This window comes from Phyllostomus discolor, chromosome 9 (genome assembly GCF_004126475.2).
Source record: "Phyllostomus discolor isolate MPI-MPIP mPhyDis1 chromosome 9, mPhyDis1.pri.v3, whole genome shotgun sequence".
Taxonomy (NCBI): Eukaryota; Metazoa; Chordata; class Mammalia; order Chiroptera; family Phyllostomidae; genus Phyllostomus; species Phyllostomus discolor.
In genome coordinates this window covers 68,596,871-68,668,959 of record NC_040911.2, presented here as the reverse complement: position 1 = coordinate 68,668,959, position 72,089 = coordinate 68,596,871, and the positions used below count along the sequence as shown (strand labels likewise).

The window sequence follows — 72,089 nt, the reverse complement described above, 5'->3', positions numbered from 1 at the left end:
ACAACTTTCCTACCCACCCATAAGTATAGTATTTATTGGAGGCTGTATGCTGCCCTTAGCATTTATATGAACTGTTTATTCCTCAGAGCAACCTTAAGATTTAGGTTCTATTATCCCATTTTTACAGAGGGGAAAACTGAGGTTTAGAAAATTGCTTTGATTTGTCCAAGAGCTTCTTGATAGGTATACCTGTTCTGTCAAAGCTTGTGCTCTTAACTAATACTGTCTCTTAAATAACCACACAATTTTCTTATGTCCACATGAGAGGAAGCATTCAGATAGGACATTTTTAATAGGTTTCGCTTGAAATAAGTTTGGGAAATGCCAGGTGAAATAAAGTAAACAAATTTTGTTTATGGGACTTCTTAAGGCCTATTTATTATGCTAACATGCACTGATAGAACATTTATTCATTTCCAACATTTATTTGACCTTGGAGCACAAGTTCCTCTCCTCTTGCAAGACTATTGTTAAATAAAGCCTACTTTAGGAAACACAGCATTGGATGATTTTTAACAGCCCTACTAGGAATAAAGCCAAGATTCTTTCCTTTTCTGGTCCTCAGCTGCTAATTCTTGCTGTATTAATTTGCCCTGCCCTCTCACTTTTGTTGACAACTCTATTCTTGTACAATTTATCTATAATCAATTGCATATACCTCATGGTTATAATGGATGAGTCTTGACAGAAATATATGAGGGGCAACCCCCAAAACTGGAACTTATTTATAAAATATTGTGCATTTATTCCCACATGTTTAAACCAGTCTCCTTCAAAATACTCTCCCTTTAATGCAATTCACCTATTGAGACATTTTTCCATTGCTCAAAACAGTTTTGGGTTTTTTTGTTGCTTTGTTTTTATATATTTTTTAAATTTATTTTTAGACAGAGGGAAAAAGAGGTAGAAAGAGAGAGAAGCATCAATGTGAGGTTGCCTCTCACATGTCCCCTACTGGGGACCTGGCCCACAGCCCAGGTATGTGCCCTGACTGGGAATCGAACTGGCAACCCTTCGGTTCACAGGCTGGCACTCAACCACTGAGCCATACCAGCCAGGGCTCAAAACAGTTTTTGAACTCGTCAATTTTGATGCCTTTTAGTGCTTTTGGTATTTTTTGTTTCACCTCTTCCATATCAGCAAAATATTTCTCTTTGAGGACTTTTTTCATTTGGGGAAACAGAACAAAGTTGCCCAGGGCAAGATAAGGAGGGTGGAGCCTGAGGTCATGCCATTTTTTGGCCCAAAACTGCCGAAAACTCAGGTTGGTATGGGCAGGTGCACTCCTAAATCACCCAGCATGAAAGGGAGAAACACATTGAAAGAGCCTTAAAAAAAATTCACTTGATCTGAACACAGTGTCTCACAACACTGCCAGCTGGTACACTAATACAGATGGGTTCCTAGAACGCTCACCTAGCAGGGGAAGACCATCCTCCAGAAGATACTTCCTGATGTGGGAGGTTCCCTTCACATATTCATAAAACTACCAATACAATTAAGATATCAAACATTGCAATTGTTTCCTCGAGTCCCTTTGTAATCATCTCTCCCAATGTCCCATATACAGGCAACCACTTATCCTACTAATTTTAAAGTATTTTGACTTCTTACCAAGTTGAAGATTATTCCTGAGGATGGTAAAATGTCACACAGTTTCTCAGTCATTTCGTCAGCCACATAAGAAGCTTTTTCTATCAAATTAGTTTCCAAATTGTATTTTTCTTCTTCCTTTCATTTTTACTAGCACAAAATTGTATGCAACCCAGATATTCAATGCAGCAGTTGTGCACATAAAGTTGGCACTAGAGCCTTCATTATTTCCATCATTATGATAGGAAATCCACCAACGCTCTGACCATCAGAAGAGAAATCAAAGGTTTTCATGTGTATTTGAGGGAATTGGGGAATGCTCACTATTAGAAATAGGAAGGCAACAGGAGATAATTCACTGGGTTCTGTAAAATAATGCTTGGCATTTCACAAACATTTATGTGAAAAAAAATTGATCGTGCATTCTCATTCTTCACAGAGAAACAAAAGGTAGAGGATCTGTACTATTTCGATGAGCTGTGTGGCCTCCAGAATGTTTCTTAATTCAAGATTATCAATAAATTTTCTATTATGGGATTAACATTTTGCTAGATCTTACAAAGACAGAGATGAATAAAACATAGTACTAGTTATCAAGGAGTTAAATATCAAATGTCTTCATGTCATTAATTTTCATCTCAGCATTTAGTTTTTAACTTTGTAGTTAAACATGAACAAATAGGAGGTTTGATTTATTAAGTTCTCATTTGCAACAGAATTAAATTTTTAGAGATTATGCACAACACTATCACCTCCAGGAAGCTTGAAAAAATTGATTTCATAGAAAGTGGTAGTATTTAAAAAAGTCTTATTTTTTAATGTCTTATTTTGATATTGTAATTTCGACTTTTTCAACAACTTTTGATATGAATTAGCTTATTTCAACACACATATAACCTGGTGAAATAGATGATGTGGACATTACAATTTTAATTCAGTAGACATTTTAGGGAGATCTTTGAATTTAGAGTTTGAAGGATGGCACTTTATAGTTCTATAGTACTTTCAGATGGCTGTGATTGTCTCCACAAGATAAATATAAATGATATGATCTGACTACAATCGCACAGCAGGTTATTGCTAGAGTAAGGTAAAGAATCACCATTGAAAATGAAGCTAAATATTCACCTGAATTTGCTGCTCTGGGTTGGGCTGGAATCAGACATCCAAATGACACTGTGTAAGGCTTCAAGGTCCTGATCCATTGTGAGAGGACAGTTCCACACCTGCAGTGGAATGAATTTGACATGAGGCTGACCTAGATGGTTGGCTATGCTCCCACCACATTCTACTTGAAACCTTTAGAGAGTACTTGGAGAGAGAATTGAACATCCTTCCTGCCCCATCTGACTCTCAGGCTGAATAGAAGTCATGATCAGCCACCACTTACCATTTGACTTATAAACAGAATGTTGTCAACCAGAGCTCTTGATGAGGACCAAAAGAAATTCAAAGGGGGTGATTGTGCCATGAATTATCTAAGGTGTGGGGAAAAGTTCATCACTAAAGTTCTATCTAGTCCTAGATATCTCATTTTAGCCATCTTCACTAAATGATGCTTTAATTTATAGATGCACTTATTGTTTTACACTTTTGTTCAGTCTTTTTTGAGCATTGTCATTTCTTAATTCCCAGATAGACATCACAAGAATGACTGCAGTCCTTCTACAGTGTATCAAGTTGCCTAATATTACTTCATATTGTCAACCAACTAAAATTTTTTTGCAATAAATATTTTGGTTTCCATACAGTATACTTGAAAAGATGAAATACATATTCCACATGCAAACTGTAGAAATTTAACAGTATACATTTTATCTGGGATTTTCTCAGGTTTGAACTATATATTTTTCCATACTGTCTTTTTACATCAACATTTAGATATCTTGAAATTGGATTCCATCCTCTTTATTCTTTGTTCTATTTCTACATTTAAAAAAACTTAAGATATTAGCTATCATATGGTTAGTGTTCCAAATCCAATATAGTTATTAGGAACAATGTTGGTCTAAAATCAGATACCATGGCAGCAAATGACTTCAAAGGAAGCCAACCCATTCATGTTCCTAATCAAATTACATTATGCTTGTCAAGTTGTTTCTTTCACAAACTGTTCCTTGTATTTTTCCACAAATGCTACTTAGCTGACTAGCACGTAATTTGTTATTTTAGTTTATATTCTAGCTTTAAATGTTTTTTTAAATTTTCCAAACCTTTGGTATTTAACCTACCATAAAATACTTTTGGTTATTTGAGATTAAGGCCTCAAAGACCATACCTTATTTACCATCCTTGGCTCCCTAAAGTCCATCAGAGTGCTTGAGACATAGTAGATGTGCAATTAGTCTTTATTTTTCCTTGTCATTTCCTTGTTTTCATTGTTACAGAGATCTATTTTATGTATGTTAGGTTGGCCCTTGGATTTGAAAATATCTCTTATATTTTCTCAGTGAACTCATGTGGGGGGGCTCTGCCCCCAGGGACCCTCCTGCTGCCAGGGATGAGAATAAGTCTCCCAAGACATGATCTGCTTGGGGAGGAAAAGGGGCCAATCTCTCAAAGGAGAAGGGCCAAGAGCCTTTTCCTCAATGGGCTTTTATTGGGTTCATTTGCACAGGAATACAGGTAAAACTCATTAATCATTGCCAGGCAGTAAGGATCAAACAATAGATAACATACAAAGAACTCTGAGGGCCTATTTTGAGTCAGGATCAGATAGCTAAAGAGCCATAAAACTTTGAGAAACAAACTCACTTCTTGCTTGGACCCTCATCATTTAATTGAGAGCATTCTAAACAAAGCAGATTTCACAGGATTTTACATATTCTTTCTTAGGCCTGATTACCCAGGGAACCCGCCCTTTCCAGCACAGGGCTGCATCACCCTCTGTCATTGTTTCAGGCTTAAGTCAGGCAGGGGAAGTAAAGCAGCCAAGAGATTAGGAAACTTCTTGCAGACAGAATGAGGACTCTGGTTTTTTCAAAGCCAAGGGGTGAGGGTCCATCACCCACTTTTGCTATAGCCCCCCAAGTCCTTCCCTGGAGTCTCCATGTGATTGTACCTGTCTTAGGTTGTTCCCCACTTGGGTAATCTTGCCCATCAGTAGCTAACCAATCAAGCATTGGGGACCAGGCAGGGTGAAGAAAAAGGAGCAGAAGCGGCACACCTGCCAGGGAGATAAGTTTTGTCTCCTTAGTGGCTTCTGGTCTGAAGGTCCCTCACTCAGCTTTAGCCATGGGGGTGGGGGTGGGTACAGCTTCTGAAACCAGGCAGGGTGGTTCCCAACAAACTCACTTTCAATCCTGTAATTCCAATATTCACTTCACAGTTCCCCTAGAAAAAAGGAATATGTACTAACAGCTGCAGGGTGTTAGACATCTTGATGGGCATTTTATGTACATTACCTCATTTTATCCTTCCAGCGGTGCTTTCAGGTAAGGCCTCTTATGTCTTCTACAAAGGAAAATACCTCAGTGAGCTGGGAACTGGATTCATCTGACTCAAATAGGAAGTGGTGAAAACAGAGTCCTAGTGTAGCATCAGACTCCTAAGCCTATTCTTTCTTTTACTTCATTCTGCCTCATTTTCCAAGTTCATCTTTATCTTCTTCAGCTTTGAGTCAATAGCTACTTTTTATCTGTAACTTTGCTTCCAAACTTCTAGTACTATTATCTATCCCCAAACCTTTTTTCTTTTTCTTATACATTTTGCCAATTTCTTTATGTAGATCTGCCAGACTTCTCCCATGAGATCTACACCTTGTAAGTTGTTGATAGTGCTTCCCATCCACCCCAGCATCTTCAGTCTATCTCCCCTTCCCCCTACCTTCCACTGCTGTCCAATAGTGCCCTTGCCTTTTCTCCCAGACTTAACAGCTCTACTCTCCACCTAATCACACTGAACACAAAACTTGCCTTCAGGACTTGGATACAGACAAGACTGCTATACAATAAAAGTTAAAATATGATTCAAGATTTAAATTGTCATTAAAAACAATTATTTGAGCATGACCACAAGACTCTGTTCAATAACTGTCTGTTAAATGGACCATTCATGACATGTGGGGTGGTCAGGGAAGGAGACCTGGGGAAGCAAAACTGAGCTGGACATGGAGAATGGCTGGACCTAGAAAGGCAAAGAACAGTGTCCAAAGCATGCTGGTCATAGGAAATTACAGGAGGAAACACATGGACCCATGTGGATATGGCAGGTTCAAAGAACAAAAGTGGAACTTGTTTCCAAACAGCTTCTGTGTCTTACAGCGAGAAATGATGAAGTCTTTTGAAGAATAACCTTAAAGGGCCATCCAGGTTGCAAAGACACTGTTTTGTTTCATTATTTTCATTATTCAGTTCCATCATTCCTCTGCAGGTTGTTTAGAACATTGCTTTAGCTTTGCAGAGAACAGATAAATTTAGAAACTATTATTTAAGCTCTGATTTAGGTATTTATCTGGTTTTGTGGTAATGTACCTCACATCTCCATAATAATAATTATTGTTCCTCCAATTATTTATATTTTCAGCTTTGCCTCTGCCAATTCTCTTTTAGCAATTACTGAGTTGTATTTACCCAAAATCAAATTCTTTTCTGCCCTTTTGTAATAAATTCAGCTGCAGCCTGAATATTTTGACTGAATATTCTGATTATAACTTTGACCTGCCTTTATTTTTGAGATTGTTAAAAGTAACTAGGGACAGAAAGATTTTCCCACTCCACATATGTAAATGCAAAGATACTAGGAGGAGTCTCAAGTATCATTAATATCATCTTTCCGCCTGCTTTTTATATCACCCTGTAAAATGGTCTACTTTATAGCCAGCAAGGTCTATTATGGAAGCTGTCCTTTTCCTGCTAGTGTGTCAGGTTTTCACTTCTACTAAGAAGCAAGAATATATTCCCATTTTTAGAAGACAGTATGAGTTTTGTGATCCCATTGGGCTGTCATTGGTGACTGTGTGACATTGAGCAATTTATTTAATCCTTCCTGCCTACATTTCTTCATTGGAGATTACCTCTGAAGATTTTGCAAGAATTCTATGGAATAACATGTGTATAGGATCTTGTAAAGTAATCATCATATTATAGTACTCAATGCTATTAACTGTTAGGATTTGTAGGTATAGCAGTGGAGAACTTTGAATTCATTATGTCTTATACATTTGTCTTCTAATGAAATAAACAGAAATTACATACCAGAAAGGCTTTGTTTTTTCTTTCCCTGAAACATGACCAAGAATAGCAATAGTTTTGGAGGAACAGAGGTGAGATGAAGAAAGTTTAAAAAGTAAAGAGAGGTCTGTGTTACAGTCAGGACCTATCTTCCATCTAATAATAACCTAAGCCATAGTACACTTAACTTTTTTACTTTCTAATGATTTAAATCTTAGAGAAAAGTTGCAAGCACACACCCATATACCCAATTACATAAGGGTAAAAGATGAAGGAGGAGGCCAGGAATAAAGACAATTATTCATGAATTCACAGCTTCATTAAGGGCTTCCTTTCTTACCATCCTCTCCTTCAATTAGTGGACAGATAGCCATACACTTACAGGACAATTTTGGCTGGTAGAATCCAGCAATGCATGCTCAGTAAAGCATTGCCTCTAGGCTACAAGATAATCCAATTTCTTATGATTTAAGGTGAGATTTGTTTGAGCTTTATTTTTTGTTGTTGATGTTACGAAGCCCTTAATAACAAAGTTCTTCATTGTAAAACCTAACTAGCTGGTAAATCTCAGGCTGACTCAATAACTGCTATATTTGTGTCATTCAATTTTTAGACAAAAGAACCAACTGGCAAGAAAAAAAGCTTAAATTATTTTTAAAGGTATTGGGTTACAGGGAATCTTCATCTGAGAGACATGCTGTCTGGTGGACCTGTATAATTAAACACAAAATATTCGTAACCCTATATCAAATAATCAGTTACAATGGAGCCATACTGTATATAAAAGGGGTTTTTGGTTTTAGGAGAAAGCAGCACTAAGATGAGACACAGAGCAGCCAGTGGGAAAAATGGTTGTTTTTGAGAGATTGGCCAAGACTAGCAAATACCAGTCCTCAGGGTGAGTTGATGGTCACCAAGGTTATAAAGAGAACTCAAGATGAGGAATTACCAGGATCTTAGAAGGACTTTGGGAGAACAGTTGTCCTTATGAAGGTAGATATACACAGAAACTGATTTGTAGGCCCTTGTATTCTCCGTGTCCCATAAATTTACTTTATTCCTACACCAATGAATACTTGAAGGTTAAAGATACAGTACCAGCTTGGTGACCTAACCATCATAGGTCTGGGGTGGTTTTTTTTCTTTTGCCTAGAAAGCTTTGAAAACATTATTCAACATAGGAATCTTGTCTTCTGGGATGATCTAAAGCCAGTTAGGTAGGGGTTCTATGTTTCTGGATTGGATTAAATGCTAGCCTTCAGATAAGGGGGTGGGAGTAATCTGGTGTACTATCATCTTCCGTGATCTCCAGTTCTTCCCAATCTGCCAAGAGACCTGGAAACAGCCTCAGCCATGATGAGAAAACTGAAAAAGAAGTCCACATATATAGGAGATATGTAGGGGTACTGTGTGTGGGGCACACATGCAGTAGCTCAACACACACAGTTCAATCTTTTAATTTTAAATTCTCTATATTTGCATTTAGAAACTAAAATTCTCACCACAGACTATTAAATCAGAAGCTCCAGAGTGGGGCCCAGCAATCTATGTTTTATTTTATTTATTTTTTCTCTTTTTTTATCGTTGTTCAAGTACAGTTGTTTCCATTTTCCCCCTACCCTATCCATCCCCACCTCACACCCTTGACCCTACCTACTTTGGCTTTGTCCATGTGTCCTTTATATATGTTCCTTGATGACCCTTCCCTCTTTACCTCTCATTAACCCCTCCCACCTCCCCTCTGGTTACTGTCAGATTGTTCTTTATTTCAGTGTCCCTGGTTATATTTTGCTTCCTTGTTTGTTTTGTTGATTAGGTTCCACATATAGGTGAGATCATATGGTATTTGTCTTTCACCATTTGGCTTATTTCACTTAGCATAATGCTGTCCAGATCCATCCTCCTTCCTTCTTTCTTTCTGCTGCATAGTATTCCATTGTGTAAATGTACCATAGTTGTGCTTTAATGAGGACTCTAGAGCATTCTTCTGTAAACTAATGTTGGATAAGCATTATGTTAAAGAAAGTTTGAATGATAGGACCAGGACCAAGTCCCCAAAATGGTTCTCTGCCTTTGTTTTAGTTATCCAGGAAACTAATGTTAGCATAATAGGGAAAGGTTGTACCTTAAAGAATAAAGGCTCAGATGCTTATGATATTAAATTGTAAACTTCTGTGTTACTGCATTGGAAATGCTTCTTCTCTTCCCTTATCCTACTTGTAATATTTTCTGTGGACATGATATTTTGTGTGTGGAGAACAGTCAAGGGGCTGGCTGAGTAGCTAGGTCAGTTGATATGATAAGGAAGCAGGAGTCAGGAGACAAAGCTCTCCATGAGAACTAAGGTGCCATGAATATGTCCAGAAATCATGGGCAAGACTTAAAACTTTCATGAAGTGTCTTTTTCTCACCACTTAAAGGGCCTTTCCTGATTAACCTCCTGAAGTTTGTTCAACTCTGTCTCTGTAACAGCCTCTTTTTGTTCTCTCCTTACTACTTATTATATCTCATGTATTTTTAACTTTTCTCTTATTTTCTTCCCCACTTTCCTCTAGGGTATATACTTCACAAGGGCAGGGGCTTTGTACTTCTTGTTTACCCTTTATTCCCAGCACCGACACAGTACATGGTTGCTATGGACTGAACTGTATGCCTCCAAAATCTATATTTTGAAACTCGAATCCACAATGTGATTGCATTTGGAAATGGGGCTTTTGGGGGTCATTAGGTTTTGATGAAGTCATGAGGGTTGGCCCTCATAATGGGATTACTGCTCTCTTAAGAAGAGAAGACAACAGAGATCTCTCTCCATGGGGGTACAGAGAAAAGGCATGTGAGGAAGCAGTGAGAAGGTGGTCCTCTGCAACCCACTGAGAGAGCCCTCATCACACACTGACTCTGATGGCACCTTGACATTGAACTCTCAGTCTTCAGAACTATGAAAAAAAATAAATTTAGATTGTTTGTTTAAAAAAAAACTTCCATGGAATATTGAAGGAGAGTTTGAGCTGAACATTTTTAGGATTCTAAGACAAAGAGACAGAGAACTCAGTGGGCAAAAAATTTACATTTATTCGGGGTAGTGCTTGTTCATATTCATTATCTTAAGAAACAATTCCACATTGCCAAGTACAAGGACACTCTGTGGATATTGCCTTTTTCAAATGCATGGAACATGGTGCAAAAGCTGATGAAAATGATGGTCTTCTCTCTAAGCCAACAGAACTTTCTATAATGATGGAAATGCTCTTTTTTTTTAAATAACAGTTTTTTAAATCCTCACCCAAATATATGTTTATTGATGTCTTTAGAGACAGAAGAAGGGAGGCAGGGAGAGAGGGAGAAACATCAATGAGTTCATCCCATACATGCTGATTGGGCATCAAACCTCCAGGCTAAGTATGTGCCCTGACTGGGAATCAAAGTGGCAACACTTTGGTGTATGGGATGATGCTCCAGTCAACTCAGCACACTGACCAGGGAAGAAATATTCCTAAGCTTCACTGTCCAGTTCAGTAACCAGTAGCTACTTGTGGCTATTGCAAACTTGGAATGTGGTCAGTGAGACAAAAAAAACAGAACTTTTCATTTAATTTAAAATTATTTAAATTTAGCCCTGACTGATGTGACTCAGTAGATTGAGTGCTGGCCTGTGAACCAAAGGGTCACCAGTTCAATTCCCAGTCAGGGCACATGCCTGGGTTTCAGGCCATGTCCTCAGTAAAGGGTGCATGAGAAGCAATCACACATTGATATTTCTCTCCTTCTCTTTTTCCTTCCCTTCCACTCCCTCTAAAAATAAATAAAGTTTTTTAAAAAATAAACTAAAAATATTTAAATTTAAAAAGTGGTTATAATGTTGGACAGCACAGGTAAAGAAAGATTGATACTTCAGCCTCATATCTGCTCCCTCCTGGTCCTCACCCAAAAGGAGACATACTTATTGTTCCCAAATGCTTCAAACTAAAACCGTTGACTCATGAGAACAACAGTTTTCTCAGTCACCTTAGTCACCTTTTCTTCTCTGGATCAGCATTTCTGCTATCTTGTCCCTAATAACTTTGCCAAATCTACTGTGGCCCTAGTTCAATTCATGAGCAGAGAGTGCATATAAAAAAGATCTGGGGTCAATGTAATCAGAACTTGCCTTCAAAATCTATATCCTGCTACAATGACCTTGAACCTTTGACACAGTTCAAAAATCTCTCCATCCCAAGGATCCATAAAAATAAGATGGGTATCCAATGACAATAGTCTTGGACCTTGTGCAATTTATCTCCAGTGGCTGCCATTTTGTCTAGCTCTTGGACCCTGAATTCTTCTCATATTTATTTGCTCTGCTCACTTTGATTTTCTAATCCAGAAGCTCACAAACTTGCTCTCCCATTGGTGTCATATAAGTTTACAAATGAGTGAGAGGAGTTGGGTGTAAACATTAAGGTGACACATGGATGAAAGCTCATGTGTCATCTAATAGGTCGTGACTACCAATGCCAGTAATTTGTTGCTATGGAAGAATGTGGACCCAGGTTGACAGATATTTCAATTACTCAAGAGAAACTAGTATTGTGAATTTTATGTAATATTTCCCAATTTTTACATGTTGACAGCTCATTTCAAATTATTACAAATTAGTGCTCAATCCAAATAAGACACAGAAAGTGCAGCATAGAGCTTAGAATTCCAGTCTTTAAGACGCTCAGGTTTTGATTCCAGAGTCCTCCATTTCTCCACCGAGTGACCATGGCCAAGTGATTTAACCTCTGAGATTCATTCCCTCATTTGTAAAATGGGAAGAGTAATAATCTCCACCCTCAAAGTTGTGATGAATATGATATTCATTAATATGTAATAATATATAAATCACTTAGAGGCATGTTCATCACACAGTAGGTATTATACAAGTGTTGGCAACTGTTATTAAGCATGTAGGTTGGTTTTGATCCATGAGGCATTTTGTAACCTCTGATATAAGAACTTTGGATTTTTCTTTTGTAATGCTCCTAGAAATATATTCCACCTGCCTGGTGTCCTGGCTAGGGGTAAAGAGGTAGGACATCTGGTATGAATTGTTTCATGGCCAGATCTGAACCCCATTGTTTAGGCCTCCTGTATCTTGACCCTGTTGACCATTTAATGAGTGCCATAGTACAGGCTCCACCCATGACCATCCAGTCCCTCAGGACCCAAGTTTTAGCCCCCAGGTCCTTAATGAGATGTCCTCAACTCTGTGGCAGTTCTCAAGTTTCCTCTACTCATGCATGCTTCTTTCCCAGACTTGGAACTTGACTCCTGCATAGGTTTTTTCATCCTTATGTCTCTGTCCCTTCTGCCCTTAGTTTTCCACATCGACCTATCCCAGCCCACCTTTATCTAAGCTATGACTAGAGCAAGAGTTAAGTCATTAGGGGATTTGCTCACTTTCTGGGTTTCTTTAATCCCATAGTTTAGAATCTCTGATCCCAGTTAAGTAAACTTCTCCAACTTTCCATTTTCAACATAATACCCCTTTGCTAGCTACATACATACACAGTATTGTACAAACATCAAGGAAAATGGGTAGCCACAAAAATGAGTTTCATAAAGGCACGGAAACCATATATAAGAAAGACAAAAATATTAAGAAAGAAGATCAGAATAGAAAGAGCAGGGAGAGAGAGAGATGTTAGCTTTCATGTTTAAAGAATTAATAACTACATAATTACACTGATGTACAGTACCGAGGCTATGACTTCTAAGAAAGAAACTCAGCAAGTGTGTATTGCGTCAAATATTAAATGCCAAAGATTATGAACAACATTGGTGAAGATAAAAACAATAAGTATGAAATTTAGAAACTAGACATGAAACCATTCATTATAACATTTATATTTTGTTTTGTGGGCTACAAGGCAGTGCCCCCCCTCATTAAAATTATAGTCATCTATATTTACATAGATCTTCTCAATCAAACCATTTGATCTTTGGGGACAAGAACCCTGTTTGCCAGTTTTGATCCCCATGCCAAGCTCATAGTAGGACCTCTGCTTAACTGGTTCCTACAATCCTCACAATAGCCCCATGAGGTAGAAAATTTGGTGTTATAAATGGTATTGACTGTGGTAGCACTAACAAACCCTGGTGCATGGAGCTTGTGTAGAAATAAACATGGGTTTTGATCCCATAGAGTATGAGTTAGGTTTGAGCAGTGTTAAGAAATAGAAGCAAGATGTAGTCATCTGGAATGGCCCTTAAATGAACTATTTATCCATCTATTTTGGTTGGCTTAGAGGATGTTAGACAAAAGTTAAACAACGTGAAGAAAACATGGTGTTAGAACAAGGTAAGTAAAACCAGTGTTCTCTCCTGTACTTTTGTAATGCTCTGGCTGCCTTTGAAAATACATCTACCTAGTGTCATGGCCAGTGATCCCTCTTGCCACCTGCCTTGAGAAATGGAGAGACTGGACACCTTTATAAAAAATTCTGTGACCCCAAATTGTAACTCTAGGTCACCCAAAATAAACCAGCAGTAAAATCATTAGAAATGGGCAGCACAGCTATGATCACACTCAGCTTTCCCTCATCTTTTGAATTTCTTCAGGCCTTCATTGTTTTTCCATCCATGTTTCTCTTGCTGAGGTCTCCACCATGGTTGTTACGAGGCAGAGGAGCTGTTAGGAGGCAGAAGAGTGAGAAGGCATTGGGACTGAGGGCTTTCTTAAGCAGAGCTACCCAAAGTCTGGTGCAAAGGAAAGTTGAAAAACTCAAAATGAGGTTTCTGTACCATTTATTTATTCTATCATTGAATTTAAGTTAGTGCTTCTGCCACCCGACGGGTAATTTAAATTTGGCTATAGAAAGAAAAAATTATACAAGAGAGGTGATCATCTATAGTGGTAAATGAAAACAAATATTGAAAAGCAGAAAGTAGGGTTATTTTAAGAGGATAGAGGGAATCAATCTTAACCATATATATGTTGTCCAATGGTTGAATTCCTTGAGTATTATGTTTGCTTTTTATAATTTATAACTTACAGTTTTAATATCTAAGCATGAAATTTAAATGCTCCAAAAATAAAGTAGCAGATTTTCAAGCCAAATAAATCCACTTCCATTAGCACACAGCAGGTTGTATGCTGTGAATTGCTAATTATTCATGTGCCTAACATAACCCAAGCAGAAAGAAGGAGGGGCTAAAAGAGCTAGAGAGGGCTGGATAAGTAAGCCTTGAGTGAGGTATAGCTACTTTACACAATGGAATACTACGCAGCAAAAAGAAAGGAGCCCCTACCCTTCCTGACAGCATGGCTAGAACTGGAGAGCATTATGCTAAGTGAAATAAGCCATTGCCATGAAAGACAAATACCATATGATCTCACCTATAAATGGAACATAATCAATAAAACAAACCAGCAAGCAAAATATAACCAGAGACACTGAAATAAAGAACAAACTGACACTGACCAGAGGGGTGTGGGGGAGGAGATAACGGGGGAAAGAATGGGAAGCATCATCAAGGAACATGTACAAAGGACCCAGATCCAAGCCAAAGGGGAGTAGGATTGAGGGTGGGAGATGGGAGTGGTGAGGGAAAGTGGTGGAGGGAAAATGAAGACAACCGTCCTTGAACAGCAAAAATAAATAAATAAATAAATAAATAAATATCACAAAACTTTTTAAAAACCTGGAAATAAATGAGAAGATCTGCCTTGTACATTCCAAATTTCTCTTGAGGTGCTAAACTTGTTCCACAACCTGAAGACAAGTAACAGATTGGAGAGAAGTGGCAGAAACTCCCTTTTGCCTTTCTAGGCTTAGTTACAAAAGCATGCTAATTTCTGCACCCCCTGTGAACACTGGGATGGAATCTTATCCAGGTTGGCATTAGGAAGTATTTTTTTCTCCTCTTGGTGTTTTGATGCCCATCTTTGGTAAATGAAACAACTCCACATATTTCACTGATTGTTTTTAGAAAAAATTTCTATTCAAGGAAGAGTCCAGCCCAAATTGTTAGGCTGGTGTCACTTCTACCACTCTTCTCAGATGCCCTTGAACATTGGCCCTCAGAGAGTGTCCCTGTTTTCCCATTGAACAGGATAGACTTTTAGAGCTGCACAGCACCTGAGAGAGCATTTGCTTCAACTTTCACAAGTAAACTGTGGACCAGAGAAGGGTAATAGTTAATCTTGGGCCACACAGCTAGTAGTGAGCAGAACAGAGAGTTCAAGTCAGATTTGCTGACACTTGGACCAAAGCTCCAAGAAACTCCTCTGCTTTCCCTGTTCCTCAACTGAAACATGTTTCTGCTACATGCTGTGAGGTTTTAGACAGGTTTTCAGTGTTCTAATGGGTAATAATAAGTTTATAAGAAAAATAATCTATGCCAGTATGTGAATAAGGATGCATGCATTTTTCTCTTTTGAATAATATGTATTATTTGTTTGTGTAAATACTGAAAAGTGTAAATATTATGGTCTCAGAGCTCTGTACCTAGATAACCCCTGTGGATTTAAAAATACATGTATATTTAAAATACTAATAAACATAATACTTATGCCCTGGCCAGGTGGTTTGGTTGGGGCATCATTCTGAGCACCAAAAGGTTGTAGGTTTGATCCTCAGTCAGGGCACATACCTAGGTTTTGGGTTTGATTCCCAGTCAGGGTGGGTACAGGAGGCAACTGATTGATGTTTCTCTCACACATCAATGTTTTTCTCTCTATCCACTTCCTCTCTCTCTAAAATCAATAAACATAACCTCAGTGAGGATTAAAAAATAATAAGGAAGAAAGGAAGGAAGGAAAGAAGAGAGGGAGGAAGGATGGGAGGGAGGAAGGAAGAAAACAATAAATTCTTATTATGTGTCAGGCACTATTCTGGGCACTTTACATATATTAACTCATTTCATTTTCAAAACAATGTTATGAAATATAAATTACTCTTGTTTTATGGATAAGAAATCTGAGACCCATGAACTTTACTGGCTTTAAGGCTTGTGCTATGATCTACTGACTGATTGGATATAAAGAAATTATTAAAATGAAGAGCGAAGGCTTCTACCATGCCCTGCTGCCATCTCCCCAAAGGTTAGCATTATTTTGAGTCTCTTACCAGAAAAAATAATACACCTATACTAACATACTATGAAACTTGTATATAGTACACACACACACACACACACACACACACACACACTCTGCAGCACTGGAAGACCCACCCTCACTTAGCAGTTGCTAGGCCTTTGCCTCCCCCTGACTCAAATGCCTGGAGCTGGAGACAGGAGCTTCTCCAGCCCTGGGTCCTTTTGTAGGAGTGGGTATTAAGTAGGTGCATAGGGTTAGGATTTCACATCACCATGCAAATTTATACAACCTAAGATAGGAAAATGGTGAGTCATTAAACTTAAAACTAGTCAATATAGTGTCTGTGAATTGCCTATAAATTACCCTTTCAGTTATCCCTTGACCTTTTCTAACAGGCAAGAAAAAGTCTTCAGCTACACCATGTAGGTGAAGAAATGGAACAATTAATACTTTGAAATACCCTACCCTTCAAAGTAATAGGCTAAATACACTCTCCACCATTTTTAGGTTTTTATTACTCCTAATCAACATCTCCCAGACTTGTGTTAGGGTTAGACTGTATTGTGTCAGAGTTGTGGATGCTACAGATTCAGCACAGAGATTGGGATCAAGTTCAAGAGGGATTAGAATTAGCCACTAGAAAGCATATGATATAGAGTCATGTGTTTGCCACATTTGCCAGTCTCAGGAATGGCCTTCAAGTGACATGTCTGTCATTCCTTAAGTATTCACTAGAATCTTAAATGGTCTACATCTTTTCTAAAATTACAACAGGCATCTTCCTTTCATTTCAGCTAATAAATTCAGCTGCTAATTATTTTTCCAGCTTTATTAAGATATGTCATTGACATATGGCACTGTGTAAGTTTAAGCTGTATAACATGATGATCTGATATACATATATATTGCAAAATGACCACCACAGTAAGATTCATTAGCATGCTCGTTATCTCACAATTAGCATAGTGTGTAGTTATAATTTTTAATAACTATTCTTTAGCAACTTTCAAATATATAACATAGTTTTGTTAACTATAACATTAGATTCCCAGGCTTTACTCATCATAGAGCTGGAAAGTTGTACCTCTTGACCACCTTCATCCATTTCCCCATCCCTGAACCCCTGGCAACCACCATTCTACTCTCTATATCTGAGTTTAGTTTTTTTTTAATCCCATGTAAAGGTAAAATCAGGGAGTATTTGTCTTTCTCCAGCTTATTTCACTTAATATAATGCCCTCAAGGATCGTTCATGTTGTTGGAAATGGCAAGATTTCCTTTTCTATGGCTGAATAATATTCCATTATACAAGGTCTATCCAGAGAAAGTTCAGCCATTGTTAATATGACCAGATCAATTTGTGTGGCATCAGTGTAACCTGGCAATCAAGGAGAGTGGACTGGAATGTGCATGCATGAACAATGATGACTTCACTAGTCAGTGGGGGCAGTAGATGCTGTTGACTGAGCATGTGTACTGTGTGACTGTCACATTCAAAATGACTGAGTGAGCAGAGCCACAAATCTGCACCAAATTTTGTTTTAACCTAGAACATTCCTCTGCAGAAACTATTTGGATGATTCCTAAGGCTGCAGCTATGGGCAACTGGTGATTTTCAGCTTCATCACGATAACACCCTGACTCAGGTACTGACGTCTTGTGCAGAGTGTTTTGGCAAAACATCTATTTATGAAACTGGGGAAGGTGGTGCTGATCCTGGCTGGATGCTACTCCAGACGCAAAGCAGCCATCGTGAAGAACATTGATGATGGCACTTCAGACCACTCCTACAACCATGCTCTGGGGGCTGGAATTAACCACCATCCCCACAAAGTGACAGTTGCCATAAGCAAGAAGAAAATCATCAGGAGGTCTAAGATCAAGTCTTTTGTGAAAGTTTATAGCTACAATCACCTCATGCCCACAAGATACTTTGTGGATATGCTCTTTGGACAAAAGTGTCATCAACAAGGACATCTTCAGAGACCCTGGTATGAAACGCAAGGCCTGACAGGAGGCCAAGGTCAAGTTCAAAGAGAGGTACAAGAACAGCAAGAACAAATGGTTCTTCCAGAAGCTGTGGTTTTGGTCTTTTTTGTTTCAGTTGTTAAAAAAAAATGTTCAGGTGACTCATCCCCCCAACAGCCCAGATTTGGTGCCCTGTAACTTCTGGCTTTTCCCAAAACTAAAATTACCTTTGAAAGAGAATAGATTTCAGACTGTGGATGAGATTCAGGAAAATATGACAAGGCAGCTGATGGCCATTCCAACACAGGATTTTGCAGAGTGTTTTAAACAGTGGAAGAGACATGGAAAAAACTGTGTGAGGTTCCAAGGTGACTACTTTGAAGGGGGCTGAGGCATCATTGTCCTATGTACAATTTTTCTTGTATCTTTTTCAATGAATGTTTCTACCATATTTCATGGCTGGACAATTTCTAGACATATCTCATATATGTGCGTGTATGCATTTGTATGTGTATATATGTATATTTTATATATTTTTACATTTTTTTGCTTATTCACCTAACAATGAACAGTTAGGTTTTCCACTTCTTTGCTATTCTGAATAATGCTGCAATGAATAGAGGGGTGCATATATATATATTAAAGATAGTGATTTCATTTCCTTTGGATAAATACATAGAAGTAAAATTGCTGGATCATATAGTAATTCCATTTTTAATTTCTGAGTAATCTCCATACCATTTTCTACAGTGGCTATATCAATTTACATTCCTACTAAGAGTGCACAAGCATTCTCTTTTCTCTTCATCCTCACCAGCACTTATTATTTTTGTCTTTTTGGTAGTAGCCATCCTATTGGGTATGAGGTGATATCTCATTGTGATTTTGATTTGCACTTCTCTGATGTCAAAATCCTTTGCACATACCTATTAGCCATTTGTGTATCTTTGGGGAAAAAACGTCTATTCAGATCTATTGTCCATTTTCTAATTGGATTATTTAGGGTTATTTTGCTATTGAGTTGTATATGTTTTTATATATTTTTATATTAACTCCTAATCAGATATATTATTTGTAAATAACTTCTTCCATCCCATAGATTGATATTTTCATTTTGTTGATCATTGCCTTTGCTGTGCAGAAGCTTTTAAATTTGATGTAGTTCCATTAGCTGATTTTTGTTTTTGTTGCTAGTAATTTGGTGTCATACCCCTGCCCAGGTAAGGCTGCAGGCTGTGTTTAGCAAACTGGCAGGGTTATTTGCTAGGCAACACTGCTAAGTGGGGTTGTTTAAGTTGAGCTCTGCAGCTGGGCAGTACCATAGGCTGGACTCTGAGTCTGATCAGAACCACTCTTCAGGTGCCTGGGTATGTGGGGCCAGGAGCTATATGCTCAACGGTTAGGCAGGACTGAGAATTTGCTCCCTTATCTGAGAAAACCTTAGGATGTGCTTCATAGCTGCCAGGCATCTGTGGATAGGCTTCCCAAATGGGCAGGACTGGAGGCTATGCTCAGCAGTTGGATAGAACTATAAATTTGCTCCCTTGCCCAGGCAGACATAGAATGGGCTCCATGCCATGGGGACCCAAATCAGGTACCACTACCATCCAAACACCCTGCCTGATTGAGGCCACTGGCTCATCTCTGTAGATGGGCAGATCCACTGGCTGCTTAGGTATCACTGCAAGCAGAAATGTGGTCCACCAAGGTCTGAGTCCTAGTGGCTCTAATCCCCCTCCCCCCGTTTCCATCTCTATCTGATCCTCACTGGTCTAGTCCAGTATTTCCCCTAGTGGTTCCTGTGAGGTGAGACATGAGTGAGACTCCTGGGAAGTGCCCCACAATGCTGGGGAAGTGGGTGTCCACCAGGGGCTCTTTTTTCCTAGGAACCATAGTCCCAGGGTGTGTTGTCTGTGCATCACTGTGTTGGCCTGCAGGATGAGCAATGCAGTTAGAGGGTAGCTGCTCCTCTTACTCTTCTAGTGTAGTCCTTCTCAGTCTCTGTAGTCCAGGGGGTCAAAGCTTCAACCTCAAGTCCTGGGATTCTCTCAGTTGTATCTTGTCTATGGAGACTTGCTAGCTGGTCTTCTTATGGGGAAGACTAAGTCTGGAACAACCTGTGTTGCTGTCATAATGATGTTACTTCTGGCTGCCTAATATTGGTAGAATGTACTTCATTTTTCACTTAAAATTTTCAGAGTGTGCATCATATTCTTTTTAGAGGCTTCCTGGCTATACCAACCTCATTTGGCCTGGTGTCTTTAAACTATGAGGGTGTTGGGGGAGTTAGCTCACAGTATGAGCTCTTATTCTCAGCTTCATAGTAGATCTTTATTTTTTAATCCTAAAATCTCTCAAACATATAAATCATTTAAGCAATGCAGAAATGAATATGATAAAGGTCTGAACTTGGGTTTAGAATTAAAATTAGAGTAAGAGACTGGGATGTAGTAACATTAAGGTTCATCAGTGATATGCTTTACTTGTAATAAGCAGTGATTTTGCATTTTGATTGGGCTGACTTAATGCAGCATGAAAATGCAATAAACTAATCTGACCATCAAATAGGAATGCTCCTCCTGGAAAGTTGGCCATGAAAGTAAGAAGAAAGGGAAATAGTCAGATGAGTCTGCACAGTTGAGGGTTTATAACATTTTTGTCATTGCTCTCAGTTAAAGGTGACTCATGTGATATGTAAAAGCTGGGAAAAGGAGAGACTACTGACACAACCGGGATTAAATTTAGATGGAAAGCAAAGCAGAGCCAATCCCTTTCTTTCTCTTCTGTTGTGCAGGGTGGATGTTCCTGGCTTTCTTTAAGGTACCAGATGGAAATCACTCTTAAGCAACACTCCTTGGTGTCTCACTGGCTCATTATCTCATGGCCAGCTCATGTCTTTATATACTATGTCACTTGATCTATGAACTATCCAGCATATTTAGACTTCATTGTCCAGTTTATTGGCTCCATCATTGATCATCATGTGTGGTATTTAGTTGTTGAGATATTTTCAACACTTTATGAATACTTTTTCTATACAAAGAAAAGCATTTATTCAAGGCAGCTAGTCATAGAAAAAGAGAATATGCTCTCTAGAGTTCCTGCAATATGCATTCCCTTAATGAAACCAGACGTGTCCACTTGCATTCATCTCATGCATAATCAATCAAAGCAACTTAGACCTGTATTTTAATACACCAATTATTTTCTAAAGAAAAACATCTTGCTTTGTATGCAAGAAAATAATTTGTGCCTATTTAAAACAATATGCATTTTTTACATGGGTTTGCAATTTTATTATCTAAGAAAGCCATTGTACTTACAAGGCAACAGCTTTGGTATTGCTGCAGAAGTTTGGGGCCAAATAAAATTTGTAAATTATTTCTTATAAGTCATTTTCGCTTTGTAGATTTGTCCATTGCATTAACATTGGATTATGTGAACTGCATATTATTGGATAGTTTTATGACCCATAAGCAAGAACTCATACAGATTAGTAGTAGAAAACTTCATAAAAAAAGAGACAAACCTGCTTCAGGCTGTAAAATATATTACTTACTTATTGGCTCTTTTTATTACCACTTATGAGCTCATTGTTATATAAATAAAAGGTAATCTCCAATTTTAAACTAAATGATTATTTATATTATTTAAAATGCTATTCACTAGGTTTTAAAAAATTTTTTTGAGTAAAAATTACTCATGGACCCACCGGAGATAAAAGTGCTAAGATTTTATTTTCCACAGAATTTGGAAGTAATGATTAGGTATAAAATCTATTGTGTAAGAGAAGGATATTTGGCTAAGAACATAAATATAAAGTATAATTGGTAGATTGAATTGGGTTTAGAAGTGTTTGGAAATGTTATATGTATAATGGTACCAGAAATGGTATGAGTTAATAAAGGGACAAATTGGCAGAAACAGATGAGGGGGCAAAGGCTGCACAACACTTACATTTTGAGATAAGAAAGGAGTGATCCAAGAACTCATTTTTGAGTTGAGCTAAATGAAACAAGGGTCTAGGTAAGATAAAACCAAGCAGGTACGACTCCTTTTGCCCCAATTATATATTTCTCTAGACAATGATAATACAATGAAAATGCCACATACATTTCAAGTAAGCAGGAATTATAGGCAAAGCCATGTGTGTTCTAGAAAGTCTCACCTGGGGGAAGCCAGGGGAGAAATTTGAGAGGGGTTGCTCAGTAGAAAAACAAAGATAACAAGGGTAATGGATTTGGGTTCTAAGTAAGACAAAATTTTTTGACCCCCACAGATGCAAGAGGCAGATTAGTACAAAAAGTGTGCACTAGTGATGTTTCAAAGTGTGGCTTCCCAATTTTGACTGTCTGGGTTCAACTCCTGGTTGTATAAGAAACCCAGGCTTTTAGTTTTCTTGGTAATAAAATGGGAATAGTTACAGTTGTAGTGATGATTGTAAGAATTAAAGGATGTAAAACATTTAAAACAGCACTTGCTTCAGTAATTCAATAGTACAGTATTGATCAAACTGGTGGTTCATGTGGGTTTTATGAAATGGCTTGGGTTACTATGAAGGGAGGCGTCTTCACTTGATTACTTTTGCTGCTTAAAAAAACTTTTTTGGGGGGGCTTTTTTCCCCCTGACCAAGGGATTGGAATAAGGAAATGAGAGCCAGCATTTTTTTATTTTAACATTAGTAGTGCCCTAACATACATGTGATTTGACTTTTGATTTTTTACTTAATATTACAATAAAAATTTTCCTATTCCAGACTTTTTCATAATATTGGCAATGTTAAAGCTTAATATTATGCTTAATATTGATATATGCATAATAGTCCATTGTTTGATTGTATCATCATGTACTTAACTTTTGTTGACTAGTGGAGATTTTACGGAATCTGATATTATAGTACTATAAATAACATGGAGATGCGCATCTCCTATTTATTCATTACTTCAGCATCTGTTTATTGAGTTCCTACTATGCTTCAGGCACTATCCAAGGCACTGGAGATAGTAATAAATTTAGAATAAACTTTGGTCTACATCTCTGATTTTTAGTAGGATCTCATTATTCAACTTCAACAATTACCAAAACTTTGTCCATTGCTTTTTAAGAAAATATCAGTCTCCCTGACTGATGTGGCTCAGTTGGTTGCATGTCATCTGGCAAAACAAAAAGTCACCAGTTCAATTCTCAGTCAGGACATTTTCCTGGGTTGTGGGTTTGGTCCCTATTTAGAGCATGTGTGAGAGGCAACTGATTGATATTTCTCCCTCGCATTGATGTTTCTTACACTCTCTTTCTCCCTCCCTTCCCCTATATCTAAAAACAAGTAAATAAAATGTTTTTGAAAAAAGAAAATGCAAGTCATTTTCTGCTGAGTAGGAGGAGATGAGCACAATCAAAACTTCTGAATATCATTTTCACTTTATTCAAAGGTAGAAACTTCACTTGATTTTTAAGGTAATTTCTCTTTTATTATATCTGGTTACTGTATAAAAAAAGTGTTTTCGGAACACACATACATACATATATAGAAAGGAGCAAAATCCTTACTCGAAGATAAATTCAGCAAATCAAGTACTAAAGATGAGTTTTTTAAAAGGTATTAATATATTAACATAATATTATGGTCAGGGATATTCAGTATGGGAAGAATGATTTCCAGCACCCTCAGACAGATACACCAGCATCAGTAGAAGCATAGTACAAACTCACATTGGGTACACTGGTTATATTTCTACATGTAGATAGATTTGATAGAATCAAACAACAAATAGTTGTAATCTGGAGCCATTATGGATCCTCTGATAAAGTAAAATGACTTCCTGTAAATGGTTGTTAGATAAAACATTTTAAACAGTCTTATTTTCTAATGCAAGTATTCCTGTTTTAGTGAATAAAGAGAATACTTGGGGAGAATACAATGCTGGCCTTCAAAGAGTTGAGTCTGCCTAGAGAAGGTATTACACTTACCTACTCTTATTGCTGAGGTCAGAGATAGGACAAATGGTGTATAATGCCAGGAAGTGGACTTCACATCAACTTAATAATACATACATACATACATGCAAAACTTAACTTTTTTTTTAAGTAGAGAGGGGTTCCATGTAAGATAGTGAGCTTCTAATCTGTGGACAAAGTTAAGCACAGGCTGGATAAATACTTTCTTGGGAGGCTGAAAAGGGATTTTCATAGTACAATGCTTATTAAGATCTGTGTGTGCCTCTCTATGTATATGTGTGCATGTGTAATTGTGTGTTTGTATTAAACTTTGACAACTAGAATTTTTGGTGTCCCCCCACCAAAAGACATGAAAAGACTAGGAACAACTTTAAACACATCAGTAATATTGAAGTATAATCACCACTGTGGCATAATAATATCCCCTAAAGTTCTAAAAACTGTAGGCATTTTATATATTATTTTCTTACTCTCCCTCAAGCCTTTTTTGTGTCAGACTTTATGTTCATGAAAGACCCTCCTCCATACTCACAAGCAAAATTCCAACATGTTGCACCGTTTTCGTAAAAACATTATTTATCTCTGAAGCTACTCTACACTTTTTACCATTTGTCAAAAAACCAATTTATTCAGGTTAGTATGCATCAATGGCATTGCCATATAATTATGATTTAAAATTTAACATTATTTGTGATAGTTTCTAGTATACTAGTTTGAGTCAGCCTAATAGTGTTTATGGAAGGTACATTAGACTGGATCATTTCTAAGGGTTTAAAGCCACTTTCCTGACTTTTTATGAAAGGAGGGATATTTTTCTCCTGTGAAGATTAATTTATTTTAAAATTAACAAGGGAAAGACCTAAAAATATTTTCCCAGAGACCTAGAGTGTTAACTAAAGATAAAATCTCAAACACATGTTTTTGAAAAAATAACAGCTACACATAAATTACTGATGCTTACATTAAAGAGTATGATCTACTCTGTCCTGAAGGGCACATGGTATGGAAAATAGAGTGGCAAAAGAATCCCATTTGCTTTGTCCATGCCCCACCTTGAGTTGAATGTACATATCCTGAAGAAACTGGAGAATCAGCACCTTATGTTTGATGCTTTTTATGTGACTGACAACTAAAATTTTTTTCTAATTACAAATGCAATAAATCCTCATCATATAAAAATTGAAAAACATGCAGACAAATACAAGAAATCACCACTAACTCATTACTCAAAGATACTCTCTGTTGACTTGTTGGTAGATTTTCTTAGGTAGTGAATCTAAATTTCCCTGGCTTTGCAGGAATAGATGGTGTTAAGAACAAAGCATTATTATAAGTCAAAAACCAAACTTTTCTGTACATATTATCACTAATTCTATGGAAACCAATGTCTAACCTGGAAGTTAACAAGAAGGCATGCTTGATCAGGAGGAAGAAAATGTGATCTGGTAGCAGCATGGAGGGCTGCTGGGTAGAGGGGTACCATTTGGAAGGTGACTGTGCCCTAAACAAGGATTCCAAGAGGAACATGTAGTACACACTGATGTCAAAGTCAGAACAAAGAATCCTCAAGGCCTGGATCTGACAAGAGGCAGACCCCCCTGACACACTCATAATACCCAGGGTTCCAACCAAATCACATGTGACTATTTACCGCTGTGTTATGGCAGAGAAGGTTCTCTTTAAGTATCTGCTGGAATTCTGAGCAAAAGAGATAGCATAATTAGGGGCAAAATGGCCTTTCCCAATACCCTTTCTTTTCCATTCATAAATGGGCCTTAATCAGTCTGTGATTGTTAGTATGACTATAAATACAAAAGGCGAGAAGTAATAATTTGTTCCTCCCCCTCCAAAAAAAATTTCCCTGGTTTCAGTAAAGCCCACAGAATCAGGAACTTTTAACACAGTAGAACTTTGCACTGAGGTGCCAGTTAGGAAATGATTAGGCATGGATAACCTTTATGCTGGAGAAGCAGTTTACTAAGAGTGTGCTCTGGCTTGGAGCTCTTTACTATAATTCAATTTTTTTTAAAAAAAGCATTTTCAAAATTAAGTGACAATATTCCAAATCATTCTGGAGGCTTCTTTCTATACACATCTATAAGGTAAAATGACTAACTAAAAGTTGTATAAGCCCCACCAGGAGATCTTTTTCACTAACATTTGCAAAATTTCTCTTCTCTTTATGAATTTGTACACATGTCCCTAATTAAAGAAATACAGTGTCTCTAGAAACATAGTCAAATTTTCTTTCCATTTTCACTCCAGTTGAAGGTGATGTGTTGAACTTCATCATGAAATTCAACATATCACTGAGTGAGGGCTGGGAACCAAAGTGTCCCAGGTTCGATTCCCAGCAAGGGTACATTCCTGGGTTGCAGGCCATAACCCCCAGCAACCACACATTGATGTTTCTCTCTCCCTCTCTCTCTCTCTCTATCTCCCTCCCTTCCCTCCCTAAAAATAAATAAATAAATAATTTTAAAAAAAAATAATGGCCATGAATTATCCAACATATTTAAAAAAAAAGAAACTCAACATATCACCTTTTGAGCCTTATGAGAAATAATAAGGCTCTTAAGTTTACTATGATGTTCCAAAGCAAGTGAAGCAACTTTTGATAGTTAGTTACTAATTATTTTGTAAACTGGGACAACTTGTCTCCTACAGATTAAGAATTTACAATATGTGGGAAAATCTGAAGTACTGATAAAAAGAGTAACCTGAATAAAATATATTAGAGTCAGATCTAAAAGTGTTGTAGCCAGTTATTAGGAAGCCACTACTTTGATGGTCAACAATGTTGAAAGAGGTACTGAATATCCAAAAATGTCTCATCTCATCTATAACACAGGAGTTGTGGGTATTCTTTTAGTTTCACCAGAAGGATTATTTCATTGTCTTAACAAATTCCTCTCAGTTGTATATAAAACTTACAAGTAGGATGCTCCTTACACATTTACCAAAGCTGCAAATAAAATTCTACCTCCATCTTCCCCTTCTCCATGATTATGTCAATCTGAAACAAGAAAAGAAAAAAAAGTAACGCTCATTATTGTCTTCATCTGTGTACATTTGAACACTCCCTTGTTAGGGAGTGACAAATTTCATGTTTTATGCTATTCCCTGTAGCAGATAACACATAGTCAGGTGACAAGTCTGTGCTCTACATGTTATTGTATTTAAATATACCTCTTGAAACTCAGCAACTCCCTTTATTAGGAAGTTTAAAATTTTGCATTCTTTTCTTGTTTAAGTTTTTGTCCTTCTGTTGAAAGAAGCAGAATTGTAAGATGGTTTCCAAGATTCCTGTCCCTGGTTTAAATGCCCTATGTAATGCCCTCCCCTTGAGTGTGGGCAGAGCATGTAAATATGATGAAATATCACCCCTGTGAATAAGTTGCATTATATTGTAAAGGTATGAGATTTTAAAGACATAATTAAGGTCACTAATCAATTCACTTTGTGTTAATGACAGGGTATTATCAAGGGTGAATGTGATCTAATCAAGTGATGTTTTAAAAGTGAGGTTAGAGGTCAGAGACAAATGTAGTCAGAGAAGCCTGCTCTGCCTAGCTTCAAAGTAGAGGAAATTTGCCATGAATTCTGCAGCTGCAAGGAGCTGAATTTGGTCAACAATCTGAGTGATCTTGGAGGGGGACTCCAAACATCAGATGAAACCACAGTCCTAGCTGATACCTCAGTTATAATCTTTAAGACCTAAGCAAAAAAATCAGCTAAGCTGTGCCAAAACTCTTGACCCACAGCAACTTTGAGGTAATAACTTGACTTTGTTTTAAGCCACTAAGTTTTTGCTAATTTGTTTTACAGCAATAGAAAACCCATACGCCTTTTTCTTATGCATGCATTCACATATGGTCTAAACCAGTCCTGTTTCTTTTAGCTTCATTGAAGTATACTTTACAAATAAAAGTACAAGATATTTAAATTGTACATCATGATTTAATATATGTATACAATGTGAAGCAATTCTTTCCATTCAGTTAACTAACATATCTATCACCTTACAAATCTATCACCATATTTGTGTGTGTGATAGCATTTAACTTCTGCTCTTTAACTTTTACCAGAGAAATCCTGGTTCTGTTTGCTGATGTAGTAAAGAATTACAGATGAGCAAGCCTATTTGTATGCACACAAAGTTTATTAGTGCCAAATTCTAGCTAGAGAGCAAAAGCATGGGTGGCAACAGCAGGGGTGGCAAAAGCAGAGTGGCTGGGAGCTGGGTGGCCAAGGTCCCCCTCACCTCGGCTGCCATGTGCAGAAAGAGCCAAGAGAAGAGAACAAGTCTTTTGTTCTGAGGACTTATATAGTTGGTGGGGTGGGGGGTGAAAAAGTTACATTTTGATTGACAGGTAAGGGTTGTGTCAGCTTTCCTGGGGGAGGGGACTATCCAAATATAGATATGAATGGGGATGTGTTTGCCTGAATTCTTATCTTGCTCCAGACTCTATTTGTTCATTTTGAGTACATGACAGGGGGCAAGCAACTAAGCAAAGTTGTTTCATGGGCTTTTTCTCTGGGCACTGTAGACTCCTCCCCTTCCCTCTTCCAGGCCTTGAAATAAATACACAGTCTCAAGGTTTTCCTTTTCCCAGCTAGTAGAAATGATACATATAGACTTTCAAAGGCTCCCCCCAGCCCTTAGTTTACCTGTGTTGTTTGGAATGCCTGGCAGCCTTATCTAACCAGGCTCAGGACTATTGGGTCAATGTGTGAGACTTTGCTTTTAGCCTCCTGCATTAAGTTCTTTGTTAGATTGTAATAGTGAGGGCCCTGCCTTTATTTCCCTCTGGCTGCCCATTCATAGCTGCTACTTAAGTGTTAAAAGATGTTGCCTGGCAACCAGTATACTATCCACTGGCCAGCAACAGCAGTGTAGTCTCAGAGCTCTTCCTATGCTATTCCTGCAATATTAGCAAATTTCATTTATAAAACACAGTGTTATCAACTACAGTCAACAAGTTGACTTGATAGGGAGCTCTCATTTAGAAATTCTCCATGTTTCCCATGGTCCCCCTCCCCTAGTGTGGGCACTTCTGCCTCAATCTCAATGACAAGCAAGTTGCACCTTCAGCTCTTTGAAATATCTTTGAGCCCTAGACACATACCTGGGAGCCAGTACAAGTCAATGAGATCCCTGAACAGCAGGAAACACACAAAATGATAAGGAATTAAATTGTGCACTGAAATTTAGTCTTTTTTTGGTGTGTGTTGCTCTTCATAATCCAAGATGTGCTCATGACTTCCAGACACTATTTCTTGTTTAGACCTTGCATATAGGTCTGACTCTTTTGCCTAAGCCAGATAGCTGGAATATTTGGCTATTAGAATGCCTGACCCTGGTGTCCTTGTTTATTCTTCTGTCATCACTCCATGACCCTTCCCTTTAACCAAGTTCATGATTATATTTCATAAAAACATGAAATGTTGCTTAATGAGGTCATGCTACCAGTTAGGTTGTCAGAATTGAAGGCCCAGATAGGGCTAGAAAAAGCCTACCCATCAGAGAATAGTGTAGCAGTGACAAATGAGAGCTTTGCAGTCAGACTTAAAATTTAATTTTGCCTAAGACATTTTCTGTAAAATTGAGTACAATACTCTGTTCTTTGTGCTACAGTCTCTTCTGTAAAATGAGGTGCTTACCTTCTCTGGTTGTGGGGGTGATGATGCATATGCCACTTTTTCTCAGTGATGATAGAGCCATTCAAGAAGACTTCACTAACTATGGTGGTATCCACTTCAGCCCAGACTTATAATGAAGGTCTTGCTGCTGCAACCACAGCCTTCTAGAACATAGTAACTGCAGGAATTGGTGCCTACACCTGTCTGACACTGGACATTGGCTGTCTCAAAACCTGGTTCAAGAAACCATTGTATTGATAGCTTCCTGTCCAATAGATAACAAAGTCAAAAGAATGGAAATATGTAGAAGCTATATTTGTATATGTGAGTTGTAATATGAAGAAAAAATATACAGAGACAAAAGAATCATTTCATAAAAGTAGTAAAATGTCAAGTCACTTACTAATTTCATTCCCACATGAGTCCCCTTTTATTTTTACCAAGAGTTGACTTACATTCCCAGGACCAGAAAGTTTTGTATATTAGAGCCACTGAGGCATCTTGTAGTCACCCTGTTCAGTTGTAGATTTATACATGAAGAATTTGGAAGCATCCATTGAAAGGTCACCTGTCCAGCCATGGTCATTTCCCAAAGTCTCTAGAGAAAAATGAAGAGATCAATTGTGATAACAATTTGTAGCATGTGGTTGATTCATCTCAATCATTTTTAGTTTTCAGTATCTCTACAGTGGGGTCCTTCACTAGAGGTCCCCAGATCTGTATATCATTCTAAGACAGAAATCAGGGAGGTCTCTAAAGTTGAATTGAAAAAAACCTTTATTTTCCTGATGATATTTAGCATTTCCTTCCAATCTAAAGCTTGGAAACAATCTACAGCACTATTAGCAGTACTTGTGATTTTGTCACCAACGAAGTCACACATATTTTCATACCACATTTCAGTTGCTGCAGTTCATAAAATATCATTTATACCCATCACCACTTTAAAATTAAGATAGTTATATATTAACATAGTTCTTTATTAAATGCATTAAATAATTATTTATTGAATTTATTAGGGTAACCAGTTATTAAGTGCATTCATAAGAAAACACATATTCTTGCAAGAAATACATAACCACAATCTAATCACAAGAAATGTGAGGTGAACCCAAATTAAGGGACATTCTAAAAATAACTGACCTGACCGTGGACTTCCAGCCAAGATGGAGGTGTAGATAGATACACTTTGCCTCCTTACACAGCCAAAAGAAGGACAACAACAAATTAAAATAAAAAACAAAAAAAAAAAAACCAGAACTGCCAGAATTTAAAACTGTATGGAAGTCCAACAACCAAGGAGTTAAAGAAGAAATATTCATCCAGACTGGTAGGAGGGATGGAGACTGGAAGCCTGGTTGGAGAGGACTCACTCCTGTCAAAGCAGCGGCTGGAGGACCAGAGTGGGCAAGGCAGCCGCTGGCAGACCAGGTGATCCCATATTTGAGAGCAGATAAACTGGGAGGAACAACTACCAAGTGAGTCAGACCAAGCAACCCAGTGTTCCATCATAGGGAAATAAAGCCTCAAAACCTCTGACTGAAAAGACCTCTAGGGCTGCAGTGGCAGGAAAAACTCCTAGCCTCACAGGAGGGTTCACCTGGTGACGTACAGGGTTCTAGAATGTACACAAACCCACCCACCTGGCAATCAGCACCAGAAAGGCCCAATATGCTTGTGGGTAGTAGGGGAAGTGACTGAAAGCCAGCTGAGAGCAGAGCAAGCAACACTGCTCCCTCTCAGACCCCTCCCCCACATACAGTGCCACAACACAGCAACATGGGTTGCATGGCCCTGGCAAATACCTAAGGCTCTGACCCTTATTATGTAACAGGCATGCCAAGACAAAAAATATCAAAGAACAGATCATAGTTGCAAAAATAGAACTAAGTGATGAAGGGATAGCTAACCTATCAGATGCACAGTTCAAAACACTGGCAATCAGGATGCTCACAGAAATAGTTGAGTATGGTCACAAAATAGAGAAAAAAAGTGAAGACTATGAAAAGTGAAATAAGAGAAAAGGTACAGGGAACCAACAGTGAAGGGAAGGAAACTGAGACTCAGATCAATGCTTTGGAGCAGAAGAAAGAAATAAACATTCAACTAGCACAGAATGAAGAAACGAGAATTAAAAAAATATGAGGAGAGGCTTAGGAACCTTAGGACAACTTTAAATATTACAACATCCGATTCATAAGGGTGCTAGAAGGAGAAGATTAAGAGCAAGAGATTGAAAACTTATTTGAACAAATAATGAAGGAGAACTTCCCTAATCTGGCAAAGGAAATAGACCTCCAGAAAGTCCAGGAAACCCAGAGAGTCCCAAAGAATTTGGAACCAAGGAAGCACACATCAAGGCACATCATAATTACATTAGCCAAGATTAACGATAAGGAGAGGATCTTAACAGCAGCAAGAGGAAAGGAGACAGTTACCTACAAAGGAGCTCCCATAAGACTATCAGCTGATTTCTCAAAAGGAACTTTACAGGTAAGAAGGGGCTTTTCTGAAAAGAAGTATTAAAAGTCATGAAAGGCAAGCGCATATATCCAAGATTACTCTACCCAACAAAACTGTCATTTAGAATGGAAGGACAGATAAATTGCTTCCCAGATGAGGCCAAGTTAAAGGAGTTCATTGTCACCAAGCCCTTATTATATGAAATATTAAAGGGATTTAATCTAAGAAAAAGAAGATAAATAATATGACCAGTAAAATGACAAGAAACTCACAACTATCAACAACTGAACCTAAAAAAATAAGACAAAAATGAACTAGCAAACAAGTAGAACAGGAACAGAATCACAGAAGTGGAGATCACATGGAGTGTTACCAGTGGGGAGAGAGAGGGAGAGAAAGGCGGAAAGGTGTAGGGAATAAGAAGCATAAATGGTAGGTACAAAATAGACAGGGGGATGTTAATAATAGTATAGGAAATGGAGAATCCAAAGAACGTATATGTATGACCCATGAACATGAACTAAATTACTGGTGGGAGGTGGATGCAGGAGAAAAAATGGGACAACTGTAATAGCACAATCAATAAAATATACACATAAAAAACCGACCAGTATTATTCTGAAGTGTCATGGTCATGAAAGACTAAGGACACACAACAGCTACATACAAGGTGGGACCCTGAATTGTATCCTGGAAGAGTAAAAGGGTATTGACAGAAAAAATGGTGAAGTCTACGTAAGTGTCCAATTTAGTTTAGAAGACTGTACCAATGTTAATTTCTTAGTTCTGATAAATGTGCCATTGTTATCTAAGATGTGAACATTGTAGGAATTCAGGTGAAGTGTGTCCCAGGCGTCTGTATGCTGTTTTTGCAACATTTCTGTAAATCTAAAGTTATTTCAAAAAAGTTAAAAATGATTGCACTTGGGAACTGAAGCAAAAATAAAGAACCACATTTATTACTCTCACAATTTGTTTTTGTAATATTTTGATAAAGGTATCCCAAAATATAAATATTCCTTTGAAATGCTGTGTATTTTTTTAAAATATTATTCTGAGAAAGAGCTCATTGACTTTCTCAGACTGCCAAAGGGATCACGTCACAAAAAATAAAAAGAATCACTGATAAAAGAAAATTGAAATTGAAATTGAAAATTGAAATAATTAGGTGCCAAATTACAAAGTGACTGGGTGGAAATCTATGAAAGACAAACAGCCAGAGGAGCCTCTTTATTTTGGCTGTAGGTCTTAATGATTTAGTCTAAATCCAAGGTCTTGTCCTCAGCATCCTTGAATTCCCCTCTTCAGATGTGTTGTGGAGGAACCTGACTTAGAGTGACAGGCTAGACCACACTGAGAGCTTCTGGCCATGAGCCACATAGCCCATTCGCTGGACACTCACATCCTGCCACTCTCCCAGCACAATACTATGCGAGGCTCATCTTTCTCTATCATCACACATTTGTTTTTAGCTTAGGTCAGTGTTTAAATTATTAATCACTTCCCAGGGTATTTTTTCTCAGATCAGTTTCCAAACAACTTTGCCATGCACACACAGGCTTAACCTTCTGCCATGCTATGCAAAATCAACCTTGTAGATGGTACTAGCCACCTCTGCAGGTATTGGTGATAGGGTCAAATGAACAGAGGAGAAACTAATTGGAAGCAGAATGTTAAGATGTTTTAAGGAATGAATATTTATCCAAATGGATGCATAACACAAGAGGTAAAAAGAGAAGTGCCAAGAAAGAAGGGTGAGATGAGGCCTCTGCCTGCATTACCACATCTACTCTAAAGATGTTTCCAAGTTGTGCTCCCCAGGAAAAGGTGGGTATCTGGGTACCAAACCTACCTTTCTTTTCTCTCCTTCTCTGACATAAATGGAACACGGAGCCTTTACTGAAATGAACTCCAGTGACTCTAAATGGAAACAGGGTTTTTTTCTATGCAGTATTAATACTGGTTTAGAAAGAATCTGATATAATTAAATGAAAAAGTACAGGCTGTTTGACTCTGCAGTAGTGTGATGATTCATCATTTGGTCAACCTGTACAGATGTAGAGCGACAATAAATCGCTGCTGTCAGGTGACATGAAGGTGATTACAACCCCTCCCCACTTAGAGAAAACCCCTGCATTCAGGCTTCTAGAGCAGGCAAATTTTGCCTGCATTTGGCCAATTAACAATTTTGATGCTGCAGCTGTAAAGGTGATTACATCTGTAAGAACTGGCAATGTTGGTATAGATTCGGAACTGAGAAGAATGACAGGAGAGAAGTCTTAAAATCAGAACTAAATATAAACATTTAATGGCAGTTTGGAAATACTTCATTTGGAATCTTGAGAGAGGTATTTGGAGGAGTGCCTGGTGATTTTATTTGGGATTTTTTTAAAAAAGGCTTACAGCTTTTCTAGGTCCTTAGCTGTTACACATGGTATAGGACCTTATAATCTAGCTATGTGCTCTCTCTGTTGAATAGAATTACAAACAATTAGTTTTTTAAAGATTTTTTATTGTTATTTTATTACAGTTGTCCAAATTTTCCCCTTTTGCCCTCCTTTGTCCATCTCACCCCCCACTCCCATTCAATTCACACACTTGTCCATGACCATGGGTCATTCATACATGATCTTTAACTAGTCCCTTTCCCTTCTTTCCACCATTATCCCCCCTTCTTCTCTCCTCTGAGTACTGCCAGTCTATTACATGTTTCCATGCCTGTGGTTCTATTTTGCTTGTTACTTTATTTTGTTCATTAGATACCTCTTATAGTTGTACCTTGCATTCCTTTGAAGAAATTCCTGAACTACTGAATGGAAGGTAAGGTATATCACCTACAATGTTCTAGAGATTGTATTAAATAAATGTTTTACAGGTACCATCTCCTTTAATCCTTACTATATTCTTAGAAGTTGGGTACTACTGCCTGCATTTTATAGAAATGTATGTGTTGTTTGTGGAATAGGGTTTGATATTTAACAACAAACACAGCTCCCTGAGCTCCTGTCTTCAAGAACTTGATATTCCAAATCCTGATCTGGCTGGAAATTGTGAATTTCCTTTAAAAGTAATCCATGTTATTTTCTCTTAAAAATAATCACATCATTATCTTCACAGAGGAGGTGCTATAAAACATTATGTCTAAAAGCTATGAATTTTTTAATTGTGCAAATTTGTTGTGAATAATCTTTTAGATGAAGTGTTACAGAAAAGAGTTAAAGAAGCTGCCAGTTTATTACAGTGAGGATAAAAATAATTCCAGGCTAGACAGGAAGATTTTAATTTAGAGAGAGGACATCTCCGAATTAATTAACAAAGGGCCTTGAACTTTAAAAATGGTGCCATTTCTGAAAAGCTGGTGCTGATCAAGTGTCACTGAAATGGAATGAAAGATGAAGCACCTCATTAAGAATTCCCACCAACTCTAAAACCACTAGAAGGTGATGAATGGATAGGAAGTCCAGCTAAAGGTAGCAGCTATTGGCACTATTCTAGGAATCTCACTTCAGGGACCAGATCAGAGCAACAGGTCAAGGGCTGAAAAGGATGATCTTGTAACTTAATGTCAGGTTTCAAGTGTGAAGGCATCAAGGGTCTTAGAAGGATGACCATTAAATTTAGCTCTTCTGTTCTCTTCTACTTAGGGCAACTCTATAAGGTATTAGTTAACAGTATGAGGTTTGGAGTTTAAAAACTGTTCAAATCTGTGCTGTGCCACTTAATAGATATGTGATGTTTGGCAAGTCACTTCACCTTCCTGATTCTTAATTTCCTCATTATAAATTAGGATTATAATACTACACACTACAGAGAGTTTCATGATGATTAATTAGTTAATATATGTAAGGAGCTTGGCAGAGTTTCTGGAACATAGTAAGTGCTCAATAAATGGTAAAAACTATTGGTGTTATGTCTCCCAGCCTAGGTTTACCACTCTTAGTCAGAATTGAGGTAACTAAAGGAACAGAACACCTTCCTGAGTGCCAGGTACAGCCCCTCTACACAGATCAAACCCTTGGTTTTGAGGTGTTATAATCAGTGCATCAGACTATAAAATCAATGCTTAAATAGAAGGGAGTTTGCAGAATTGTCTAGCTTTGTCCCAATCTCTTGAGTTCCTTAACTTTCTTTTGCTCCCAATACAACCATGGAAAATAGTGACTTCTACAGGGATTCAGCGATTCTCAGATGAACAAATTGTTGGCAAGCACACAAACCCTGGTGGAAAGGAAAGGCAGAGGCTCTTGGATATTGGAGCGAGGAGGGAATTCAAAGAGGTCTACTTCCTGAAGCTAATTCTGAATCTGGCCAACCCAATTTACCAATTACAGGTCCAAACAGGTGCAGTAACTTCTTCAATTTTCTTCTTGGTAGCAGAACTGAAAAGGAAGCCCTCACCTCCTCACCCTCAGTTCACTGTTCTGTTTTTTCTTTTGCCAGAACATACTCCCTACCCTCCTGGAACTTGCCTGCTGGTTTCATTCAAGTACAAAAATGAGACTAGATAGAGCAGGAGTCTGGGTGTTGGAGTGAGGGAGGGTGGTAGAGTGGGGCTGCCCTGGTGAAGGCAGTGTGAGTGACCTGAGGAGGTGGACCATTACTTAAGGGCAAAAGCAGCATGAACCATCTCAGCATGGCAGATTTCTAGGCCTAGATTTTTGTTTTCTCTCAGAAGATGAACTCAGAGGCTATTACTCCAACATCAATGGCGTATGGTGTCCATTGTTATTTAACACACATTAATCTGGCTTTCCACATGCCAGGTACCATTGTTTTATACATATGCTCATTTAATTGTCAGAACAACTTCTCAAGGTATATTCTATTATTGTCCTCATTTATGGACAAGGATACCTATGCACAAAAAGTTAAGCAGTCTGTTTCCATAGTGTGCTTTGATCCAAAGATGTTGTAGCTCCTCTCTTTGCCTCTTTTTTTTAAAAAAAAATTTTTAGAGAGGGAAAGGAGGGGAGAAGGAGAGAGAGAGAAACATCAATGTGTGGTTGCCTCTTGTGCGCCTCCTACTGGAGACCTGGCCCACAACCCAGATATGTGCTCTGACTAGGAATCAATCCACTGAGCCACACCAGTCAGGGTTTTTGCCTCTTATCACAGTAAATTATCATTCATTTATCCAAAAAGAATGTATTGAATGCTGACTATATGCCTAGTACTAAGAATAAAGAGACAAAAATCAGATTGGTGGTATTAGGATTTGAGGGAAGGGCAAAAAGCAAATATCTGCCTAATGGGTTTTCTATGGGGTAATGAAATGTTCTGGAACTAGATGATTGCACAACTTTGTGAATGCACTTTGCTCACTTTAAAATGACTAAGTTTAATGTTATATAAGTTTTATCTCAATTTAAAAAAGATAAGACATGGAGAAGAGAGGCTGTGGAGGGGCAAGAGAAGTGTGTCTTCATTCTAATGCAGTGGGAGCTGGATTCTACTGGAATCTTGCACATATCTTATGTATTGTTATCAGAACCAGAAGAGGCAGGGATTTATTCAGCCTCAGTGGTCAGGGAAGCTTTCACTAACAGTTTTTAATTGAGCTAAGCCTGAACAAAGATCACAAACCCAGTAGACTTCACAAGCCAGGAACTTAAATGTATTGCCAGCAGAAAGGCAAGGGGACATGGTACAGACTTTGCCAAGCTGAAGTGTTCATGCCCTTCCTAGGATTATTCAAAATTAAAAATGTTAAACATTGTGGTGGCCAAAGAAATGAACCTGTTAGCTTGGTGTGACACTTTGGTGGTGATTTTTATGCCTGACCTTAAAGAATGAGAATTTTAATGGGGGAAGACACTGTCTGGGCGAACATCTTAGTTTGAGTCATTTGAGAAACAGACACTGAGAACAGTGCTCTGACAAGTCATCTCCGTGAGTAACTGGGACCCTACCCCTCTTATAAAACATATATCTCAAAGCCATGTCAATTGAAGGGTGAGGGAGCTGGGGTATCTGTACACATATTGTCATCAGCCATTGTTTCCCACTTTCATCCTGCTTCACCGCCAGAGTATCAGAGGCTGGTAGTACTATCTGCTGGGTTCACAGAAATGGTAAGGACACCAATAGCATTTGCTACAGTGGGTGTCCTTGCTGGAGAAGGAAATAGAAAGAGCCAAGCAAAAGCAGACAGTGCATGGCTTATTGTCAGAATGCTAGGACCTGGGCCACCTGAAGTAGATTTAGCCAATTGGATGCTCCCCACATTTTGAATCTTGTCTAGAACTAATGTGTGGCTACCAAGTTTGGAAGAAGTTCAGCTCCAGTGGTGATGGGTGGCACCTTAACCAGCCTGCTCCTAGGCTCCCCATCATCCAGCCTTTCCTGAACTCTTCTGCTACTTGACCCTGGTTCTCCAGTCTTTCCTCTGATTCTGGGGAGTTCCTGTTATTCTTTTGCTAAAATTGCTTCTTTGTTTAACTTGGCCAAAGTACCTCTCTATACCTTGTAACTGAAGACCCCATTGCTATAGGTATGGGATAGAGTAATATGCAAATGCTTAATTTGGGATGTCCAGGCATAAATACAAGAAGTGGTCATGGCATAATAGTGGTAGTATAATACCAGGCAATACTGTTGAATGAGGTCTAAAGATAAAGTATGAAAATTCAACAGATGAAGGAAATAGGTGCTCAGTACTAAAAACTAGGATGTTGTCTAAGGAGAGTTCTTAGGTGAAAAGAGACTTGAACTCTGAAGAAAACCACAAGAAATATCAGGGGTAAGACTTTCCTTTAATCAAGATTCCTCATGCCAAATGTCATAAGAAATGATGTCAACAGTTCCCCTGAGTCAACAGTGAGGCAGTGTGGGCCCCTCCTCCCCAGCTTCCCCAGAGGCCTCACTTTGGCCTTGCTGACATCTTTATCTTCCTTGTTAGTGCTTTATAACTAATGGGTAAATTGGTTTGTTCACTATTTCCTCATTCAGGTGCTGTGTATTTATCATTTTATTTTCTTTTGTTTCAGTGAGTGCTGAGAAACTGACTAGAGAGTAGCAAAGTAACTGAAATCTAGCAATTACCTCTTAAACAATGCAAGAAATGCTACCTTTGTTGTCTTAGTGTTCACTGTCAAAAAAGTACAAATAGTTACACAGAGAGGTAGTACAGATACTTTTATCATTATCATTTTTACATTAGTCGAGTAATATTTAGGTACTGAATAGAAGTAGATGCTGATTACAGTTTGCAAGTGGGTACTTTTATTAGAGGTTACAGAGGATGGTAATTCAAGAGTTAGATTGATTTACAAATGGATACAGTGTCAAAAACGCATTAATTCCACAGGAGTAAGGTTAATAGAAAATATGTAAAATTTCATTAGTATATCTTCTTACTAAGTATTTTATTTACCAGTTCATTATAGTGAGGGGGACATATCCAAATAAAGGAACTTTCATAGGTTCACAAACAGACTCTTCCCCCCACAAGGTATAACGTTTCTCAACATACATTTAGGAGAACATACTCCTTGAGGTTAGAGAGAAATCACCACCCACTGCCCTCAAGGAAATTGCAATTTAGGGTTAAACCCATGCTCAGTGAGGACAGAAATTGCTTTCTTCAAAACATTTGCATACCATTTTTCTTCTCCAGAGTATTTCTGCTTTGTTTAGAATCACTTGATAAATTTTATGTATGTTTGTGGAATGAAATATTTATTCATTTATTATTCCTGAACAATACATTTCTCAGAAAACAGTAGAGTGGCAAAACTTTCATGCATACCTAAAAATCTGGTAGTGACCCCCTTTGATCTAAATCAGTGATGCAGGTTCCTAGTCAACAGACATTTATTGTGCAAGTACCATGTTCTAGGCACTTGGCAGATCCCCAAATTTATATTAAATAAACTTGTATGTTTTTCTCCTATTTATCAGTCTTTGTTACTTTAATTACAGACCCAGAAAGACACACTAAGAGGGTCCAGGACAACTTTTTCCCTCACTTCACAAGTAACAAGGTTCAGCAGCCCCAAATGGTGCTTGGTCTGTGCTTATGTTTCATGTCTGTTTCTTTGTGGTGGTTTCATTTTCTCTCACATAAGGAGGAAAGCATGGATGGTGGCAGCTCCCAAGTTTTATATTTTTCAGCTTCACAGAGAGGTTCAGAATGCCCCCTTTTTCTCCCTTGTTGAGGATGTACTGGGCCAAAGATCCACATTTGCCATTGGGAGGGATCATGGGATTGCTAAGAGAAGGGTGCTGGCAGGGCAGATGGCACCCTAAATATCTATAGTGCTTATTTTTGTCATCTTCATCAACATCTCAATACAGCATCTAAGGCAAACACATTATTTAATTTACTGAGTGTTAAATTATTTCTAAACTTCTAAACAGTTGCTGATTGTCTTCTCTTTTAGTGTTAAGTTCTTTGGCCAAGAAAGCTCCAACTTCTGGTGCCTCCACCTGACTTACCTACCCTACTTCCTATGTTGATTTCTTTCCCATGTCTCACCTGCCACAGAACTCCCTATTGCACTAATTCAAGCTGCCCAACCTTTCCTTCTCTGAAGGTACATATCAGCTCACACCTTTACTTCTTTCTTACTTCTTGTTTATATCTCCTAATTAGTACCTTTTCTATAATTTACAGTAAGCTGCCTCATTAACTGGATATTTTATTATGCATCTTTTTTTCCCCACTGGATTGTAGGTCTCTATTGAAAGGGACCTTGTTTTATACTTTCTTCTGCTATGCCTTATAATGTCAGGGATACCAGGTAGGTTTGCATAAAATACCATTCCAGGTCTTAGTAACTTCAAATAACAGCTGTTTATTTAGCTCACGCTTTTGTGAATTGACAATATGGGCTAGGTGATGCTGTCCTGCTGGCCCTGTCTGGGCTTACTCATGGTCTGTGGTAAATTTGTTGTCCTCTAGGCAGCTCTGACTGGTTTTTGAATGGGGTGAAGGTGTGATTGGGCTGCATGTTAGTCACCAGCCAACACACTATCCAGGCCTCATTTACACAGTGGTGGCAGATTTCCAAGAACTTTGAGAGAGAAGAGGCCTAATATGCACTTTACTTTTCAAGCCTCTGCTTATGTTTTTAGTATGGCTAAATCCTAGTAAAATCCTGGTTCCATTTATAATGTGAGATTAAAATATTTAAAATTTTCCTCTAGTCAATTAAACGTCCTCATTACTATTAGATCCTACTTCATGCCAAAGAGTAAGTTTACAACATTTATCTTCTTGATTTTGGTCGGTGGATCAGCTGTTTCTCAGCTAGACATGTGTCAAGGTACCATTTGGGATGATGTCTACTCTGTACCTCCTCCTTGACCAGAAACCACTGAAGTTATACACTTCTCATGGAGGTTCACAAGAGTGTGAGAGGCAAGCCAATTTGCTTAAGCATGTTTAGGGTCTCTGTTCAAATTAATGGTGTTCATCAATATCCCATTGGTCCAAACAAGTTAGGTCCAAAACTAGGGGTAAAAAAGTGCCCTCAGCCCACCATGAAGCCACTGTGATGCCAGAAATATTTAATTCTATAACTAGAGGGAGTAAAGAATTGAGAGCAATTATCCTACCCACCACACACACCATTCTCATACTCCAAGTCAGCTTCCTTATGAGCTTCTTAAATCATACCTCCTCTTTTGTCTTCTTCTGAAACCCTGTGGCATTGTCTGGCTGAGTCTATCTACTGAAACTTATCTCACTTATTGTGGCATTTCCTGAAGGAAAAATGTCTGCAGTGGATGCCTTTCGTGCCCCATCATGCAACCATTCTCCAGCTGCTATGAATGGTGGCTGCTAATGGTTCAGAGCTGCCCCCTTCTCCGGAGAATTGCCCTCTGCTGATGGGACATTCCACCCCAGGAGGGGAAACTCAGAGACATAACTGATTTCTGCAGAGTAAAAAGCCCAGCCCCTTTCCGTCAAGTCCAGCCACATTGAGGACAATGTTGCAATATAATTTATGCTCCAGAAGGCCCTGTGAATCACACCAAGGCAGAATTTTCTTGGAGACCACAGCCTTGCTTATTTCATTCTCTATGCTGCTTCTCTTACTCCCTTGCAGTATTTTCCTAAGAGAATGTTCTTTAAAAATTAAATACACCCAAGTCCTTCCCTCATGCTTCACTTCAGGGAATCTGACCTAAGATAACACATACTTTTTGACATTTGTTTTTATACCTTTGCAGTTCTGTGAACATTTCCCAAACTGTAACTATGCATGGCTTGAACAAAAACTTAAATTTTCCTTGCTCAGGACACATGCCAGAAGTCTCCCCAAAGCCCCAGTCATTGGCATCAGTATCTACTTCATATTTTTTTGACCACACGGTCATTGCATTCCCTTATTCAATATCTTATATTATCCTCATATGTACACAGTGTCTCCCTCATCCATCATTTACTAGAAAGAATTGTGTTTAACCTGATAGGTTTTGACTTGGTGAGCCCCTGATGATTTCTAGTGACCACTCTCCCTTTTCTTCCCACACAGATGTTAGCCTGGAGGTCCAGGAGAGTAAAGTATGCATGGAGTTTGGCAATGACACATCTGTGTTTAAATCATGATTTTGCCATTTACATGTTGTTATTTTGGCCAAGTTAGTTAACATGTTAAAGTCTCAGTTAATCTTCTATAAATTAAAGACAGTGGTGGGGGGAGGTAGAGGAGGATATAGAGGGGATAAATGGTGATGGACGAAGGCTTGCCCTAGGTGGTAGACACACAATGCATTGTACAGATGATGTATTGCAGAATTCAATTCTGCACCTGAAATGTGCATAATTTTGTTAACCAGTGTCACCTCAATAAATTCAATTAAAAAGAAGAAAATAAGGATGATGGTATTTGAAGGACATTGATATTCTCCTTTGTACCCAGAAAAATGTGTGATTCCAGCTGCAGTTTTCTACAATGCTATGAGCTTCTTTTTAGCAATATCCTGAACATTAAATTTACTTCATGTAGAGCAAATGGGACAATGCATGGCTATCTGGCAGCCCCGAGCCAGGAACATCACAGTGGTGGTTTTCATTCATTAACTGTTTATTACGTGTCAGCCACTATGCTCAGTCTTTCACATATGTTGTCAACAACCCTGTATTATTCCATCTCCTGCCTCCTTGTGCCTATTGGCAGTTGATCAACTAAGCGACCTTGAAAACGTTTGAAGCTATTGATGTCCATCTCAGGAAATCAAGATTTGGGAGAAAGTTTGGGAGGAATCAGACTAAAAATGTAGAAGTGTGTGCCTGGAAGGACTGGAAAGTATAAAGAACATTTGCCCTCTGCACTCAGTGAGTGCTGAGTTAGACATCTGAGCTAAGAGGCTCATGTGTTTTGGGCCCTGATCAGGTATCCTGTGGTCCATTTTTGCATTCTTTCTGAGAAAGTAGGCCTTCATCATCTTTTCAGGAAGCATACATACTGTTGGTTCTTCTACAAACACATAGCATTCTCATTTCTTTTTTTCTTCAGTACATCCAATTCCTTCCTTTACCTTGCCCACAAAAAGTGCCTGAACTTTGGGGGGCTCTAACCCTGATTTGGAGGAAGAGAGGCCAAAAGATGAAAATATCCTCCTCTTCTTTATACCCAGAAAAATGTGTGGTTACAACTGCAATTTCCTTCAAGGCTGAGAACTGCCCGTTGCATGGCACTTATTAACTAGCAGTGTTCTGGATCTGAAATGATAGCTCTGCAGGTTTTTTCCATATCCATGACTTCTATTTGCACTGAATGCAGCAGTGTAAATCTTCAGCTGCTAAATTCTGTTTTGCAATTCCCAAGGCTGTTCATTTATTATTAATTGCAACCATTATTTATATAGAACTGGAGAGTTTTATGTCAATGCTCAAGTCCAGCTAGAACATAAAGCTGTGTGGGGACCAGCTCAGAGGTAAAGGAGCAGCAGTCTCCTTGTCTCCCCATTGCCTCCCTTCTCCACCAAAGGCAGCAGTAGAGAAAGGAAGTGTGAACAGGTACAGACAAGAAGCAGAGGGGGGCAAAGGCCTTGTATGAGCTTTTTTGCTCTGACAAGTTTCCCTTTGAAGCAGTGGGAGAAGCTGAGGAAGCAGAGAGGGTAATGCATTCTGAAGTTTTATGCTTGGAAGGAGATAATCTTACACACAAATTCATTTATTTATTCAACAGACAATCATTGAGTGTCAGTTGCATGCTGCTGTGTTTAGGGAGCACAGGGATGTACACCACAGTGCTCAGAGTGGTCCATCTATTAAATGTCTATGCTGATCACACCATCAGAGGTTTGTACAAGAGGACAACTGACCACTTGTAACAACATGTCTTCAAGTCAGGAGTAGAGGGGAACAGATCATCAATGTTAGGAATTCAAGAACCCAGGTATATCCCACTTGATGGTGGTAGGGGCTATATGCAAATAATCAAGTGGACCCAGCAGGTGAGCTTGGGCAGTAGAAATCCAGGCATAGACCCTAGCTTGGGGCAACCAAGAGGTAGGGTTTTTTAATGAAGTTATAGGTATGGAATTGAGGGTATTCAGTTTCATGAAAAAGCTAACAGCCTAGTTAATGATTCCCTGAGTATGACAAGATAGACCATTTGACTTTGAAGGAATAAAGAGCATATACAAATAGCTCAATCCACTACTTTGGGCCCAAAGTACCCCATTCCTCAATACACACACACACGCACACACACTTCCAGCATCCATAATTTTACCAACACATAGTAACTTCTTTGGACTGAGATATTATTTCTGATAAAACCCTTGTCGAAATGCAAATATCTTAGCTGGACATTAACAAATGAAACCTTTAATCATTACAAATAAAAGGAAACAATATTTTATTGATCCTAGTTTGCACTATATAAAACTCAATTAGGGAGCTCTTGTTATCCCCATGGATTTTATGAAGAAACTGTAGTTCAGCAAGATAATTAAATATTACTAAAGACACCCTGGCTTGGTGGCTCAGTTGACTGGAGCATCATTCCATACACCAAAAGGTTGCAGGTTCTCACATCAATCTCTCTCTCTCTCTCCCCCGACCCCTGCCTCTCTGTTCCTTCTTATCTTTCTAAAATCAATAAACATATCTTTGGGTGAGGATAAAAAATACATACATTGCTAATGGTCCTATAGTTGTCAGCTGGAATTTAAATCCAGGTTCCTGGGACAGCAAATCCCTTGCACTTTTCCCCATAGTATGTATGCTGCCTCTGTTATCAGAGTAATCGAGAACAGGAGAGTCTCAGAAACTAGTGCTCTGGAGAGTGACTTTGATGAGGAGTGAGGAAAAAACCAAACCAGGGATCTCCTCACTATGGATGGTGGGATCTACAGTAGATCTAGGCTCCAGTGGAGGAGCAGAGTGCCAGGGACAAAATAAGCCCACCTCACAATGTGATCTATGGCTGTTCCTACATTCAAGTTTCTTCATTTTACAGAATTGCCAGACATTGTTGTTTTGGTTTTTTTCCCAAGACATTGCAGAGCAGCTGTGTAAAGTCCCATGGACCCTCATTGCCATTCTGGTGATTTGTACATTCCAGAACCCAGGATTCTTGTTTCTCAGACTACTAGGAGGCAGAAATGGTGTCCCTCATTAGTCTTTGTACATACCATTGGCAGTTCCCTGGGCCTACAGTCTGAATGTACAGAAGCAGCAGATAGCATCTAAGAGTGGAAATTTAAAGTTATTTGTTGGTTCTGGTTCTAAGATTAGCATCAAAGGCTAAATAAATAATGTAATATTTCTAATCACAGAGTCATGCAGGTAGCAATTAGGCCTGCATTATAGGGATTACTCACGTCGATCTCTGTACCTGAGATCAAACTCGACTCTAATTTGCTACTCTTATTTTAATTCTATCAATTAGAGAAATGAATTGCCAACAAAAGCTCATCTTTTAAAAAGGTTGAGTTTAACCTTTTAGAAAGCAGTTGGGCAAAAACATAGAGGAGTTTCCTGATTGACTAATTTGTCAAGGCTGGGAGACAGGTGCTATGAAAAGCACTGTTCCAAGTGACAATTGAACACTGTAAGCCATGGGCAGGGCTTGAGGGGGCCGGGGTGGAAACAATGGGAAAGGTGTTTTTGAAACAAAGGATTCCAGTTTAGAATGGAAATAATGGTTTGGTCAAAAAGTCCATTTAGTTTTTTCCATAAAATAAAATACACATTTTTCATTTCTATCAATAACTTGGATATTTTGAGTATGCCAGCTATCTTCCACATGGTATAATGTTGACTGTTCTCCATTAATGTCTTGATTTGATCACTGTCAACTGCAACTGACAACTGGCCTACCCAGCCATGGAGCATCACCCAGCAAGAAATCTCCAGAATGAAACTTCACAACCACTTTTGACATATTCCATCAGTCACAGCACCTTCTCCATACCCTGCACAAATCTTTTTTTTAATTCTACCCAGAATTTTATTTTTAAAGTAAAAACCAGAGTCCATCTGGGAATTGATATAGATTCAGTTCATGCATCAATAGTTTTAGATGCTACAGTAATGGACAACTGGAATTTTCATCTCCAAATCCAAGGGGAGTAGATCATAAAGATGTTGCACAAATCTTTTTTTTGAGTTTCAGTTGCATTTTTACCTTTCTTGAAATAATAAAGTATAATATGTCAAAAATGTTACATATTTTCTTCCACCTTCAATATTAAAATGGCCACACAAAAATAAACCAATTTTGATTACTTTTTTTAATGCACACTTGTAGGACAGCTGTTACAAACAATCTAACAAAATTGTTTCAAGTGAAGTTGAAGAAAACTCTGTGTTATTAGAGTCATCTTACAGAAAAAAACCAAGTCAACTTTTTGGCCAACCCAATATATGTGACTACATTGAATTTATACTGTTAGGTTTAGAAGATGAAAAATGAGCTAACATGAAAATATTGATCCTTTTAGCTCAAGTATCTATTCTATTGCCAAGTATTTATTGAGCAGTGGCTATGTACTGAGTTCTAGAAAGACATGTTTGGCTCCATGGCCATGGTCCCTGCCTTCATGGAGCTTTCAGCTTCATTGGAGAGTCTGTCATTAGACGCATACATACATAGATAAGTATAAAGTTTCTGTATTAAAAGAAGAGGCAGTGGATGTGAGGCCAGCCATGATGGCATGCAATAGTATGACATAAGTTAGATCAAAAAGGTCAGCAGAATAATCTTTAAGAGGAGACATGAATAATAAGAGAGCCAGGTTGAGGATATCATCCAGGCAGAAGGAATGACCTGTGAAAAGGTCAGGTATAGGAAACCATTCTGCATGGTGTGAGCCCAGTTCCCACTCGGAGATGCACATGACCCACACCCATGGATAGTTTCTCCTGTGGGGAATCAGGCCTGCATTATACCTAGACTGCTATGAGACTTGCTAAAACTCCCTCACCCTGAATTGAGGCAGCAAACATTTACTGCATATCTTTAAATTAACTTCCTAAAATCTATACTAAACCTTCCAAGGATAAGTGTAACCAGTTTGACCACTTTTTCCCTTTGCATTTGCAAATATCCTCCTTCTGTGATGTGATTAGCGGTATCCTCTCCTTTGTTTTCTGTAAAAGGTAACCACCTAAAGGGAACCTGTGCATAGTAAATGAGGACTATCATGTAATGTGCCCAGAAAAGTAATAAAAGCTTGTCAATGCAAGGGCTGGGGTGCTCTCCCCTTGAGAGAGTGGCCAAGGTGCTTCAAGGCTTTATCTCCTCTTGAAAGAGAAGCCATGCTGTCCCTTTTCCTCCACAGGACTCAGTAGTCCCTGTGAATTTGTTGTGTCTCATCCATAACACCACAGACCCCACAAGCTGGGGTCCACATCAGTCAAGAAGTAGGAAAAGACATGGAAGGATCTGAAATAATATCAGACCACCCAAATAGAGTGGCTGATATTTACTGAATACTGACTTCAAATTAGTTTCCATATAAAGCACTTCTAAACATTATCTCTTTTAATTGAATTATCCTCATTTTATTGATTTGGCCTCATGAGGTTGAAACATTTGTCTAAAGTCACAAAGTCAATGAGGCTTTTATTTTAGTACCCCAGAATGACATAAGACTCTGGGGAAATCACCCAAGTTTTCTTTTTGAGGAGAAGGGTATGTGGTGGAGGAATATTGATGGCACAGCTGAACTCTCTGGGGCCTCTTCCAAACCCCTAATGGACACTTTCTGGCCCAGCACTGTGGAAGATATGCAGGCAATCTTTTATTCAGAGATTCCTTTAGTAATGCACTAGTTCGTAGTTACCACAATCCAAAAGGAATGCTACATGCATCAAAAATGACGGATTGAAAAGGGAGAAAACTGGAGCATGAGAGGGTAGGCTGTTGCAATATGCAGGACTGGGAGAAGTAAGATTCTAAGAAAAGTGATGAAAAGAGGGATTGTGAAGAAAGTCTGGCTGGAACTTGGCAACTGGCTATAGGAGATGGAGGATCAAAGGAAAGTGATAGGTCTGGGATATCTCCAAGGAGCTGTCTGGGTGACCAAGAGAGATGAAATATAGTGAAAAGAAAGAAGTTAAAAGGAGAAACCAGTACATGTACTTGATGGGGGTGGGGCAGGGGGTCATGGATGTGGGTGGGATGTTAGTCAACCTAAACCCAGGGGTTTCCAGCCCAGTGTTAATGGTGCCACTTGGAGAGCAGACCAGGCATCAATCCTGGATATTCTCATCCTATAGTGTGGATCTGGTCATTCTGCTACTCTTGTGGTGTCAAAATAAAGGTGCGACTTAGTGGATGCCCCAGCTCCAGGTGGTCTCCTGGTTGAGGTATGGGAGCCCAGAGGGAGAGCTGACATGCCTCTTCTGCACTCCATGGACCTTGAACATTTCTCCATCATGACATTTTGTGCCACTTTATACTGAAGTGTCCTTTCTATGTGTCTCTGTCTTCCCAGTTAGCCTGAGGCTTGATAAGGATGAAGACTATGTCTCCTATCTTAGCCATGGTTTGTTTTTTGGTATGGTCCCTTTGGTATGGTTCCTGGCACTTGTCACTGGTGGTCACAATGATGCTTCAAAAGGCTTGTTCAAAGTCTGTCTGCTGTTACATTTGCTTGGAGGGTAGAGGCAGGGATAAAATGTAAAAACACAAACATTATGATTTGGAACACAGAATCTGGGCTCTGGAAGGGACCTCACTAATTACCTATCCAGACTTCCTAATTATACAGAAGACCAAATTCAAGTCCCCAAGGTAGTGACTGAATTATCCAAGATGTCAGAGGTAGGATGAAAAACCTGGCATTTGGGACTCAGTGTCTCTCTAACCCTATAGATATTAATATCAAATTGTTTTTTTCTCTAAGCGTGTTCCTGCCTAACTTTCATTGTGATTTTCACCATTATGTCCTAGAAGATCAAAGTGTCTAAGGCTTAAATTGGAAGCCCTAGAGAGAAGGAATGGCCAAGGGCACATTCTCCCTTGGTGTACCATCCTAAAAGCAAGGACCAGGTCTGTGTTCTTAGTTCTATGTCTATGGCTATGGCAGTATGCCTGCCACATTTAGCTTATGGTAGACAACCAATAAATATAATTTGTCTGATCAAATAAGTAAATAAATAACCTCCTTGTTCAATATTCAATTCAGGAACTCTGTCCTGTCCCAGTGAGTAACAAGCTACTTAGCCTCTTTTGTATCCACTGATGTCAATGATCCAAATTTCCAGGTAAAGAACAACTGGTTAAACCCAGTGCTGGGAAAACTGGTGGGGATTGAATTAATTTATGACTTATCATTTATCCCATTAGAACTCAGCAGTTCCTTTCAATCTCAGGCTTTGTGAAGAAACAGCATGCATTATTTAAAGAGCAACAACAAAATGAAACCCTTGTAAATATCACACATTCATTTTCAATAAGAAGATTAATACAATAATAACATCTTGGATATGAAAAGCAGTCAGTAAAATGCAAACCTTACTAAGAGAAATTGCCTTCCTGCTCAGAGAAGAGTCACAGGAGACTGAAGAGCAAATTATTTTTTTCAGCTCTGGGTCCTTTAGGGCATCAAGGCTTCCTTAAAAGGATTATGCATCATGGAAGTGTTAATGTACCTTATTATTCCATTTCTCTCTGAAGAATTCTTTGGAATCAATAAAGGTACTTAACAGTTAAGAATTACATTAGGCCACATTGCAATATCAGAAATCTCTTAGATTTATGTAACACCTACCTTCATCAAGTTCTTTTGAAAAAACTATAAAGAATAAATATATTTTCCTGCTGTATGAACCCCATGAATGATGTCAATTTAGGGTGTTTTTCTCCTTGTAGGCTCATTGAGCTGTGGGTAGGATCAAGCTTAAACAGTGTGGAAAGTTTTCTGCATGCATAACTTTCTGTTGGTGTGTTTTTTAAATATATAAATTAACTAAGCATGTGTGTCAAAAAATGGCTAAAAGATGGGGGAAGATAACTACTCCTCTTTGGTAGAGAACTTGACCTAGTTTTTAGCTGGGAAGATGAGATAAGGAGATAAGGAAGGTTAAATAGTTCTGCAAGACAAAATTGCAAAAAGCCACAAGCCCACCCTTTGAACAATCAGTTCCTGGAGGGTAATCTGCAGGCCCTCAGAGCTCAGGGAGTTTCTTTTTTTTAATTTTTAAATATTTTATTTATTTATTTTTAGAGAGAGTGGAAGGGAGGGAGAAAGAGTGGGAGAGAAACAATAATGTGTGGTTGCCTCTTGCATGCACCCCACTGGGGACCTAGCCCAAAACCCAGTCATGTGCCCTAACCAGGAATACAACCAGTATTGTATTGCAAATTGGTTCTCAGGCCTGCATTCAATCTACTGAGCCATACCAGCTGGGACTTTCTTGTTGGGCCTAATGTGTTCTTGAGAAGAGAGGAGTTAACCCTTGAGGAGAAAAACACTAATTGGCAGAAATGAGCACTGAAATTATTCCAAGAGACACCTAAGGATGGCAGAGTATTTGTGTTGATTGTGCATTTCTTGCAAAATGTGTCTATTTCAAATTCACTTATAAGAACTAATGATCAATAATGAAATGTAAACATCTACATGAGATAAAGAAAATTGAAAATCAACGTTCTACCAATGCTGTGGTTCTATTCAGAGCTTTGGAAGCATCTGCTATGCAATATTTTTCTATTTTAACTATTTTGTAAAACTTGTATCTGTTAGGTCAGAGTCGCTCAAGAAACAGGATAGATGCAGCAAGCTAAGGAGAGCAGGGTTTATTAGTGGGGAATAAGAGGGAAAGTGGAGCCAACTGACGGAGGTTAAGAGGAAAGTGGGACCAACCAAGGGAGGTTGGGACTCACTTGTTTGTTCTTAGATGCAGATTTTTAAATGCAAAAACCTGCGGTTGGGGTGTTACAGTCTGATTGGCTAGAGCTGGTTGCTGGGTGAAAGCTACATCGTATTATGCTGGATAAGCTGACCCCAGACCCTAATCTTCCTGGGTAGTGTCTGCAGGCAGCTTCCCAGGGTGCCATTTTCTCGCCTGGTGATTTTCATTCCTCCTAGGCCTGCCTAGATCTAACAATATCCATAGAAGATCCTGTAACTAGAGTACTCTTTTGTTTTGTGATTTAGCCATCCTTTGATCTCTTAATTATAGTAGGGTGTTTGGATAAAAAAAATTTGCTCCAATATGAAATAGCATAAAGCCAGTATTCCTTGAACTCTGCTGGTGTGATAATATGCAGTTAGCAAAAGGTACAGAATCCTGCCTTATAAATTGAACCAACTATAACAATTTGAACCCATTCATAGATTTGTGTTCACTTGGCAGAACTTACAGTAAGAACTCACTTCTCTAAGGCTCTGTGTGGTGCCATGCATTGTAAAAGATGTCACAAGCCTGAGTCAAACTTATTCCTTGGAACCATGGATATAATCTATACAGTAACATGTAGAGGGGAAAAGGCATTTATCTTAACTGGTATTATCCAAGAAAGCTGGCAAGGGATGGGGGTGGAGGCAAAACAAAATAGTTTGGTTAAATCCACTGCATAGTGTTCAACATTTTGCATTCCCTTTACTCACATACATACAGCTCCCTGAGAATATACACATTTAGAGAGACAGTACATGTGATTCCTTTTAGAGAGATCTTTTTCTCAAGTACAGTGAAAACACAGTTACTATTCTAACAACATTTTTGATTTCTGTTCCTCATGTCTGAGGCAGACTTCTTTGAACCAGTCTTACCCTAGTGCATTCTAACTTTAGTCTTTGTATCTTATTTGTCAGTTCAGTGTTGCCTGCATATTCATCATTTTCCTAAAGCTAATAGATTATAGTGAAACCTATTGGGAAATTTCTATGGCTAGATAAACACCCCCTCTTCCACCTCCATACTAATTATTTCAATTCTAATCACTTTATTCCTTGTGTGAAACAAAACATCTAAATTTGTTCCTCACAATCTTTGTCTACCTTGAGATTCCCAAAAATATCTTAAAACATACATAAACATAAGGCTCTGAGAAGCAAGCTTTATCTCTTAACCCTTTGCATTTTTCAACTTGAAAACTTTATTGGTAGAGGAATCAGATGCAAAAAAAGTGTGTCTTTAGCCAAATAACTTCTATATCTTGTGATGTTGTTTATCCAAGATTTTCTTATTTTGGTTTCAGATCACATTAATTGTACTATTTTTCCCCTTTGAGATTCTTTTTTATTTCTCATCTCCTGAATGTATTTCCTACCATCAGGAAGCTATAAATGATGAATATAATATTAACCTTTACAATTTTATCACACTTTCAAAGTTAGGCACTGGTGTCTAACTTTTGTGTTTCTAATAGCAGCAGGATTTTTAGTAGGGGAAAAAGTTGTAAGCATTAAATTAGGGGGGAAAAGGTTTATTGCTATCTATCTCGGCTTAGAGTTTATCAGTGAGCCACCTAAGTGCTTAGACTGCATTGTCAGAAGAAAGTAACCAAAAGCATTATGGCTACCACTTGAACCTGCCTAAAAATAGTAAAACAGTTTTCAACTAATCTTCCTGCTTCTTAAATAAAACAATGTTTTGTTTTTTTTAAATGTTATACAATAAAGATACAGAGAGCACCGTGCCATAGTAAAAAGAACTCTGGATTCTAGTTCCTGACTTACCACTAACCTAGACATTTGACCTTTACTCATCTTATCATCTTTTTGTGGTGTAGCTTCTTCATTTGTGGACTTGGAGATTAAAGAAAAATGATTTTAAGTCATTTTCTAGCTTTTTAAAAACAATGATGCTATATATAATTCTTAAGCTGTTCACCAGTAGAATGGAAGAACTAAATTCTGAGTCTGAGTTTTTTTCTGCTTGCATAATGCAAATCTAGAAACCTTTAGCATATAGGCAGGGGATGGTCCTATTCTATGGTATAATTAGCTGCCCTACTTTTAGGGTGGAGGAAGAGTACAGGGATCTGGAGTATGTAAAGGTGTGGGACTGCTTCTGTGCAATCAAGGGTAGAGAGGCTTGGGTGAACACGAACATTGTAGAGATCTGCTGAGATTCTAAATCACTGTCTTTCAAAATTGAAAGGATCTTCTGAGGTATCCAAATGGATTTCATTACTGGTTGAATAAAGTTTGTTTTGTTGTGTCTTTAATAGTTACCAAAGTCATAATAATTTCTATGAATATAACTTGTAGCTATGAAATTTATATGCATGTGCATGCGCGCGCATGCGCGCGCGCACACACACACACACACACACACACACACACACACACACAGTCTGTCCAGAAAGTATCCAGCCATGTAATATGAAAAATAGAGACATTTATTGAAGAAGATATAAGATACAAGAACCATTGTACATAGGACAATGATGCCTCAGTCCCTTAAAAGGAGGCACCTTGGGACCTCACACAGTTCTCCCAGTCGCCATCAGCTACCCTGTCTTATTTTCCTGAATCTCACTGATGGTCTGAAATCTCTTTCAGAGATGATTTTAGTTTTGGAAAAAGCCAGAAGTTGCAGGACACCATATGTGAGTTGTAGGGAGGATGAGTCACCTGGATGATTTGATGTTTCTCCCCAAAATTCTGCACAAGACATGATGCATGATTGGGCACATTGTTGTGAAGAAGTTGTCAATCACCAATTGCCCACAGTTGTGGCCTTCTGAATTATCCAAATAGTTTCCGTGGAGCAATGTTCAAGCTTAATGCAAAATTTGCTGCAGATTTGTTGCTCTATTTACTTGGTCATTTTGAAAGCACTGGCCACATAGTACACATGCTTACTCAATCGCATCCATGACCACCACTGACTAGTATAGTGAAGTCGTCATTATTCATACATGTGCATTCCATTCCACTCTCCTTGGCTGCCAAGTTACATCAATGTTGCGCAAACTGTTCTCATTATATTAACAATGGCTGGACTTTTTCCTGTGTATATATATACCCTCCCCCACATGTACACATACACATATGTATAAATACATGTATGCATATATGCACACACATGTTGCTGTGTATAGACACTCATACGCATGTGATATGTCTACACATACACATGTATTTGTGTGCACACATATATGTATACACATATATACAGATATATGTATGTACTTATGGTTCCTGGTAGAATCATAGAGTTCCTAAAAAATCCTTGTTATTTCCTAAGTGTTAAAAATACTACAAGGCTTTTTTGTTCTAGTGTTTTCTCTTTGATTCTGGCTCCAGACATAGAGTTCCTAAATCCCTTGGAATTTCCTCAGTGATAGGAACAACACTTGGTGGTCTCTGGGTGGGGGTTGATCACTAGAAAAATCAAGCTATGATTAGAAACTTGGAAACATGTGGAAGTCATGTTGGGTGGTTTTTGAGCTTTTCTTGCCAGTTTGTGAAGCAAAAAATTTTTGACTTTTTTATATTCTCCACAAATGCAGATTCTGAGCTTATAGTATGGACTAGAAAGTCATAATATTGGAATTGTCTCATATTTAAGTTTTGATGATCAATGATCAATTTGTAGAGATCATTTACACATGTAATTTGATATAATTCTTTCAACTACATTTTGCCAATGAGTTTGTAGGCTAGTTTGAAGCTGAAAATATATATGTAGATGTCATTAAAGTCTATTTAGTTTTGGAAAGTCATAGACTATGCAATTTTCCAGAATCTAACAAAGGAATGACATAGTAAGCTGTCCTAGGAACTATTTGAAGGAAAGAAGTATTCTTTGAGCTTATTTGTCATAAGAACTAGTCTTAGCTGAATCTAAGTTACTTTTTGAAATGTACTTATTTTACTAAAATGATTAGTAAGCTGACCTCATGTATTTAAATTTCCACACAAGCTCCTGGCCACAGGCTCCTTAGGATACCTTTAGCCCATAGACTGAATGTGTATATGGGGACAGTAATCGTCACTTTGGATTTGCACACTGCTGAAGTAGTTGAGTTGTTTTTGCTATAAAATCTCTGGCTTGCTGTACACCTGGTTAACTTAATGAAACATTTTGCATGCAGGTGGAATAATGCTGTCATGATTCATTGCTACTAACTCCTGGACTTGAAAGAAGATAGAGAAGCTATCTCAAACAACACGAGTTGAGGTTGTAAGTTGTTCCTATTTGATTCCTTTAAAGTCACTTTCTTTTCTTTCTCTGGTGTTGCCCTTTGTTTTCCTAGTGAAAGGTCACTTGTCCCAGAAATCTTTAAGAAATATGTGAGAACATACATGTATGTGTAAAACTAGTTTTGCTTTCCTCAAAGGAAATATGAATAAACCATGTTGGATATGCCCTTTTGAAAAACATTCAAAGATAAAAAATTTAAAGAAATACTTTCCAAGAGGAATCCCAAAATTTGTCATTTGAATGGCTCAATTCTGGGACTTCTAGAATGCTTCCCTCTCAGACAGAATCTTCCTTTCTTACTCCTCCCTCCAATTTCTTTCGTTATAAAAGCACCTGGAGAAAGGTGTGGATTCACATTGGACCAGTCATGCATGCCACTTCCATGGCCACAGGAAGGTCAACTATGCCATGTGTTTCATTCTTAAGGTTTTCCAATTAGTGGCTTATCTAAGCATTAAGACTTAGTTTTTATGGCATTATGCATCTGCTACCTCTCTCACCCATTTTCTACATTCCTGTTACAGGGTGCAGCCAAGAGGGGGGCCCCAAATAGGCATTTGAAATGGGGTCCAGAACTTAAGGTGTCCAGGAGATTTTAAGATGTCTCCATCCCCCACCCCAGGGTGTGGGTTGGGGGAAGGGACAAATGGAGCAGGGCCATTGAGAGCTGTTTAGCATAGCAACAGCCTTGCAGCTAAGCTTTGGCATGGTCCTTTGGCATATCTATAACCTTTGACTGGTTGCATAGATATGTTAAGTAGCTGTGATCAGCTCTAAGCCAGGGGAATGGAAGTAACTTCCCCACCCAGAAGTAACTTCCCCACCCAGAAGTAACTGGGGGGGGGGGGGGAGAGGGTCCCCTGTGTTACAGCACCTGAGTGGGAGCTCAGAGAGGATTGGCTCCAGGACATGGGGCCACGCCTGCCCAGACTCATGATGGCAGCCCAGTAAAGCTGGAAGAATACGAGTTCTGCCATGGGCAGCCCTGAGGAGGGAGAACCATGCTGCTTAGGGGGAGAACCACGCAGCAGCCCTGGAGGGGAGAGCCATGCACAGCCCTGAGAGAGGGAGAACCACGCGGCAGCCCTGAGGGAGAGAACCACGCGTCTTTAGCAGATTGGAGACTCCCGCATCCCAGAGAGAGGGAACCACGCGGCCTGACAGAGTGGGGACCCCCCCGCAGCTTTAGAAGGGGGAACCACCACCTGGTTTTAGCAGAGATCCCAGCGACTCAGCCGAGGGTGCCGGGAACCCAGGGAGGTCTCCCAGTCGAGAGGGAGTACTAACTGAGAAGAACCAGAAGACTACCTAAGCCATGGACTTCTATTTCCTTTCCTGAGATATGGTACTCTGGACTGGGCAAAGGGGGAAGGAAGGAAGGACTGTGTCTGTTTGTGGGTGTTTTTAGGGACTTTGGGATTTTTGGTGAAGACATTAGGTCACTACTTTAAGTTTGTATAGCATTAAATAAACATTTCCTTTCCTTTTCACAAATCTCTGGTATTGAGAGACGTCTTTCCTCTGGCGGCGGACATAACGGACCCGGGGCCTTCTTTCAATAATAGTATATTGTCCCAGGTCCCCCTTGTTGTGTTCTGTAACATTCCCAGCATCACCATTTCTGTTTTTCAGGCATACACAATGGAATACCACGTCGCTGTTAAAAAAAAAAAAAGGAGATCTTACCTTTTGTGACAGCATGGATGGAACTGTAGTTATTATGCTAAGTGAAATAAGCCAGTCAGAAAAAGACAAATATGATATGATCACACTTATATGTGGAATCTAATAAACAGAATAAACTGATGAACACAATAGAAACAGAAATATTGATGCAGGGAATATACTGACAGCTGTCAGAGGGGAGAGGAGGGAAGGCCAGGTGAAAGAAGGTGAAGGGATTAGCCAAAGAACATAATATGCATGACTCATAAATATAGACAACAGTGTGGTAATGACCAGAAGGAAGTGGGGAAGGGGCTATATGGTGGTAGGTAAAGGGGAAGGAAATGGCAACATCTGTAATAGTGTCAACAACACATTTTTAATGGGAAATACATTAAAATTGTATTAGATATTCAAGAGTCACTTGGTTGATAACTCATCCCAATCTTTCTCAGAACACAAATGTGATTGCCAAGTATGCTGGCAGCAAGACTCAATTCATTTCATACTTGTGTACCTGTTTTGTTTGAGATTTAATAGGAATTTAGAAATTCAGAGTTAATATTTTTATACATAAAGATGACATAGGATGTGAATGCAACTGGCCAGAGCCAAGATTATGGTACTTGATAAAGCAGAGAATATTCAGTTTTGAGATTATGCTAAGCAGGTTCCCAAATATCCTGCAAAACAAAGGAGCTACCATCATCATGTATCCTAGAAGTGCAGTACTTTGAAACGAGAGACCCTGGGACATGAAAAAGCCTTTTATCATTTTGAAAACCTTTATTACTATCGAGAATTGGACCTTTTACACCTCCTAATGATTTTATTAAGTACTGAGCTAACTAAACAGGCCCTTTTTAGTGTCTGAAATAAATCATCCTACATTAAAACCTTTCTAAAGAGGGTTATATAGGTATGAAATTATATATAATATTAATAAAAATAAGGATAATAAAATGCTCTTTTATTTTACAAAAGGTGATGATGCTCATTTGCAGTTCCCACAGAGGATGCAAATGCAACTCATGAATTGAATTTCTAGATAACCAGACCCAAATTAGTTCTTATAAAAATATAACAGCTTTTATCCAGTGATCTTGGCAAATGAATGCAATGCAGGACTGTGCTTCCAAAGGAAGCTGTGCACTCTTTGTTTAGCATCTCAGAGTTAATCAAGTTAATCAACCCCCTGTAGATGACTAAATAACAGAAAAAGGGGGATTGAGACCTTTTGACCTTGAGAACTTTGGAACCATCTTCAGATCTCTATATAAAGAAGGAGCACATTGCCAACTCATAGGCAGAAGAGTATGTTGTTGAGGATTTTTTTGCCAGCAGTGAAGACCAGTTTCCACTGAAATACTTGAATTTTCCTACTCATCCTGAGTGTGACCAGAAACACACACATTTATAAATGTGTTTATGGCCATAGGCCTTGATTCCACGACTTTGGGCTACCTCAATCATAGCTATTTCTGTGGTACATGGTTGGGCTGATTAATTTATCTTTCCATCCATCACCAATCTGTCTACCTCCCACATTGTTCTATAAATCATTATTGGCAGTGGCAGATTATATTTTTCAAAGATGGCTGCAATGACACCTCCTATCCCATACAGTCTTCTTACAATGTGACTTGGACACTCCTCCCATTGAATGTTGGAATCTATGTCCCCTTTTCTTGAACATGGATAGAGCTTTATCATTGCCATGACCAATAAAGTTTGGCAAGAATAATACTATATGACTTCCCAGGACAGAGTGCTATGCACTCCTGCCTTGTTCTTTTGGGGCACTGGATCTTGGAACACAGCTCTGTGCAGGCAAACCAAATTGGCTTCCACAGAGAAACCATGTGGAGAGTCCATATGTGGGTGTTCCATACAATATCCCAGCTAACTTTCAGCAAAAACTACCAGACATGTGAGTGATGATGCCTTTAGATGATCCCAGCTCCAACCACCTAGTCACTCTCTTTGAATCTCCTCAGCTAGGTACTATGCCATTCCTACAATTCTCCAATGAAATTCCTAACCCACAGAATCTTTGGGTATAACAAAAAGATTATTTTATGTCATTAAGTTTTAGGATAGTTTGTTAGGATAGTTTGCAGCAATAATAACTGAAACACTGACAAAACTTACAAGCTTTGAAGCAGAAAATCGTATTCCATCCTCAGAGTTTTTCCATAGCCCAGAAAAATCCTCGGATTTCCACAAGTTGCAAGCTTCAGTGGGAACCAAATGGATAAAAGTATGAACTCAAAGTACCTCAAGAAAAAGACTTGGACCTCTTCTAAACCACAGGTTTTTTAAAAAATAAAAACATGTCTATATCATCTTTATTTAAAGCAATTTCTTAATCCTGGCACCTCAAAGAATTGTATTTCCTTGAAAGAAACCTTCAGAAGAGAGATGAAGACTCCATTCCCTGCACAAATTTGCAGGATTTTCTCTACCTTAAGATGACCTGTCCTACCGCTGCTCCCTGGGCCATTTCCCCCATTGTCAGAAAAATTAAGCTCTCCTTCAGACCCACACAAAATGATTTACTTTGATTTTAGCCTAGCTGAATGCTTCAAATGCCATGGAGTCCAATCATAACACTCAGTTTTATTGCTTAAGTTATCACAAGGAAGAGATTTACCCTTTTCCTAGGGCATTGATACTCTCCTCTTGAGTAAGCTGACATGAACCTTTGTCTCTACAAATATATAAAAGGAAAAAAAGTCACTAGTCTCCTTCTTCCTCTATTTTCACATGAGTAAAGTACTGATGTATGCCCCAAGACAATTCTTTGGCTTTTTTTTTTTCTGAGTCTGATGGTTCCTAAGTGGCTCTCAAAGGGATTCACATTCAGGTGATCAAAGCAACCTCTCCGCATACAGCTTGCCCCATAGCCTACATCTGTGGAGTTTGGTTATAAACAATGCCTACATGCCTAAGTGCCCTTTATCAACCCAAACAAGGCAAAGGCTTTTTCAATTTCCTTTACTCATCAATTGAAGGAGAGGACAATATGTAATTTCCTCCAATATCAAGCCATCAGGAAAATGCATCTTGTTCAGAACTAGATACTTGCTCCCAGGGATGACAGTTTGATTTGAATCCCCAGAAGACAGGGAAAGCAATCAAATCAGAAAGCAGATACAAGCCCTTAAACTCCCATGTCACCGAACATGGTTGCTCTCAGGATTAACTTGCCCTGGGGACAGAAAGAAAACATTTGATGTAATGTAGAATTCCAGTGGCAGCCGAAGAAGCACCTGCATTGTGGATTAAAGTTTCCCCTGAGAAAAATTTTAAAAAATCTTCAAAAGCCAAGGAGTGATTTAGGAACAACGAGAGAAGAAACTATAAGCAGCAGTAAAACCCCAAAGTACTAGCTGCAGTGCTAGTCATTGACTAGTATTCCATTTGAATTCAGCCAAGTTCTTTTTTTATGAGATGTTTTTAAACATTTTTACTGTTGTTCAAGTACAGTTTTCTGCCTTTTCCCCCTTCCCCACCACCCCAGCCCTCCCCATCTCCTTCCCCTGTTTCCAACCCCGCCTTGTTAAGAGGTTGTGTCCATGTATCCTTTATAATTTTTCCAGTAAACCCTTCACCCTTTCAGCCAAGTTCTTGATCAAAGAGTATGCAGACATTATGCATATCCCAGTGTGGGACAGCAGCAAAGACAATTTTTTCCAAAGGTTTCATTTATTTTTTAATGAAAAAATATTTGGCCATATTTGGCATTTTCAGCCATGTTTAATTTACAGAAGGAACCACTAGACTGTCAAAATCCTGGTACTAAACTAACTCAAAGACTAATATAATGGAATCTTGATATGCACTGGAATTTCTGACTCATTGAAACCTCAACACAATTACCTCACTTTCCTTTTGCCACATGATATAGAATGCCAGGCTCCCAAGATTCACATAAATTTCTGGGATGGGACAAATGTCTCTATAGTACCTCTGACCAGGGTTCATCTTAGAAAATGTGTTGTCTCTTCTAAATCCTTTCAAACCAGAGTTAAAACCCAGTCTCCTTGTCAACATTGACATTGCATGCCTATTCTCATTGAGCATTTGGGAGAGAAAGAACACCATGCACTACATAGCAAACAGTGTAGAAACTCATGTCAGACATTCCTACTTTGAAAAGTCTTTCTGATAACACTACCACCCAAGTCTTCCTTGCCCTCCATTATTACCTTCAGTTATGGGGCTGGACCCTCTCTCTACTCATCACTCCCTCTCTTCTGAAGAGCCGCAGCTGAAGAGTAATAATTGAAAACTCCCTCCAAATTTTATCCCAAAAAGAATTTTAATAACTCGTTTTGTTGTCAAACTCCAACAAGCAAAAGGTCCTAAAGAAAGTTAGTTCTGTATCTAACTAAAATGATGATGGCAACTGGTAAGATAATGTAGCCTTTGCCTCCTCACAGCAGCATTAAGAAAGACAACAAAAAAGAAAAACAACCAAAAACTCATAGATACAGACAACAGTATGGTGGTTACCAGAGGAAAGGTGTTTGGGAAGTTGTAAAGGATAAAGGGGGTCAAATACATGGTGATGAAAGAATATCTGACTTTGGGTGGTGGACACACAATGCAATATATGAATGATGTATCATAGAATTGTACACTGGAAACATATAATTTTATTAAGTAATATCACTACAGTAAATTTAATTTAAAAAAAAGAAAGACACTTTTCATCTCAGTTCTTGAGTTTCTCATATTTTAAGACATGAAAGTTGGACTGTGACCCCCCATTCTGGCATTCTTCTCGAGCCCATCAGGGAGCCAATATTGTGCATGTGGAAAAGAAATGTCAGCATATTGGAATCTGGGCTAATAAACAGATCTACTAATTGTGTTTTATGTGAAATGTGAAATTCAAGTAAAACACTAAGGGACACTAGTGTTGTTAAGCACAGTACTGTACCACTTAAAAAAAATATGTTCATTCCTGTTCTGCCACTAATCATCTTTAAAAGGTTAGACAGTCAGTTAACATATCTGCGCTTCATTCTTTTTTCAATTTGCATTTGTAGTATGCTGCAATTAGTTTTGATACTAAGGTACACATGACCACATTAAACTACTGTTTGTTGGGATATACTAAGACTCAACCAAAGTCCTATGGTTTACACTTCTAATCCAAGGTATAAAGCCAATACAGACACATACACGTACCAACCAAAAGATATGTGTGAGAACATTCACTACATTATTTATAATAGCCCTAGAGTGGGTTGAATTTTGGCCCCATGTAAAATAGGTCTATGTCATAATTCCTAGAATGTGTGAATGTGACCTTATTTGGGAAGAGTCTTTGCAGATATAGTTAAGGATCTTGAGAGAAGATTATCCTGGATTTGCTGATGGGCTCTAAATACAATGACAAGTGTCCTTCCAAAAGATAAAAGAGGAGGACAGAGTTGAGAGGAAGAATACAAGGCCACGTGAAGACAGAGGGCAGAAATTGGAGTGATGTGACCACAAACCAAGGAACACCTGGAACTACCAGCTTGATGGGACAGGGAGGGGTTCTCCCTAGAGCCTTCAGAGGGAGCATGGTCCTGCAGAAACCTTGATTTCAGACTTCTGGCCTCAAGAACTGAGAGTGAAAAAAATTAATATGTTTTTAAAATTATGTCATTTTTAAATGACAAAATTTGTGGTAATTTGTTACAGAAGCCTCAGAAAACAGGTCCAAAACTGGAAACTACCCACTAAACTACATTCACTAATAGTAGCAACAACACATAAATAGTAACATGACTATTACTATATTTGTTGCTGTATTCTGTCACACAATAGAATACAGCAATAAAAAAGAATGAACAACATTGATAAAGCTCATCAACATAATGTTAAAGAAGCCAGACTCAAAGTGCAAAAAGCATGCTTCTATTAATATAAAGTTCAAAAAGAGAAAAAAACATTATCATTGATAGATGTCAGCACAGGAATTACCTTTGGCAAGGGGCATTGACTGGAAGGAAGCACAAGAGGGATAACAGGGGCTGGGAGTGTGGTGGGGTGGTGGAAGTGTTCTATTTTATGAGCTGGATAATGATTATAGGGTGTGGGAGGAACTCAGACCTGCAGAATCCTCTCGTCTGCCACAGATGGTAAGTAAGTCATCCCAGACACAATCTTGCTGTTCCAGCGGGAAAGGAGGTAGTGATTCCTTCCCATGGGGAACCCCCTGAGCCCTTCTCTCAAATAGCTTTTATTGGGAATGGTATGTGTAGGTATATTCAGCATACATGCATAGCTCATCAATCAATATCAAAAAGGCTATGGTCATATAAAACCAGGTATTATCTATAGATAACAATTGAAGGAACACAGAGATCTGTTATAGGTAAGGGTCTGTTAGTCATACTGATGCCAGAGGGTCTTTAGGACATATTTCATGAGATAAGGAATCTACTCCTTATGCCTAGAACTTAAACATCCAGTCAATGTCACCAGGACTGTACAAAACAAAGCAGAGCAAGCCTCAAAGGATACAATATATTTATCAGGCCTGATTCCCATAGGAACCATCATTGTTAGAGTCAGGTCCCTGGACTGCAATCTCTGAAGCCACACAGAGCAGTCCCCAACAATAGGGTGTGTTTGTTTTGTAAAACTATGTTGAATCATATACTTAAAATTTAAGTATATACTTTATGTGTGTGCTCACCTTCAAAAAGTTTTTTTCAAGATTTATGTAAGAGTTTTTAATTTTAGACTAGTATACAGGCTGATTGGCTATAGTGTTTAATGAGAAGCACTTTGCAAATATTTTTAACTTCTTTTTATTGTTCAATTACAGTTGTTTCCATTTCCTCCCCACAACTCCCCCCCACCCCAGCCATCCCCACCTCCCATCCCTGATCCCACCTCTCCTTGGTTTTGTTCCATGTGCCCTTTATAGTTGTTCCTGAAAACCCTTTCCTCTTTCTCCCTCATTATCCCCTCCCACCTCCCCTCTGGTTACTGTCAGTTTGTTCTTAATTTCAATGTCTCTGGTTATATTTTGCTTGCTTATTTGTTTTGTTGATTAGGTTCCACTTAAAGGTGAGACCACATGGTATCTGTCTTTCAGGGCCTGACTTATTTCACTTTGCATAATGCTCTCCTGTTCCATCCATGCTGTTTCAAAAGGTAGGAGCTCCTTCTTTATTTTTGTTACATAGTATTCCATTGTGTAAATGTAGCACAGCTTTTTTTTTATCAAATCATTTACTCATGGACACTTAGGTTGCTCCCAGCATTTGGCTATTGTAAATTGTGCTGCTATGAACATTGGGGTGCATAGGTCCTTTTGGATTAGTGTTTCAGGGTTATTTGGGTCTAATCCCCAGCAGAGGAATTGTTGGGTCAAAAGGCAATTCCATTTTTAGTTTACTGAGGAAATTCCATACTGTTTCCCACAGTGGCTGCACCAGTCTGCATTCCCACCAACAGTGCACTAGGGTTCCCTTTTCCCCACATCCTCTCCAACATTTGTTTGTTGATTTGTTTATGATGGCCATTCTGACTGGTGGTCATTGTGGTTTTAATTTGCATCTCTCTGATGGCTAGTGATGCTGAGCATCTTTTCATATGTTTCTGGCCCTCTGTGTGTACTCTTTGGAGAAGTGTCTGTTCAGGTCCTTTGCCCATTTTTTTAATTGGGTTGTCTTCCTGGAGTGGAGTCATGAGTTCTTTATATATTTTGGAGATTAAACCCTTGTCTGAGGTATCATTGGCAAATATGTTTTCCCATATGGTTGGTTCTCTTTTCAGAAAACTGCACAACACTGAAGAAAGAAATTAAGGAAGACACAAACAAATGGAAGCATGTACCGTGTTCATGGATTAGAAGAATTAACATCATCAAAATGTTCATACTACCCAAAGCAATGTACAGATTCAATGCAATCCCTATTAAAGTACCAATGACATATTTCACAGATATAGAACAAACATTTTAAAAATTTATATGGAACCATAAATGACCCCAAATAGCCAAAGCAATTTTGAGAAAGAAGAACAAAGTAGGGACAATCATATTACCTGATGTCAAATTGTATTAAATGCCACTGTAATCAAAACAGCCTGGTATTGGCATAAGAACAGACACATAGATCAATGGAACAGAATAGAGAGCACTTTGCAAGTTTAAAGCAAAATTGTTACATACAAAATTCACATATTTGGAGACTGTCACAATACAATTATTTACATTTCAAATGTTCACATCTAAATATTACAAAAAATCTTCCAAGTGTGAACTCTACTTTGAAGGCATTCAAACTTGACCCCACTAAAGCAAGTTGACATGAACTATTTTATATCCCCTGATCTGTTTATGACATTTACTTTATCAGTCCATAAGTTCACTTCCTCTTGGAAGCCCCCCATGCTTACAGCTACAGTGATACAAGTGACTAAATCTTCCTGGTGTCAATGTATTCATATTTGGCTTGTATTTGATTCATCACAAGTATTTGATTTATCACAAGTATTTGTTTCTGTGCTATTTTGTAAGAGTTCCATATGGGTATGATATATATATATAGCTTTTGCAGATTTTAAGCATTTTTCCTCACCCTTTTCTTTTTTTCTTTAAAAAAAAAATACTGCCTTATTGAGTAATGCTTAACATGGGAAAAGCTGTAGATACTTTATACAGATTGATGTGTTTGGAAATAAGTACACAGGCATGAAACCGTCACCACCATCCATGTCATAAACATATATATCACCTCAAAAAGTTTTCTTCCACCAACTTTGTTTTTTTTCCCTTTTGTAGTAGGAGCACTTAAAATAAGATATACTCCCTCAGCACATTTTTTAAGTATATAACACAGTATTTGCTAATTTAAGTATATAACACAGTATGGGCCCTATGTTGCATAGGCCCCCATGGCCCCTATGGGCCCTATATCCCTTTCCTTAAGTGTCAAGCCCTTCTCGGATTAAGTTACTTAGAAAAAGACACTGAAATGAAGATTTCTTGCAAGTGATTTATTAAGGCAAAGTTCCTGGGAGAAACTGGTAAGGGAAGGTGGGGAAGCAGGACAGAGAAAAGAAAGAAACTCCATAGAAGGCCCTGATTCTATAGCAAGCTCTGGTGTGTAAATTACACCATAGAGTCCAGGGAAGCTGGACTTTCCTATTTCCACACTGTCAGTCATTGGCCACCACCCCTCTGGGGAACATAAACTTTCAGGCATTCTGAGTTTTTGTGTAGGCAAAGCAACTCTACCAGTGCCAGGGCAGATCTCTGAAAAACCCCAGCAGACTCAAAAGCACACTGAAGCTTCAGGAAGGTGCACCCCAATAGAGTAAAAGGGACCCAATAGGGAATGGGTGGAGCAGTGTCCACTGCAAGGCCTACCTCCAACTCTCTGTGAGGTCCCCTCCTCTCAGCCTAGAACAGTAACCTCTCAACCTGAACAAGGTAGCCCAGAGTCATTCCTTCTCTCTCCTCTACATTGTACTAAGCATGGGGAGAGTTCTAAGCTTGCCATTCCCTGAGTTTTACCCACAATGTAGAACTTAGTTCTCTTCTACCCTCCAGTCACTCTAAGCCTCTCAAAACCAGGGAGGGAAGAATGTTGACAAGAATCCTGCACACAGTCCTTTCTCAGAGACCCATCTATCTGCTCCCAGTGATTCTGTTCTCTCCCTGTTTGAGAAGTATAATTGCGTGGTGGCTGAGAGTTTGTGTATGTAGGCAGTATGCCTGGATTTGAATCCCAGTCTGTCACTACTGTATTATCAGTGAAACTTTTGGCACAGTCCTTAACCTCTCTGTAGCTTACCTTCCTCATGTCTAAATTAAGGGTAATAGTCATACCTACCCTCTGAAATTATTTTGAGGAATTATTCAAATAAATTAATACATGGAATTAAATGAATAAAACATGGAAAGCACTTAAAACAGGAGTTGGCCTATAATGAACAGTCACTAAACCTCTTCAGTTGTTTATTATTAAAGTCAGAACAGGCACTTTATTCAGTAACAAAGACATGAAAGAGATAAGGCATATTTACCACAAAACTAATGAAGCTTAAGCTCCAGGGCCCCTCACTTAATTTTTTAGTGAGTATGTTATTTTTCCTGTAGAGAACTTCCCAAACTTATGAGCTTTTGGCTCTACAAAACCTGGCTCCTCTCCTGGACATAGCCATATATATTTTTTTTATGTTTCATCTCTTAGAAATTTAAGCCCAATGGAGGGAGTAGAGGGAAGTGATTGGAATCCATCATAAATCCTTTTCAACTAGGAATACTGCAAGATCACCATCTACATCCATACCATTATCCTTATCAACTTGTCATCACCAACTCCACCAACACCATCATTATCATTATAATTTTCACATGCACCACCAATCATCAGTCAACAGCATTCTCCTCTTCTAGTTCATTATTATCCATTTCATGGCTGTTCTGCTCCATTCTCATTTATTTACCAAATTTTCTGAAAATACAAAATAGGAGCAGGTGCTAAGGTCTTCATTCTTGAGTCAGATAAAGAGGGCCACAGACGGGTTGATTTTTCTATGGCTTATTGTTTGCATCACTGTACTTTCAACCTGGCACAAACAATGCTGTGTGGGTCAAAGGAACTGGCATTCAGATCCCCCTGACCAGAGGTTATATCAAGGCTCTGTCACTAAGTGTAACTTGTAGGAAATATTTTCAGCTGTGAAAGGGAAGAAATATAGAACCAACATCAGAATGAGAAAATGGAGATCAAGAGCTACAAAGAAACCACAAAGAAGCCATTGCAACAAAGAAGACAATGACTAAAATAAAACTATCAATATAAGCTCCCTGTCCACACTTGACCCTTTCCAAAGGACAGAGTTCAACATACTTTAACATAAAAGATGTATACATGACAAAATAATAAAACAAATAATAAGGCTAATGAAAGGGAAGAGGAAGCAAGTATGTTAATCAGGAGAGCTAATTTAGTTCTAATAGCTAATATTTGTCCCTGGGTTCTCTGGAAGCCAGAAAAACAATTAAAACATATAATGTTTTCCAAAAAGGAAATATATAATACTTTATTTTTACCTTCTTAATAGAAATATACATATTTCATTTTGTATTTTTTACTTTATTTTTTATATTATTACAGATGTTCCCATTTTACCCCCCTTGCTCACTTTATCCCCACCATCAAGCATTCCTGATAACAGTTTAATAGAAACAAGTTTTCCTTGGAATTACATTCTAAAATATATATATTTTTGTGAAATTTTATGTAAGATTTCCTGAGATCGGTTCCCCTAAAATACAGAAGAGGTTCCATGTGATTCTTACTTATATAGACCTTGGATTTGCTAGGAGTCTAAAATTAAAGTCCAACACAGTTCAGATGATTCTGCAGGGAATTAAGCAGAGGTAGTTCAAGAACTGTACCTGACAGTTATCCAATTTAATATACAGACAGAACTTAGCCTCAATGGTGTTGGGACTTTGTCCCTTAAATTTTCTTCTATAAATGTCACTTCTCTGAAAAAGAGATGACTAGTGGAGGGGAGGGGGATTCAAGGCTTTATTCTTCAACAGGAAGCTTATATATTGATGTTTAGATTCAAGGTAAGCCCATATGTTATAACAGTAAATTACAGTAATAAGGTAGCTTAGCTCACAATATCATGAATGGTTGAATTTTGGCTGATTGGGCATGAAGGAGTTGTTGCCAAGAACCATCATGTGGGAAAATAATTAACACCAACTCTTATTTTTGGTAAAAAAAAATTATTGTGCTAGTCAAGATGTATAGCTTTCTAGATTCAGTTATCTGTTGAACACAGAATATACTAAGAAGTTGGAAATACTTTTTTCAGAACTTCTTCTGCTTCCTAAAAAACAAATAATTATACAAACAGTTCAGAAAATTGAGGTGTTTGAGAATATATGTTTCCTTCTCATGTACCTAAATTTCTTTCCTCCTCTCTTCTGGCTTTTTTTCTCTATCAGATGGTTCTAAAAGAACACCATAAATTAAGTTTTCCAAAACTTCATAAGAGTGGGCACTTTCTCTGTATATATTTCAGCTGCAATATTCACTCTTGATGTGTAAAAATACCATAGTGAGAAGGTAGCTGCCAGCATAATTTTTTTATTTTAATTTTTTTATTATTGTTCAAGTATAGTTGTCTTCATTCCCCCCCCCCCCCACTCCTTGCCAGCACCCCAGCCATCCCCACTTTCCACCCTCGACCCTACCCCTCTTTGGCTTTGTCCATGTGTTCTTTATACATGTTCCTTGACAACATTTCCTCCTTTCCCTCCCATTATCCCCTTCCACCTTCCCTCTGGTTACTGTCAGTTTGTTCTTAATTTCACTGTTCTTGGTTATATTTTGCTTGCTTGTTTTGTTGATTAGTTTCTTCTTATAGCTGAGATCATGTGGTATTTGTCTTTCACTGCCTGGCTTATTTCACGTCACATAATGCTCTGCAGATCCATCTATGCTGTTGCAAAAGGTAGGAGCTCCTTCTTTCTTTCTGCTGCATAGTATTCCATTGTGTACATGTACCACAGGTTTTTTTTTGTTTTTTTGTTTTTTTTTTATCAAATCATTTACTCATGGCCACTGAGGTTGCTTCTACCACTTAATTATTGTAAATTGTGCCGCTATGATTATTGGAGTGTATAAGTTCTTTTGAATTGGTGTTTCAGGATTCTTAAGGTATAGTTCCAGCAATGGAATTGCCAGTTCCATTTTGGGTCTTCTGAGGAAATTACATACTGTTTCCCACGGTGACTGCACCAGTCTGCAATCCCAACAGTGTACTAGGGTTCCCTTTTCTCAACATCGCCAGCACTTGTTGATTTTGTTATGAGTGCTATTCTGACCAGTGTGAGGTGGTATCTCATTGTAGTTTTAAGTTGCATCTCTCTGATGCTGCTAAGCATCTTTTCATATGTCTCTGAGCCCTCCATATGTCCTCCTTAGAGAAGTGTCTGATCAAGTCCTTTGACCATTTTTTAATTGGGTTGCTTGTCTTCTTAGAGTGGAGTCATGTGAGTTCTTTATATATTTTGGAGATCAAACCCTTGTCTGAGGTATAATTGGCAAATAGTTTTCCCACATGATTGGCTCTCTTTTCATGTTGGGGATGTTTTCTTTAGCTGTTCAGAAGCTTTTATTTCCATAAGGTCCCATTTGTTTATGCTTTCCTTTATGTCTCTTGCTCTAGCAGACATATCAATAAAAATATTGCTGTGTGGAATATCTGAGATTTTCCTGCTTATGTTCTCCTCTAGGACTTTTATGGTGTCATTCATGACTTATATTTAAGCCTTTTATCCGTATTGAGTTTATTTTTGTGTAATGTGTATATTGCTGATTAAGTTTCACATTTTTGCATGTAGCTGTCCAGCTCCCCCAACATCATTTGTTGAAGAGGCTATTTTTACTTTGTTTTATGCTTCTGCTCCCTTGTCAAATATTAATTGACCATAGAGACTTACTTGGGTTTCTTTCTGGGTTCTCTATTCTGTTCCATTGATCTATGTGTCTGAGACTTCTTATGCCAATACCAGACTATTTTGATTACTGTGGCCTTGTAATATAGTTTGATATCAGGTATTGTGATCCCTCTTACTTTTCTCTTCTTTCTCAAAATTGCTGCAGCTGTTCAGGGTTATGTATGGTTCCATATAAATTTTTGAAGTGTTTGTTCTATATCTGTGAAATATGTCATTAGCACTTTAATAAGGATTGCATTGAATCTATAAATTGCTTTGGGTAGTATGGACATTTTGATGATGTTTTTTCTTCCAATTCATGAACACAGTATATGCTTCACTTTGTTTGTGTCTTCCTTAATTTCTTTCTTCAGTGTTGTATAGTTTTCTGAGTACAAGTGTTTTACCTCCTTGGTTAGGTTTATTCGTAGGAATTTTATTTTTCTTGTTGCTATATCAAATGGGATTTTTCCTAATTTCTATTTCTGATATTTCATTGTTAGTGTGTAAAAATACCTTCAATTTCTGAATAATTGACTTTGTATCCTGTTGTTTTGCCAGTTTCACTTATTAGGTTGAGTAGTTTTTTGGTCGAGTTTATAGGATTTTCTATGTACACTATCATGTCATCTGTAAGCAATGACAGTTTTGTTCCCTCCTGTCCAATTTGATGCCTTTTATTTTTTTTTTCTTGTCTGATCACTGTGGCTAGGACTTCCAATACTATGTTGAATAGGAGTGGTGAAAGTGTCTTGCCTTGTCTTGTTCCTGATCTTAGTGGGGAAGTTTTTAGTTTTTGCCCATTGAGTATGATGCTGATTGTAGGTCTCTTGTATATGGCCTTTATCATGTTGAGGTATGCTCCCTCTACTCCTACTTTGCTGAGTATTTTTTATTATAAATGGGTACTGTACCTTATCAAATGCTTTTTCTGCATCTATTGAAGTGACCATGTGATTTTTGTCTTTCTTTTTGTTTATGTGATGTATTACATTAATTGATTTGCAAATATTGTATCATCCTTGCATCCTCGGATAAATGCCACTTGATCAGGGTGTATGATCTTTTTGCCAGATGTGGTTTGCCAATATTTTGTTGAGGATTTTGCATCTATCTTCATCAGCAATATTGGTCTGAAGTTTTCTTTCTTTGTTGAGTCTTTATCTGGTTTTGGGATTAGGATGACACTGGCCTCATAAAAAGGATTTGGGAGTCTTCCTTTTTCTTGGATTTTTTTTTGATACTCTGGGAAAGATACGGGCTAGCTCTTCCTTAAATGTTTTGTAAAATTCTCCTATAAAACCACATCTGTCCAGGGCTTTTATGTGCCAGGAGTTTTTTGATTACTGCTTCTATTTTATCAGCTATTATCGGTCTGTTCAGGATTTCTGCTTCTTCTTCATGGAGTTTTAGAAGATTATATTTTTCTAGAAAATTTTCCATGTCACCTAGGTTTTCAAAACTCTTGGTATATAGTTCTTCATAATAATTCTTACAATACTTTTTAT

General features: G+C 38.4%; 1 pseudogene; it reads left to right on the top strand.

Annotated features, from left to right (window-relative positions):
- Positions 1-17,517: 17,517 nt before the first annotated feature.
- Positions 17,518-35,102, top strand: LOC114506063 (annotated as a pseudogene).
- Positions 35,103-72,089: the final 36,987 nt, after the last annotated feature.